The sequence below is a fragment of the Sycon ciliatum genome, chromosome 3 (assembly GCF_964019385.1).
Source record: "Sycon ciliatum chromosome 3, ocSycCili1.1, whole genome shotgun sequence".
Classification (NCBI taxonomy): domain Eukaryota; kingdom Metazoa; phylum Porifera; class Calcarea; order Leucosolenida; family Sycettidae; genus Sycon; species Sycon ciliatum.
This window is the reverse complement of record NC_088645.1, coordinates 18705904-18777992: the sequence shown is the minus strand read 5'-3', so window position 1 is coordinate 18777992 and position 72089 is coordinate 18705904. Positions and strand designations below refer to the sequence as shown.

General features: G+C 47.0%; 1 protein-coding gene across 1 annotated transcript; it reads left to right on the top strand.

The window, feature by feature from the left end:
• The first annotated feature begins 22889 nt into the window (after positions 1–22889).
• Positions 22890–47586, top strand: LOC135812527 (mucin-17-like). The gene is made up of 4 exons (XM_065325859.1): positions 22890–23161; positions 39521–39652; positions 44943–45260; positions 45646–47586. Exons 1-4 carry the CDS (start codon positions 22900–22902, stop codon positions 46419–46421), a joined length of 1488 nt encoding a protein of 495 aa, XP_065181931.1. The 5' UTR covers positions 22890–22899; the 3' UTR covers positions 46422–47586.
• The last annotated feature ends 24503 nt before the right edge of the window (positions 47587–72089 follow it).

The following is a 72089-nucleotide window of genomic DNA, read 5'->3' as shown; positions in this document are numbered from 1 at the left end:
TTGGGTGACACCATGGTTATTTAGGAGATACTTGTATCGATACTCGTATCTTCTAAAATACCATTTTGTCACCTAAACATGTCTTCACAGCCTCCTGCCCACAACATTCACGTCCATACACCTTGCTCATGATACCCTGCCTACACTAGCCATATACATTTACACTGCGCAAATATCACACTGCTAGCTCTACAGCAACCTGCCTACAACGTCCACACACATTGCTCACCACCTCCTGCCCACACCAGCAACACACTTCGCGCTAACACTGCACTGCTAGCCCCCTGCCTTCAACAACCACACACTTTGCACACAGCCCCCAGCCTTAAATATCACCACTAGCCCCCACAGTCTCACACAGCTTTTTATACCACCCTCTCCTGGCATATTTACCAGCATGGTCGGCACCCGATCTTCATGTTGCCTAATGATTGCATGCGCATGAAACTTTAAGTAGCAGCACACAAGCCTTGATTGTCCTTGTTGTTCTGTTGTGAAGTTAAAAGATACAACAAATATTAAAATTTCGCTTGGAAACAACACTTGCTCACATTCAATCACTGTTTTTCGCAAATTCGTTTCAGAAAATATTGCAATTCAAAGTTTCGGTCATAACACAATTATAAGGAATGAAGTGGGTGGTGTATCCGTATATATCCCTAGCCTTATATGTATGCTGCGTTCTCTTGCACTCTTCCCTTTCAACCATTTCACCGTACCGTACGCATGCTAGCTACTTTTATAGTATGCGTATCCATTTTCGTTGCCTGAGTCTTCTCCGCCAGGGGAAACCTGAGTTCATTGATTCTCTTGGACATGGCAGTTTTTATTTTAGTTGAGTTGTGGAATAAAACCCAACATGGCGCAGTGAACCTGCTTCGTTCTTGTCGTTCCAGTTTGATTTGTAGTAGTGCTTGCAACATCCTGTCATGTCGGACATTTCATCCGATAGCCCTGCTCCCGCAGCACAACTGGACGCCAGCCAGCTGCTGACGATAATCCAGGCACAAATTCAAGCATCTGCACAACGTGACGCACAGCTGCAAACATTGTTGCAGACCATGTCGAACAGTCGAACAGCAGCCCCAGCCACTACAAGTACAACCAAACCCGTTTCTGTTGACCGCCCGATCCTATTGGCGTCTGCCACGCTTGCTGATTACGCCTCGTGGTGTGAAGCTTGGTCGGATTATGCCCGATGTCAACTGCTTGCCTCCCAGCCAAGGGAGATCCGTATGGCAGCTTTTCGTCAGGCGCTGGACGAAGATCTCCGAAGATTCGACCGGGAAGGCATCATTCCCATTCCGGATTCCCACGATGTTCTGGATGCAACGGACGAACTGAAAAAGTTCATTCGTAGGCAACGTTATCCGCTGCTGGATCGAATCGATTTTTACCGACGCTCCCAGCAGCCAGGCGAATCGTTTAATGCTTGGTACGCATCTCTGCGTGAACTGTTCCACGCATGTAACTTCTCTGAGTTGTCGATGTGCTCCACCTGCCAAGCTCGAGTGTGCAGTACCTGTAGTAGTGCCATACAATCTCTGTCTGACGACATATTGCGCGACCGCGTTGTCACTGGGAAATTGTCTGACGACGTACGTCACAAACTGTTGGCGGTCAAGGCCCTCACTCTGACCTCCTGTGTCGACCTCTGTCGGTCTGAGGAAGCCGCCAGCCACACCACATCGGGCATCCCTGGACAGGTTCCCCGGGGCAGTGCCGTGAATGCTATGAAATCGTCTTATCAGAAGAAGAAGAAGTCATCCAGCCAGGCTCCCAAGAAGCCCGATGCCGCAGCTAAAGCACCATCCAGCAGCAAGCCTCCTGGACCAGTGAACAAGTGCCACAACTGTGGACGCACTGCCCACACCAAGAGTGAATGCCCTGCTGCCGGACTGAAGTGCAACGGTTGCCAACGCATGGGACATTTCTTGGCAATGTGCCCAGCTGCAAAGAAGACTGTCGGCCAACTGAAACTCCAACGGGCCATATCTTCGCGGGATTCTAGCACGATTGTGGTTGACACCCAGCTTGTGTCAGCATCCGAGCCGACAAGTTTGAGGTGGTTACCTGATACTGGAAGTGATGTAGACGTCATCGGCCTGGCACATTTGTCTACGCTTGGCGAATTTCCCGAGAATCTGCCAGCCGACCGGGATGTTGTCTGTACAGCTAATGGCTCAGCACTCACCAGTCTTGGCAAGTTAAACGCCACCCTCACACTAGGTTCTGCCACTCACTCCACTGTCGTACATGTCTACGATAGCTTGGATGAGGCATTGCTCTCACGAAACAGCCTGTCCGCCCTTAACCTGTTGCCTGCGGCATGGCCCTCGGTTTCGGTGCAGTCCCTCAGCGCAGACACTTGTATGGTTGAACAGCTTCAACAACAACTCCTCGATGAGTTTGCCGACGTGTTTGACAGTTCATGTCTCAACCCTATGGATGGTCTTTCGATGGATATCAAGCTGAAACCTGATGCAGAGCCAAGTTGTGTTCGGAACGCACGATCCATCCATTTTGCCTATCGGGACCAGATTAAGTCTCAGCTGGATGGCATGGTCGATGACAACATCATTGAGCCGGTTACTGAACCATCTGAGTGGTGTCACCCAATTGTTCTCGTGGAGAAGAAGGGCACCACCGAGATGCGTCTCACCGTTGACCTCCGCAAAGTGAATGACCTAGTTTGCAGACCGACTCATACTGCCCGCACACCTCATGACGCTGTCGCCGCCATTGGTCCGGCACGGTACTTCACGAAGCTTGATGCTAGACACGGCTACGGGCAGGTGCCACTGTCTGAGGATGCCCAGCCTCTGACCACATTTATTACGCCGTGGGGACGGTACCGGTTCCTCCGAAACCCCCAAGGTCTTGTCTCTGCTGGGGATGTATTCAATTCCCGTACCGACTCCGCTTTCGACCGGCTCGTCAATTTCTCGAAAGTCGTCAATGATGGCCTGGTGTATGACACAGACCTGACAGCCCATTACACTCACGTCCGGGACGCTCTGCTCCGAGCCCGTCAACATGGCATCGACCTGAGTGTAAAGAAGTTTGTGTTCGGCGCACCGGAGGTTGACTACTGCGGCTACCGTATCAATGCTGACGGTTACACAGTTGACGGTGGCAAGACTGATGCCATCACTGATTTTCCCGTGCTACTGATGTCACTGATGTCACTGACGAGCGCACTGATGTCCGCTCGTTCTTTGGTCTCATCAACCAATGCAGTGATTTCTCGCCCGAGATAGCCAAGCTCAGTGACCCGTTGCGTCCGCTGTTGAAGTCCAGCACCGAGGTTCTCTGGGAGTCAACACATACCGATGCATTCAATGCCGTCAAGTTTGCGTTAGCCTCACCACCAGTGTTGTCATTTTTTCAACCTGGTCGACCTCTCCGCCTGGAGACCGATGCATCCATTAAGAATGGCCTTGGCTATGTTCTGTGGCAGCAACAAGCTGATGCAACGTGGCGCATACTCCAGTGTGGCAGCCGCTTCCTGTCTGATGCAGAATCCAGATATGCTGTTATTGAGTCAGAGTTTTTAGCCGTCACCTGGGCAGTTCGCAAATGCTCATTATATCTCTCTGGCTCAGCGTTTGAAGTCGTAACTGATCACCGTCCGCTCGTTCCAATTCTGAACACCTACTACCTTGATCAGATTGAGAACCCTCGTCTCCAGCGGTTTGTGCTGAAACTTCGGCCCTATCAGTTGCACGCAAGTTGGCGCAAAGGCAGCGATCATGCATTCCCGGATGCTCTGTCTCGCCATCCAGTCCGTGATCCCTGTCCTGAAGACGAGCTTGGTGAAGACTCGTCATCTCAAGGCCCCGCCATCCGTGCTTGTCTACAAGAGGATTCTGGCAAGTTGCGCTTTCATCAGCTCCGTTCTGCCGCGCATGCTGATCCTGACTACCAGCGCCTAGTACAGTACATCATGACCGGCTTCCCTGAGAAGAAGTGCCAAATGCCCGAGTCGCTACAGCCCTACTGGAATGGTCATGAACATTTGTCGATCGATAATGATCTGGTGATGAAAGGCCCTCGCCTTTTGATCCCCACAGCCGTACGTCAGCACGTACTGTCGGATCTACATGCCTCTCATCAAGGTTTGACCCGCACCAAGTCACGTGCACGGCAAACAGTGTTCTGGCCTAGCATATCCTCTGATATTGAGCGTGTCATCCGCAGTTGTGATCAATGTCGCCTCTTTGGAAGACCGGACACCAAGTCTGCCCTTCCAACACAATAGCACTGACCTCTTTGAGTGCGAAGGCTGGCAGTACCTGGTTTATGTTGACCGCCTGACTGGTTGGCCTTGTGTCGCCAAAGTCGGACGCACAGCATCCTCGGCAGACGTCATCCGCTTATTACGTCGCCGGTTTCCAGACATCGGTGTACCAGAAGTGCTGACAAGCGACGGCGGCCCACAGTTTCAATCACACAGATTCGTCAAGTTCTGCGAAACGTAGGGTATTCGGCATGCAACATCCTCTCCCCATTATCCGCAGTCCAACGGCCTAGGAGAGAATGCTGTCAAAGCCATGAAAGGGTTGATGCAGAAGACTACTAGCAATGGCGACCTCGACACCGATTCTTTTCAGCGTGCATTACTTGAATGGAGGAATACCCCCAACGCGACCGGCCGTAGTCCAGCACAGGCATTGTATGGTCGTCCGTTACCCTCCTTTGTATTTGCTCATCATGCCAGCTTTGCCCCTGAGTGGCAGCGTCAAGCTGAAGTGATTGATACCCAGTCCAGCAAGCACGCTACATCTACACAGAAGCGCTACGACCAGTCGGCTCGTCCGCTGTCTCGCCTGGCCATAGGCGTGCCAGTTGATATCCAGCACCCGAGGACCAAACTTTGGTCATCGTATGGAACCATTGTCGGTATTGGCCAGCACCGTGACTACCTGGTTAAAGTGGCCAGTGGTCGCGTCTACTGGCGCATTCGTCGTTTCCTCCGTCCCAGAGTGTTGCCTGCCCCGACATCCGCAGCAGCCTCCACTCCTGACCCTGTTGATTTCGCACCTATCAACATATCGCAACCAGATGCTGTTGTTGCCCAACCTGCGACTGCTCAAGCTCAACGCCGCAGCGGTCGTCCTCGCCAGCAGAATGTTCTGTTCAATATAATCTCAACCAGTGGACAATCGTATGACTAGTTTCTGTATCGGATTCAGTTATCTAGCTTGCACACTTGCGTTATTGTTCTGCTGTGTTTTCTTTCTGTCTTGCGTACTCTGTCTGTTCCGCAAGCTATGAAGCTATGTCTTATTTCGCATTTTTCTTAGATAAAATGTCTTTTATCCCGGACGGGGCGTGGTGTAAGAAAGGTTTGCTCCCCACACCGGAGCTCGCGCTATTCCGCCGACTTTACTTGACACTTGACTGACTCACGACTGCCATCCCGAGCACACGAGAAGTCCATCGAACCTTCGACTCGGCAAACCTGCAAGAAAGCACCACTCCCTGCTCAATACACAGTGTTTCGGGGAATTCACCCCTCATCAGTTGAGCTTGAGTAGGCTGAGGAAGATTGTGCCTGAAGAGCACCACTTATATAGTGTTCTCCAGGCACAAACATCACCAGGGATACAAACTTACAGAGACGCTCTGTTTCCAGCGCGACAAACACCTCGTGAACACCAGATAGCAGCGTGAGTCAGTGTCGCTCCTGGACAGTAAGACAGACGTCGAGGACCCTCGGTCATTCGCAACGCTGTCACCTCCAAACCAACTAGTCGCAAGCCCGCGCTGGGCACAACAGTACGAAGTAGTGGTTGCGACTTCGGCGATGACTTGTAAGAAAGGTTTGCTCCCCACACCGGAGCTCGCGCTATTCCGCCGACTTTACTTGACACAATCTTCCTCAGCCTACTCAAGCTCAACTGATGAGGGGTGAATTCCCCGAAACACTGTGTATTGAGCAGGGAGTGGTGCTTTCTTGCAGGTTTGCCGAGTCGAAGGTTCGATGGACTTCTCGTGTGCTCGGGATGGCAGTCGTTGGTTGGTTGGTTGGTTGGTTTTTATTTCACTTCGCACATTCAAACGGGATGACGACCCAATAAAATGACGGCGAAGGCTTAGCCTGGAAGTGGCTATTTAGCCTAGAAGTGGCTATGGAAGAACATAGTAAAAGCTATGGAAGCACATAGTAAGAGAATAGGATACTAATAACTGCGGGTAAACGGGGGGAGAGAGAGAATACGATGTATCTGTGATACTACGTGCGGGTTACTGAACTGCACGGGGAGGGAGAGCAGAGCAATCAGCAGCAACTCGAACTACTCCCTACAGGCGTATGGTACACATGCATCCTTAAACTCAGGTAGCCGGGTAATTGTGCGGACCTCACCAGGGAGAGCGTTCCACAGCAGAGCACCAGCAACAGAAAATCTCCGCTGACCGCGGCGGCTACGGTTTGCCTGGCTTAGTAGGCCATTTGACTGCTGATGGCGGGTAGGGGTGCCTTGTGCCGGGGTCAGAAGCTGGGCGAGCACAGGGCTGGTGCGGGCGTTGATGCACCGCCAGATGGTGATCAATATTTTCTGCCTGTAGAGCTCGCTGACACGGTACAGGGAGTGAGCAGTGAGCACCGGCTGCATGGCTGTCCGGGGCGGGTTGCCATCGATACAGCGGATGGCTCTGTTTTGCGTGGTTTGCAGTCGTTTCAGTTGACCCTCTCGCATTGCGGCTGAAAAACAGCAGGAGCCATAAAGCAGGTCGGGCATTATGACCGCCTTCACATAACGTTACACCTGACGAGAGCGTCTTGATAGGCTTCGGCGTGCCCGCCACGAGGCCCCAATTTTCTTGGCAACCTTGGTGACCACATAGTTTACATGGGTGTCCCAATCTAGGCGATTGTCAAGGTGAACGCCGAGGTAGCGCGCAGAAGACGCTGAGGGGAGGAGACAGTCGCCGCTTTTGACTGTTACTTCCTGTACATGCTGCTGGGGAGAGATAGTCAGAACCTGGCTCTTGGTTGCGTTCAAGATAAGGCCTCGGGACTTCAGCCAACCGGCCAGAGCAGTTGCCGCTGTGGTGAGGGTTCTGGACGCTTCCGCCGCTGAGGCCTGGGAGTAGTACAGGGCTATGTCGTCTGCAAATTGTACACTTGGCACAGGCGAGGAAACCAAAGGGACTTCGCGTGTGTATATACTGAAGAGGACAGGGCCGAGAACAGAGCCTTGGGGCACTCCGCAGGTGCAAGCCAGAGCAGGGCTGGTTGAAGGCGAGATGAGGATCTGCTGCTTGCGGCCGGACAAGTAGTCGACGAACCAACTAAGGGCTTTTCCAGAAATTCCAACCGCAAGGAGGTCTTGAATTAACTTGTCGTGGTGCACTTTATCAAAAGCCTTCGACATGTCTAATAGGCACAGCCCTGTGGTCTTGCCACTGTCTCTCGCCTTCTGCAGATTATCAGTCAGCACACAGAGGGCGTCTTCCGTGGAACATTTCTTGCGGAAGGCAAATTGTGTTTCGGGTAATGCCTGGGTCAAGTCCAAATGACGAACTAACTGGTGTTGCACTACCCTCTCCAGCAACTTGGACACTATTGGGAGAAGGGATACAGGTCTATAGTTGGTGGGGACTGATGGGTCACCGGCCTTGTACAGTGGCACGACAGACGCCAATTTAAATGCGGATGGAATGGTTACAGTCCTCAGCGAGGTGCAGAACAGCACAGCAAGAGAATATGAAAGCAAGTCAGCACACTGCTGTAGCAGAGAGCCCGGTATGCCGTCACTACCTGTGGCTTTCCGCGCATCCAACTTCTCAAGGAGACGTCGGACGTCAGCAGGAGTCACAGGATCAAGTTCGGTCAAGGAGACGGGTCCAGCGGGACCGTGCGGGGTACAGAGTTGTTCAGGACGGTTGGGATCGGTGACAATGGAGTGGAACGTGTCGGCCACCTCGCTGATGCTACAACTGGGATCTTGGCGGCGACGTGAACGCCCAGTGACTGCATTTAGAATGGCCCAAGACTTCCTAGGGTTGGCCACATTTTCTTCGCACTGACGGGAGAAGTACTCGTTTCGCTTGCGCCGATACGCATTCCGAGCAGTGCTACGTGCTTGTTTAAACTCTGCATACAGTGTGCCGTTTGTCCTATCCTTCCGCCAATGGCTGTGCAGCCGCCGTTTACGCTGTTCGAGCTGGTGCAGCTCTCTGTCAGACCAGGGAGGTATCGCCCTCCGGGAAGGCTTAGAGTTGTGCAGCGGGGCATGCTTGTCCAAAACGTACAGGAACTTAGTGTGCCACTCTTTCCACATGTGATTTACATCATTGTGATCCGAAAAATCATGTAGAGAAGCCTCAAGGATATCTTGCCGAAAAGAGTTAATGTCAACGCCACGTATATTCCTGGTCAGCCGCGACGTCGTGGATGACGCGGGTGGAACGTCAACGGCAAGCTGAATAAAGGCTTCCACAGCGCTGTAGTCACTAATATCAGTGGGCACAACCGTTGCTAGGAACACTAGCGCCGGGTTGGTCAATATGAGATCGATCATCGTGCCTTCAGGGCACTGTGGAGTTTCACGGGTCGGCTGCATGACGATGTTCTGGAGGCCAAACGCAGCACAGAGGTCGGTGAGATGTTTGTGCTGGGGTGCCGGATGGGCTGGGTCCATATTTACATTAAAGTCTCCAACTAGGGTCAAGGAAGAAGACTGCACAGCTGCTCGTACAATATCTGCTTCCAAATCTGCCCAGTAAGACACTGGCTCCCCCGGTGGCCGGTACACGCAACCAACCAGGTGTCGACCTGGTTTTCCGTTTATTTCTACCCAGACTGTTTCTGTAGATTCAGAATGCAGATCTGGGCGGGATCGAACTGGGAGATCTTGACGGTAGTAGAAGCAGACTCCGCCACCCAAGCGTTGAGTGCGGTCTTTTCGAATCAGATTGTACCCGTCAATACTGAGCTCTCCGTCTGTAATCTCGGGATCTAGCCATGTCTCTGATAGACCCAAGATGTCGTACTGACGCGTGCGGATGAGGCTGGCAATCTCTGGCAGTTTGTATCTTAAACTACATGCATTGAGCGTGGCTATTTTGATGCCAGACTGAGTCGGCGTAGATGCATGGGGTATAAAAGGTGGTGCATGAGGATTGACAGGGAGAGTCATAGTAGGGGCTAAAATGTTGATGCAGATAGATACAGACAAATGCGGAATAAGCCAATGAGACAAACAATGCAAGGCGCGCAACCTCTAACAACTTACAAGCTGTCCCTTCGCCTGCTCCCGAGCTTTCGCTGTGGCATACTCATCCGAAGCCTTGTGACGAGTTGACGAATGGCTTTGCTCTCCTCACTCTCAGTCACCTGGACTCCTTGCTTTGTAGCCGGAGTAATAACACGTGCTGGGAACGTGTGTTTCCCACGAGCCAGCTTGAAGCCTTGGTCATCGGGTGATGGGTGACCAGCTTTGCCTCTACTCATCGGGAACGCGGGTGTGGATGAAGATGTGGGGGCAGTCGCCTCGGTTCGAGCACTCGTGCAGGGAGTGTGAACTCCCAACGCATTGGCGTACGTCCAAGGTTGTGGTGCATCAGGGACATGATCCTGTGCCTCCTTGTTCACACTGCCTTCTTGTTGCTGTTTTGCTGGTGTTGGTAGCGCTGCCACTTCTTGGTTTTCCTGCCCCTGCCCAAGTGGTTCTTGGGGTGGTCCAAGCTCGCTTGTTGACGTTGCAGCTCCCGGACTGGGCTTGGTGCCCTGCTGCGAGATCGCCCTGCAATCCCTCGCCACGTGGCCGGGGGTGCTACATTTCCAGCACGTGGGGGTCTGCCCTTTGTGCCAAACTCGCAGTTTGTACCGGCCTACGGTGATGGAGCTGGGGACAGCGATTGTGGGTACCATGGTGTAGTATACGATACCTGTACTGAAGGTGCAGCCCTCAACCGTCTTTTTCTCGTTTTTCGCGGGCCCCAAGAGTGTCCCAAAACGACTCAGTGAAGACGCAATGGCCGACAGCGCCATGTCCTCCGGAACTCCAAACACATGCACCGTTTCAGCAGTGCCATCCCCTGGCAACAATTCCAAGGTCTTTCCTTGTGCCGACAGTCCGCGGGAGAGCAACGTGTCACGGGCAGCTGTCGAGGCAAGAGTTACTTTGCACGTACCTCTCCTGCCCTGAATATCAATAACTCGGATGTCCGTGCTCCGAACCCCTGCTCCGAGAAGCAGCTTGACGAAGAAGGCATGGTCCTCTGACGCAAAATCCTTACTAAGGTTGATGCAGCAACTCCTGGAGGTACTGCTAGACATACTTGGGACATGAGCTAAGAAAACCGCAGAACGAGAAAATCTGCATCCGCACTCAAATTTGTGAGTCAGTCAAGTGTCAAGTAAAGTCGGCGGAATAGCGCGAGCTCCGGTGTGGGGAGCAAACCTTTCTTACAAGTCATCGCCGAAGTCGCAACCACTACTTCGTACTGTTGTGCCCAGCGCGGGCTTGCGACTAGTTGGTTTGGAGGTGACAGCGTTGCGAATGACAGAGGGTCCTCGACGTCTGTCTTACCGTCCAGGAGCGACACTGACTCACGCTGCTATCTGGTGTTCACGAGGTGTTTGTCGCGCTGGAAACAGAGCGTCTCTGTAAGTTTGTATCCCTGGTGATGTTTGTGCCTGGAGAACACTATATAAGTGGTGCTCTTCAGGCACAATCTTCCTCAGCCTACTCAAGCTCAACTGATGAGGGGTGAATTCCCCGAAACACTGTGTATTGAGCAGGGAGTGGTGCTTTCTTGCAGGTTTGCCGAGTCGAAGGTTCGATGGACTTCTCGTGTGCTCGGGATGGCAGTCGTGAGTCAGTCAAGTGTCAAGTAAAGTCGGCGGAATAGCGCGAGCTCCGGTGTGGGGAGCAAACCTTTCTTACAAGTCATCGCCGAAGTCGCAACCACTACTTCGTACTGGGGCGTGGTGTATCCGTATATTTCCCTTGCCTTATATGTATGCTGCGTTCTCTTGCACTCTTCCCTTTCAACCATTTAACCGTACCGTACGCATGCTAGCTACTTTTATAGTATGCGTATCCATTTTCGTTGCCTGAGGGGCCTATTATATGTGCAACTCCAGCCCGGGCTGGAGCGAGCGTGCCAGCCCGCCCAGGGTGTTTACATGTGCACGGCCGGGCTGGTCGCCAGCCCGCAGTGAGTTTATATGCACTGAGCACACGCCAGCCCGTTGTGAGTACATCCGGGCTGGAGCGAGCGGGCCAGCCCGCCAAAGGTGTTTACATGTGCACAGTCGGGCTGGCCGTTAGCCCGGTGGGAGTTTACATGAGTTCAACAGACTAGTTTTCTGCACCAGACGTGCATCCGGGCTGAAGCAATTTTGATAATATTATTGTTGTTGTGGGAAATTTGTTGTGAGAACATTATCGTGAGAAAGGGATAGAAGACGCAACTCAACCCAACGAAACAAAAGTAAAAGAAGGCAGATGAAAACAACTCAATCAATGGGAAACGCGGAAAAGAGCAAAAGAGCCCAAAGAATGGCCAGAGGATGGTCCAGAGCACTAGCAGCTGGGTGTCCTTTGCAACGACAAATATTCGCACAGAACTTCTCTTGCTGTCTGCCCTTCGCCTGTCTCTGCCGAGTAACAGTCAACAGCCTCTTCATCAATATTGCAACAATTGCGGGATTCACAAAAATTATGCAACACAAAACATGAGTAAATCAGATTTGGAGCAAAGTTCATATTCACATTGACCCTCCGTGTGAGTATTTGCCACCGAGCCTTCAGTCTGCCAAAAGCACATTCTACGGGGTTGTGAGCAGCACGAAGCATGGTGTTAAAGAGAACTTTCTCATTGTTCTGGCACGAGGTGTACTCCCTAATGCAATATGGTGTGAGTGGATAGGCTGGATCCCCAATGATGTATGGAGTAACGGTGGGTCGTGTATCTACAATTCTCTTTGCTTGGCCAGGCAGTATGCCGCTTCTTAACTTATGGCCAATGCAGGAGTTGGCGAACACTTTGCTGTCGTGAACAGAACCAGGCCAACGGCAGTCTACATCTATGAAACGCCCTCGGGTATCGCACACAGCTTGGACGTTAAGGGAGAAGAACTGTTTATAACAGAAGTAGTCTTGCGCATTATCTCTGGGTCGTAAAATAGGAATATGAGTGCCGTCGATGCAACCAAACGCTTGTTTCATGCCACTTAAAGCCTCAAACTCTGCAACTTTGCGGTTCATGTCTTCCAGGGATGAGGGAAGTCTGATTAATTTTGGTCCGAGGTGGACAACAATTGCTCTGCAGACGTCGTTAAGCACTACCGAGAGCGTTGGACGAGAAACGCCAAAGGTGTTGGCGCTTTGCTGGAACGACCCCGTATCTGCGAGGTAGTACAGAGTGATGGCAAGCTTGACATCAGCTGACAGCTTTCTATAATTCGGTGATGCAGACAAGGGAGAGATGTAGGGTTCCAGTTCTTGAACCAATTCATTGAATGATTGCTCGTCCATGCGGAAGTTCTTCTTCCATTCACCTGCAGCAAAGAAAACGGAACAGTTCACGATCAACACTGCTGCTGCTGGGTCGGAGTAAAAGAGAATACTAACGATTTATATGCAGGATAATGGTGAGTCAGAATGTGAATCAATTACCACTAAAATCGTTAGTGTTGGACAAAACGGATAACTGGTAAACTTATGGCCCCCTTATTTTTAATTATAATCCTTGACTCTCCGTCCAAATAAATACAACACGTTAGGTTTCTTGGACATTGTGCAATTACCAGACAGCACTCACCTGCAGACAGTTTCCCACTGGATAAATTGTTCCAGAAGTCGTCGGAGCGACCGCCCTCGAACCAGCAACTTCGCTCAGCTCTTCTCTGTCGTCTCTCCACAGTCGTGGACAACTTCAGCATAGCTCTGGATTTTCGCAAGCTTGAGTTGACGGTTGTCATGCTCTCAATTTGGCACAAGTGGATGCGGAAAAGAATGATCATTATTTAGTATTTGAGCCTGGATAGTCTCAAACAGCAATACCATTGTCACCAACTGAAATAAAGCGACCTTCACTGCCGCCACATTCATGATTGAAGACGATTCTACTTTGCAACAGTGACGGAGGAGATACCAAATTTAAGGTTATGTAAAAGCGAACACATGAACAATGTACATGTACATCATGCACTTTAAGATATAAACGTTTCTCGCTGAGCTACTTTGTGGTGAGGCATTCGGCACTGTGGCGTAGAGGATTCAGCGTTTTAGTTCAGAAAATACCTCGGCGCCTTCATCTAGTACTTCCCAAATTTGGACTTTCAATTACGAGTACAGTATGAAGAATATACACCTTAACATTCTACTTCTCGACGGAAATATGAGGGGCAGAGACACTTTGTGATGAGGTTTATGGTGGGCGGAATTCAGTGCCTTCTGTTAACACTTCCCAATTTGGACTTTCATGTTCATGTATGAGGCATATACACTTTTTAAAACATTCTACTTCTCGGCGGAAATATGAGGGGAGAGACACTTTGTGATGAGGTTTTTGGCGGGTAGAATTCAGCGCCTTCTTCTAGCACTTCCCAATTAGAACTATCATGTTCATGTATGAGGCATATACACCTTAACATTTCACTTCTCGATGGAAATATGAGGGGCAGAGATACTTTGTGATGAGGTTTATGGCGGGTAGAATTCAGTGCCTTCTTTAAACACTTCCCAATTAGGACTTTCATGTTCATGTATGATGCATATACACAATAACATTCCACTTCTCGACGGAAATATGAGGGACAGAGACACTTTGTGATGAGGTTTATGGCGGGTAGAATTCAGTGCCTTCTTTTAGCACTTCCCAATTAGGACTTTCATGGTTATATATGATGCATATACACCTTAATATTCCACTTCTCGGCGGAATTAAGAGGGGCCGAGGCACTTTGTGATGAGGTTTATCGCGGGTAGAATTCAGCGCCTTCTTCTAGCACTTCCCAATTTGGACTTTCATCTTCATGTATGAGGCATATACACCTTAACATTCCACTTCTCGACGGAAATACGAGGGGCAGAGACACTTTGTGATGAGGTTTATGGCGGGGAGAATTCAGCGCCTTCTTCTAGCAATTCCCAATTTGGACTTTCATGTTCATGTATGAGACATATACACCTTAACATTCCACTTCTCGACGGAAATACGAGGGGCAGAGACACTTTGTGATGAGGTCCATGGCGGAAAGAATTTAGCGTCTTCTTCCAGTAGTTCCCAATATGGGCTTTCAGAAACATATGTGAGCTGTATATCCCTTTGGGCCTTACCATAATTATGCTTCTCCATATCCCTGGACGGATATGGAGAAAACGAGGTATATAACTGATGTCAATGAGGCAGAAGATTACATTCAACGGCTGTAGGACCACCGCAACGGGTTACGGTTTTCCTTTAAGTGTACTTCTGTAGTCATGGCTGAATACGACGATACCTATGGCGCTACGAAGAGGAAGAGGAAGGTTTTTCGCTGGTCTCCTGACCTTGTCGAAGACCTCATCGGATGGTTGCGTGCATATAAGAGCACCATGGAGTTGAAGCAGCTCGATTTCAACGGCGACAAACCAGTGCAATACGAAACTGTTCGGCAGCACCTTGCCAAAATTCATAAGAGCAATGGAGAGCTGTTCGGTCCGATCTCGTGCGCTACCCTTCCTGATTTGCCCGCAGAGACTAGTGTCATAGCTGAAGCCAAAGCGCAGATAAAGAAGGACACGGACCTCATCAAGAAGGGATACTGTCGTGTCCAAGAGAAGATCAAAGAAATCCGGCAGTCTTTCAGCAACGCCGTTACCAGTGGCAGTCGCAGCGGGAGTGGCAAGATAGTGTTCGAGCATTACGACGTGCTGAAGGAGATATACGCGGGATCTCCGTGCACCGAGCCTCTAGCATCGGGCGTGGATACCGACAGTTTGCTCCCGCCAGATGACAGTTCCGAGGCGCAAGCTGAGACTCATCAAAGTGGTCCACCAGATACCCTAGATGTCGTTGATGGATGCCAGTCAGACAATGAAGTATTAGTTGGCAGCAAGGATCGTTTTAGTCAACTGCCTGCTGACACGCCAAATCAGATACCTCGGCTGGTAGACAACAAGAGAAAACACTTGGAGACGCAGTTGTCAGCATCCAAAAGGGACCAACTTCTGATAGAAGAGGCGAAGGAGGACCGAGAAACAAAGAAGGTTATGGCAGAGGCCATCAAGGAGTCGTCTGCATCCTTTCAAGCTGCCATGACAGGGATGCAGACGACAATGAGTACGCTACCGCAAGGGATGACAAAATCCATGGAGATGCTAGCGCATGCCATGATGCAACAGCAGCCGCAGCCAGCACCCATGCCAACCTATCAGATGTACGGCAATAATGCTCAGTCATATGCATCACCGTCTCAGCCTCCAGCTCCAGGCATGGCCCAGTGGAATCCACCAGGCCTGGATGGCCCAGTGGAATCCACCAGGCCTGGATGGCCCACAACAGTTTCGTAATCTCACGAGTGATTCTAGGCTCCAGTGATTAGTTCACTCCTTATTTACATGGTTGTACCTGTACTTGTTCCTATACAACATTCTGTTTTTAAATGTGTTCACGATTTCCTTTCTGTAGATCATTACAGAAGTTTCCAAATACAGTCAACATCGCTAATAATAGGTCTTATCACTAATAATACCTCTTGCTGCGAATGATCTATTATCGTTCTTTGTTATTATGTTGTTTTTCTTGAGTTTATATTCAGGTTCCTTTGTTTGCCTCGGGGTTTCGTTTAATCGCTATGTCTGTAACATTCAATTTGAGAAATGGCCGGCAAACATCTTCATAACTTCCCATTGTCTTTACGCTATACATGTACATGTATACTTTTTTAGTTTTTCCAACTTGAGCCATTCCCTGAATGATCGTTGATGAGAAAGGAACGAGAACGGTCGAAAACTTTATGACAACTGTCTTTTTTGACTGGATGTGCGTGGTTGTGTGGATACTTGCGAACAATGTACATGTACTTACCTGCGTTTAGAAACTATTATCCGCATCCGACCACTATTAATGGTAAAACTATTTATTTTGTAGTATGAATGCAGTGTCGACACCAATATATTACAACTCCTCTGAAAAGTGGCCCGGGCTAGTCTGTTTATATGTGCTTTTTCTGGCCCGCCTAGCCGGGATCCCGGGTGCCTCGGGGCGGGAACCTGCCTCGCCGGGCCAGCCCGCTTCACATGTAAACGCACAACAGGTTTTGTGTGGATTTGTGTACAAGGCCGAGATCCCGCTTGCAGGCGGGCTGGCCCGCCTGTCGACCAGCCCGGGCTGGAGCTGCACATATAATCACCCCCTGAGTCTCCTCTGCCAGCTACCAGGGGAATCCTGAGTTCAGTGATTCTCACGGACATGGCAGTTTTTATTTTAGTTGAGTTGTGGAATAAAACCCAACAGTGGGTATACTGGTTATGATGGGTTCATAATTAATGAGGAGCTCTGCGAGGAGATACATACCCACAAAGCTAAAGTGCGAATTACAGCAGCTGTAACAGATTGCATGACAGAATGACTTTGATGGTAATGACAGCAGAGGTTCAAGTGACACGCACTGGAGCTGGTTGTCTCCTACTTGATGATGTGAGCATTTTATTATAGCACAGCCTGGAACTTCACTGCCTTTTGAAGTTAAGTTCGTACACGACGCGTCAAACCATACAGCACCATATGCGACCATCACAACCTGGATAGCAGACATCCTTATCCGCTAATATCCTGTACTTCCTTGTAACCCCACCGGCAAGATACAACACTATCAGCTCTGTTGATGGATGACTGGGCGATGTGGCAGCCTTGATGAAGTGGTATAATTATTGTATAGTATGCAAGATAGACCTCCATGGCATCTAAGCGGTTATTTCTGTCTGGTTGGTAGTTGGAATTTTATACATTACCGATGCACTGGAGCGCAGCCAATTAGCTTGCGTTTCAATGCTCTCTCCTCAAAACATCCACGTGTCACGTTCCAACGTCATTCCGCTTATCAATAGTGTTCCACACTCTCCGGGGACAAAAATTAGTACGTGTTCAAACTAGAAAGCCGCCATTTATCACACTTTGCTCATTATCAAGTGCGTAAAGCTGTCCAGATTACTAGGCTGGACATTTTTCAACTGTAACTCTAGTGAAAACACCTCTCCTCCTCCGCGAGCTCTCAGCCAACGCATGCCTACCCTCAGTATCCATTACATACACACAACAATAATTGGAAACAACGAAGAGGTCATGTGAATTTCAAGTATTGATAATCTTCCTTCTGACAGCTGTTTCGCCTACTAAAAGCAGGTCAGGGAAGGTGATACTGAATAGGATACTGTAGTTGTAACCATACTGTATTGAAGTACCCGTTACCCCTTCGATATTTCAAATTATTGGTGTGTGTGTGTATTTGTGTGTGTAATGGGTACTGAGGGTAGCTACACGTATGTGTCGGGTGAGAGCACATGGAGGAGGAAAGGAGGAGAGATGGTTGCATTATTTCGCAGCGGATTGGTACAGTTCATAACAGTACCAGATCAAAGTGTGTACGAGACAAGATTTAAACACAACAGCAGACCATGGCTTTGTCACCACTGGATTGTTGAAAAGATCGGAGTTTCCTAGAGAAAATATCGCACGATCTGCAGTGCATGGTATTGTATTATTAAGGTATTCCCAACAGATCCTATCGTGACCAAAGTGCAGGTTTTTGTTGAGTTCTTGGCGAAATGAATTTGGGACATGGTTGTTGGATGTGGCATTACTTTAGTTTCTGCACGTTGGGCACGTAATACTGAGGATAGCCAAATGTGATTACTCATGCCTTTAATTAAAACAGATTGTACCACATGCAATGACACTGTGCATTCATTGGCGAACATAGACTTTGTGGACAAATTAGGATGTATGGCATGCATCACAACATCGGCTATATGTTCGGAGTTTAGTGTTTCCTTGTTCTGGGCAACCACTAGCATCCTACACATCCAATGCGTTTACTGCAGGCTATTCATTCTAGTTTTCTGTAGCGCATAGCTTATCCCATAGCATCCTCTAAGCAGACTGTGTCATGATGCATGAAATACGCAGGATGATATTTTCCGTGCTTGCTTCAGGATCTCAGATGCGCATCACGATAGAGTGACAGCCTATTCCATGCTATTATCGCTTGCATGTCCTGAAAGGTGGATTGAATTATTTCCCAGTGATCCTGGTGTGTAATGCATTCACACCGTTTTATTCTGCAAGAACCATAATTCTGAAGTCAGACAAAATGTATATCTGAGTTGATAAAGCTCCGTGCTCAGATAGCGTGTGCTTCCTAGATCGCTGCAGGATAGATGAGGTGCCCAGTTATCAGCTAATGTCTCGATTTTTGTTTTAAAATATAGAGGCCTGTGTTGACTGTTTGGTTGGAGCAGCTTCACCTCCACTGGGGATTATCCGATGATCTTGTCCGTTAAGTGTTGAACTTGGCGACGGGGATGATTCGGCCCATGCAAAGAGCACACTGTAAATGGTTCAGCCCAACGAAAATGTGTCAGGTGTATCTAAGCTACAAAGTGTTCATGCCGATGGGTAAGCCTGTGAACGAACTTTCTTTGACTCTGCTATACCCGTTTTTGTACGGTTGTAATACTCAAGTTAGATGACAATGTGTTACAATTATAGGATGAGAACACGCATGACACCCTTCCTCGAACTATTGTGTTTCACAGTTGTATTGCTAAAAATACATCAAGACGATGACGTTTGCGATCATAATTACAGCAGGCCAAACTTCGGGAACGAGGAAGATATGCCGAACGCAGTTGAATGAATTTTTACCCGAGCTTGTGGGTTCTTGTTTCTGCAGGCTATAGAAATGGTATTTTAGAGGCAACCCTAGTTACAAAAAATGTTAGCGTCTTCCGAGAAATTATAGTTAAACACTTAGTAGGAGCGCACAAATCATGTTGTTCGAAAATATTCTCAAACTTTAGTGACAGATTTCAAAGGAGACAAAAGTAGAGCAAGTTGCGTATTAAACACACACACACACACACACAATTCGCTACGATTCAGTACTCTTAAACAGTTTCGTTGTCATCTAATCAGAAGGATTGTCTTGCCAACTACTAGTGATTTAATCTGCTTCTTTTCCATAGTAATTATTTCAAATGGTGAACGGTACTATTCGGCCAATAAAATGTAAAGAACTTTTCCTCTCCTCTCTTCCATGCGCTCTCACAGCCGACTCACTGCTACCCTCGGTAGCCATTACACAAACCGACCAAGGAAGGGTTGCAGGTAGATACTGAAATTCTTCCTGACAGCTGTTTCGCCTTCATAGGGCTCATCATAGAAGGTGATATTGAATAGGATGATATTAGGTGGAGATGGTGAGATTTATACTATAAAACATGGTCGCAAGATTCCGGGCAAAGTGTGAGAATGAAAAGTAACAATTCTCCAACAACACAGTGCCAGGGGTTCTAAGAAAATGGCAGGTTAGAAATCCAATCACAAGCTGCTAACATTAATTTCCTAATGGCTAGGTGATAGTTTTAGAATTTTGGGGAGCAACCAAACAAAGACGAGTGAAATAAAGTAGAGTACTAAACGTGCAGTGCAGCAAAGGTTACAAAGAGTGCACACACGCATGAATGGACTGTAGTTACATGTAGATCTACTTTTCACTTGGGCAGTTCTCAAGCCAGCCGCGCAGGCATGCAGAGCCGCACCACGTCGATTGTCCCCGCAGAGTCCCCCTCCGGCGTTCTCCCGAGCAACAGATCTCCGCTGGCCGTCACACCTTGCTGCGCCCCGTACGTGGCCGGACCGACCGCTAACTCGCGCTGTCCCCATTTGCGCATCCGTTGCTCGCTGCCGTTGAACGTCGAGACAAATCGGCCGAGCGTGGCGAAAGCAGAAATGAGAGTCCTAGGAGGAATTCGCTCGTCTGCCCCCACAGCTGAGTTGTCGACGAAGAGCATGCTTCGACGATAATGACACCGCTCCCTTCCTTCCATTATCGACACACTCACTGAAGTACCGCTCCACTGGCGCACAGTCGTAGGTATTTCAAATGGTCACCGGTACTATTCGGCCAGTAAAATGGAAAGAACTCTTCCTCTCCTCTCCTCCATGCGCTCTCACAGCCGACTCACTGCTACCCTCGGTAGCCGTTACACACACCAACCAAGGAATGGTTGCAGGTAGATACTGAAATTCCTCCTGACAACGGTTTCGCCTTCATAGGGCTCATCAGAGAAGGTGATATTGAATGGGATGATATTAGGTGGAGATGGTCAGATTTATACTACAAAACATGGGCGCAAGATTACGGGCAAAGTGTGAGAATGAGAAGCAAAAATTCTCCAGCAACACAGTGCCAGGGGCTCCAAAAAATGGCAGGTGGGTAATCCAATCACAAGCTGCTAAAGCAGTGTGTCGATAATGGAAGGAAGAGAGCGGTGTCATTATCGTGCAAGCATGTTCTTCGTCGACAACTCAGCTGTGGGGGCAGACGAGCGAATTCCTCCTAGGACTCTCATTTCTGCTTTCGCCACGCTCGGCCGGGTTGTCTCGACGTTCAACGGCAGCGAGCAACGGATGCGCAAATGGGGACGGCGCGAGGTAGCGGTCGGTGCGGCCACGTACGGGGCGCAGCAAGGTGTAACGACCAGCGGAGATCTGTTGCTCGGGAGAACGCCGGAGGGGGACTCTGCGGGGACAGTCGACGTGGTGCGTCTCTGCATGCGTGCGCGGTTGGCAGGAGAACTGCCCAAGTGAAAAGTAGATCTACATGTAACTATGTCACCAACGCATATGGCCGATTGGTTTGCAGGCCTGCCTGCGAATCATGAGGTCCCGAGTTCAAGACCCGCGCTGGTAGCAGGGAGCGTGTAAAAAGACTTTTTACGCGTGTTGAACTGCGCCGACACCCACGGTCAACTGGGTACTCACAGCTCGGAGTGAGAATAACAAGGATGCAGTTTACAGGGTTATGGGCCGTTACACGCCCAATTGGTTGAGAGACTAGCCTCCTCTCCCCTGACTCACTTGTGAGGTCTGCATTCGCCACTAAGGTTAACAGGCATAGTGGTGGCCTACGGATGCGAAGGCTAGTTTGTGTGTTTCTGAACATTCAAGCGATGCCGACGCGGATCCCGCGAATATTATTATTATTATTATTATTACATGTAACTACAGTCCATTCATGCGTGTGTGCACTCTTTGTAACTTTTGGTGCACTGCACGCTTAGTACTCTACTTTCTTTCACTCGTCCTTGTTTGGTGGCTCGCCAAAATTCCTAAACTATCACCTAGCCGTAAGAAAGAAAAAAATTAATGTTAGCAGCTTGTGATTGGATTTCTCATCTGCCATTTTCTTGGAACCCCTGGCACTGTGTTGCTGGAGAATTGTTACTTCTCATTCTCACACTTTGCCCGTAATCTTGCGCCCATGTTTTGTAGTATAAATCTGACCATCTCCACCTATTATCATCCTATTCAATATCACCTTATCTGATGAGCCCTATGAAAGCGAAACAGCTGTCAGCAGGAATTTCAGTATCTACCTGCAACCCTTCCTTGGTTGGTGTGTGTAATGGCTACCGAGGGTAGCAGTGAGTCGGCTGTGAGAGCGCATGGAGGAGAGGACACGAAGAGTTCTTTACATCTTTTGCATAGGTTAGGTTTTTTGGCGTGAATATTTACAGCTTCCAAAACATTCAAAAACTACGTTATGACCTTGGCTGTCCATTGTCGTTGCACTACGCTTCTTTTTTTTCTTCCCACTTCCCCCTTCTTTGTCATTGTTTCTAACGGTATGTCTATGGGCAATACATTTTATCATTCTTGGTCCCTTGTCTTGTTATCACCGGAAAAGAAGGCACAGAAATTACATTGTAAAAGGTTCAGAATATTTTCAAGAACCTGGAGCGTGTGTTCCTGCCAACTAATGTGGAAACAAGCTTCATCGAATTCATTTACCCTTTACCATCCGACCAAAATTCCCCAGCCGTCCCGAATGCAATTATTCTCAACTTATTCTGAGAATATCTTCGGTTCTAATCAACCAATTTTCACAATCTTGGGCATTCTGGAAAGCGCTCCACGAGCTGCGTACATTGAGCTCAAACAGAACACCACCGAGATCACATGTCCAGCGCCAGGGTGCTTTAAATGGACCCCATCGCTGGATATACGAGGAAATTCTCTCCTCGCCAGCCATTTCTCGCTCCTTCATAGTAAACATTCCAAAAATGCATGCCAAAGTTACTCAGCATGTCAGGAGAGGGGAAAATCCCCGCTCTAAGTCAGTCACTCGAAAAGAAAATCGAATTTTGCCGTAGCTGAAATGTCGAGCAAAATATCTTTAGAATGCGACATTGCAGCTCCTCACCAATCAATGCAATTGAAAGGTGGGCTCTTCGGCGTCTTCCTAGATACTTAGTCCTTTGAATTCCGACAAGAATAATTTGAGTTACGAATGTTTTATAATATGCATATCCATCGATCTCTATGGATCGATTCAAGTACGCACGGATGGTAAAGGGTTTTAACTTATTATAATAATAAACTGGTCGAGTGAGGTGCTATAATTCTTTCACTGTGTGCATTGCTCTTGTGTGTCCAGCATTGTTTATGTTCAGCACAGTCATCAGAGTTGCGCACAGTGATGTAGCATGCAGAATGAGAAGCGGGCTAAGTGAAGAACGCGTTGTTTCCGGGAGACCAGGGATTGTGTACTACAGTACCTTACCGAACACCACAGTAGCATGGATTGACGTTTCTACCTTGATCGCACATTTCACGACCTTCAGGGTTTTGGGCAGATGTAATATGAAGATTGCGAACATCAATTTCATGGTTGGACGTGGTAGTCATTGCGACGTGACGTACACTGTCGTTCGTGGAGATTACAGTCCTACTTGGGGTGAAACGGTTACCTGTGGTTCCAGTCCTTGTTGTGTGAGTTACGCATTCCATAACTTTCAAGATGCTCTGAAGCGCCAGTCCTATGGTCCATCATCGGTTACCGTGTTAGTAAAATCATCCTCACACTGCTCAATAAAAGGAAGTCAAGTCGGGGTTGTTAGTACGCCTTTATTCAACCTCTTTATGGAATGTAAGTACAGAATAAAGTACATGAAAATGTACTTTTCAAATAGATTCACGATGCTCCCCTCTCCATGCCCTCACCCACCCCCTTCAATACTTCCCCATCTGACGATGGACTGTTGGCTCGGCTTATTTAGCTGATACAAGATTGATCTTAGTCTCTTATGGGATCGATCACCTTTATAATATGTATAGCTTAACCCTTGGGAGTCAATGGTTCGATTTCGAACCATGGGCATTTTGTATGCATGTGGGCGCAGTCAAACTTTCGGTTCTTGGCCAAATCAAATTCAACAATCGAAGGGTCTGGATGGTAGAGCAAACTCTCCGCTATCGCCTCGAACAGGTCAAAAGTCTCTCCGATGAAGTTTGAGTGAGCGGCGAGCGATCGAACATTTCGATTTTTCGGTCGTGCGTGCAGCGAGCCAGCAGAGCGTGAAAAAAAGGATTTTCCCAGCTTGATGACAGGCAGCACGTGCCAGGACCGGCGCGGCGCGAAGACACGGCAAGGTAAGCTTCTACTGGAAAAAAATTGAACAGTTCCGAGCTAGATCCAGTGAAATGGCTACAGGAGACCGATTTCGTCTCAAATCTGGAGCTGGACTCGTGTTTGGGGCGCGTTGTGGCGGACAATGAATAGTGCTCTTGGCGAGTGTGGACTCATTGTATTTCTCTCATCAAGAGCTTTCCAACGAGCCCAAGATCTTCAAAATCGGTGAGGTGGAACCAAAGTTATGTTGAAAATGGAGTGCGCATTTTCGTGACTGCCACAAATTCTGCGGAAGCAAAAAGGTTACGAACTCCAAAGGGAGAGCATGTCTGAGAAAACCAGAACATATGTGTAAGTCTGTCTCTCAAATTTCGCTCAAATTTTGCAAGTAGGTTTGCTTTGGGGTGTCGATCGACATTCCAAAGCTCGCGCAAAATCTTTTGAAGGGAATCATGAAATTGGCAAACCCCTCAAAATTGACCCAATATTGGCACGATTTATGGGTCTACAAACGAACCACGGCACAGCGTACAAGAACAAGCTACGAACAAAACCACATCAAGCCAACATTACCTCACCTAAGAAGAGTTCTTGGGGCAGCACAACTTAGCAACGCCAGCATCCCAGAAGACGAGGGCAATCATCCCTTGACTACACAAATGATCGTCTTGAAAATAGCCAAATTACAAGCGCTGATAAAACAGCGAGCTACGTCCTCAATTAGAAAACACTATATAGCGGCAGATAGTAGAACACCTCTTCTAGCACAGAGGACATGTCCCCAATCATCCTTTGTGGGTTTTCATGAAACAAACAATTTTGAATTTTTCCACTCGACCATTCTGAAATACTTCCAAACTCATACCTGCGCAGGAAAGCTCGCCCCTCCGCGACGTCTAGTCAGCGATTTCTACACTAACACCACTCCCAACGCTGCAGAACAAAGTGTATTGTTGACTCTAACAAAGAAAGGCAGCGGTGATCACTTGTCACTCCAAACGACAAGCTTCTCCTTGCGCCAGCAACATTTTTCGGTGCAACAGTTGATGCAAAAGTGACTGAATGGACCGTATGCGTGTTAAAACAAAATGGCGTCACGATTTATTGAAAGTGGTATAGTTGGTGGAACGAGTGTTCAAACCCATTTGAACTTCATACTGTTGTTCTTCTTTTTGACATGCTCTCTTTCCATCGTCCTTAGCTTTTGTTTGTTGAGAGCTGTTTTGGCTTTCTCCTATACCTCTGGGGGATGCCAAGTGATGGTTTTGAGAGGCTGGTGATGGCTGTGAGCGAGAGTTTGCCGATCGGCGTCGTCCTCGCTATAGCGATAAAAATACTAGTAACTGCGCACCTGGCAGATATCACAACACGTCGGAGCGTCCAGGAGCAAAGGAATCTTGGGTTTTCACTGGAATCTAGTTCCTCCAGCATCGTGTAGCCCACCGTCGGCGAATGGCGGTCCAGAAAGGTCGAACCTGGTCTTCTGCAGCATCTCGCAGTCCTGCGAGGCACACTGAATACGCCTGTCATGTATTCTACAAATAAAAATCACGAAGTAGTGGACTTTACAGTGATGAGTCTATCCTGTATGCTGCAAAAGACGCAGGAAATGTGACTGGTGTCCGTACACTGGATGCCAATATCATCCCAGTCTTCTCCTGCAGGATCTGTTTGACATTGACATACCGATATGTAGTGGGTCGACATTGGCCTGGTTTTGCAGCTATCTGCCTGGTTGGATGTGGCAGGTTTGCATTGGCGCGTCGTCCAGTCCGACATTTTCTTGTAACTGTGGAGTACCGGCAGGGTTTGAGAGGTTGCTCGAGCTGTGAACACATCTCTACTGCCTGTCTCGTCCTGGAAGTGCCGTCTCGCCGCTTCCTTGCTCTACAGTAACGCCGTTATTTCGCTTTGTTTCGTGGTGCAGCTCAAAACCTGCCCAAACAACTGTGAGCTCGCAACATGGTATGGACAAATTGCACCACTCATGCTGGTTAGCCCTATCCCTCACACAAACAAGTCAACAAAGAGGCATCTTTGGATTGAGGAGTGCTGGTTTCGAAACAACTGGTTTGAAGCTCAAAGTAGAGCTGGTGTTAGCTCAGAGCAGAGCTGGTGTTAGCTCAAAGTAGAGCTGCTGTTAGCTCAAAGTAGAGCTGCGGTTAGCTCAAAGTAGAGCTGCGGTTAGCTCAAAGTAGAGCTGCGGTTAGCTCAAAGTAGAGCTGCTGTTAGCTCAAAGTAGAGCTGCGATTAGCTCAAAGTAGAGCTGCTGTTAGCTCAAAGTAGAGCTGCTGTTAGCTCAAAGTAGAGCTGCTGTTAGCTCAAAGTAGAGCTGCTGTTAGCTCAAAGTAGAGCTGCTGTTAGCTCAAGGTAGAGCTGCTGTTAGCTCAAAGTAGAGCTGCTGTTAGCTCAAAGTAGAGCTGCGGTTAGCTCAAAGTAGAGCTGCTGTTAGCTCAAAGTAGAGCTGCTGTTAGCTCAAAGTAGAGCTGCGGGTAGCTCAAAGTAGAGCTGCTGTTAGCTCAAAGTAGAGCTGCTGTTAGCTCAAAGTAGAGCTGCTGTTAGCTCAACGTAGAGCTGCAATGCTAAATGGATGTAATATAGCGCAAGGCAGAGCCGCAGCAAATAGCTAGATAACACCAGTTGTGAGAGTGGACCCGGTTAGTGGGTACGATAATATTATGATGGTGTGAATAAGTTGGATAGGGAGGGATGGTGGGAAAAGAAACACTGCTGAAGCACGATCCGTTGTCTGGAAGAGCACAACAGGGCAAGCAAGATTTGTTTTTCTTTTCCGCAAAAATGGGCTGGTGCCATTTGTGATTACGCAGCAAAACAAAGCGCATGACGTCAGTCTTGAATGCAGTACAAAGCAATGCAGTGTGTGCGCTAGTTCGGATTGTTGCTAACAAGTACTAGCACAGCTAGTACACCATTAGCCCTATCCCTCACACAAACAAGTCAACAAAGAGGCATCTTTGGATTGAGGAGTGCTGGTTTCGAAACAACTGGTTTGAAGCTCAAAGTAGAGCTGGTGTTAGCTCAGAGCAGAGCTGGTGTTAGCTCAAAGTAGAGCTGCTGTTAGCTCAAAGTAGAGCTGCGGTTAGCTCAAAGTAGAGCTGCGGTTAGCTCAAAGTAGAGCTGCGGTTAGCTCAAAGTAGAGCTGCTGTTAGCTCAAAGTAGAGCTGCGATTAGCTCAAAGTAGAGCTGCTGTTAGCTCAAAGTAGAGCTGCTGTTAGCTCAAAGTAGAGCTGCTGTTAGCTCAAAGTAGAGCTGCTGTTAGCTCAAAGTAGAGCTGCTGTTAGCTCAAGGTAGAGCTGCTGTTAGCTCAAAGTAGAGCTGCTGTTAGCTCAAAGTAGAGCTGCGGTTAGCTCAAAGTAGAGCTGCTGTTAGCTCAAAGTAGAGCTGCTGTTAGCTCAAAGTAGAGCTGCGGTTAGCTCAAAGTAGAGCTGCTGTTAGCTCAAAGTAGAGCTGCTGTTAGCTCAAAGTAGAGCTGCTGTTAGCTCAACGTAGAGCTGCAATGCTAAATGGATGTAATATAGCGCAAGGCAGAGCCGCAGCAAATAGCTAGATAACACCAGTTGTGAGAGTGGACCCATGAAACCAGCACTCCGTTAGCTAAGCACTATTGACGCACCGCAAGGGTCAATTAATGTCAGCACAAGCAAGCATTGCGCAGCTAGAGTTCAGTAGCTCATTACTCACCCGAGTTGGGGATCATGGCATCCATGGCACGGCAGCAAGCCGGGATGATAGCTGGCGGTATGCGCTTGTTGTAGTCTGGATGTAGCGTAGACACGCATCGCTCTTTCCACTGACCTGCCACTCGGAAGAAGGAGTCGGGGGCACTAGCCATAGCAGCAGTGGTGGCTGCACCAATGTGGACCGAATGCCCGGAGTAGTTCGACTGGGATGGTACACCGGCCGCAGAGACAAGAGACCATACTGTTACTGTGAATGACTGCCTGGTCAGCTGCTGTCTGTTCGAGAGTACGAACAAGAGTTGCTCCGGTCCCTCGCGACGAGTGACAGATGGGTAGCTAACAATGGCACGGACCGGGCAGTACGGCGGTACAGACGGGCCAATGTCACTAGTAACGCCTTTACCGAATGGGTCCGTCTTGGATGAAAGCAGGAAGAGTTGCAGGCGTCCGTCACCAGGGGAGCTAGTACAGCCCCGTGTGATGCCATTAGTGAATTCAGCGCACCGAAGAAATCCAAAGAAGCAGCATGACGGCTTGGCAGAGCAGCTTGTCATGGCCATTCAGGATACTACTTTTCCGGCGTGCATCCGTCAGGTGTCGTAGGATTGGCATAGTTATAGGAAGGCGAGGGGTGAGTGCAGCCGTACCATGGCATCGTTGGATGCCCTTCAACACCCTCTTCAGAAGCCACGCATCTACTAAGGGGCCAGCAAACCCATTCTCAAGGTGGGCTTTATGCACCGCACTCGCATACACAGATACAGTTCAGGGCACGCTGATCATAGTTCACGCATGAATGTGTGTCCAGGAACGATGACTCGGGCAGCAAAAGTGAGCTTCCCCAGGAGGGACTCGAGTTGACGCTGGCCGATGCTGCGCTCGCTGATAGTAGCCATGAGTGGCGCACGGATCTCGGACAGCTTGTCCTCTGGTAGCCGAGCTTCGTGGCGCTCGCAGTCTAGGACAATACCAAGGAAGGTCAATGATGGTGATGGCCCTTCGAGCTGGGATGGAGCAAAGAGTGCCGAGATATGTGAACGCCCGGAGGGGGATGGTGACTTGCTGGTTGGCTGCAGCCAAACCAGTGGAGATATCGAGAAAGTCATCGAGGTAGTGAAGCCGGTGATCTATAGCAAACTCGTGCTGCATGATCCAGTTGACTGCTGTGGCTACTAAGTCAAAGACGGCTGGGCTGGAGCGGAGGCCGAAAGGCAGAAAGCGCTCGTAGTAGTAGGAGCCTTCCCAGCGAAGTCCTGACGGCGGACTGGGATCTGCCGAAATGCACTGCGTACATCGAGCTTGGACAACTACACAGGCTGTGGGCATGACATGATGATGTTGATCGCGTTGTCAATGCTCGCGTAGTGCAGAGAGAGCGGCTCGGCAGGAATGCTGTCGTTCGCGCCGGTGCCTTCCGGACTAGACAGATGGTGGATCATTCGCGGCTTGCCGTTCTTTTTGGGGATGGCACCAATACCAGAGCGCATGAACTGAAATGGAGGTGACGGAAATGGGCCTGTGGTCTCGCTGCGGGCGCAGGAAGCAGCTAATTGCTCGGATATAAATGCCGAGTGAGTGAAAGCCAATGGTAGATTATTAGAGAAAACCGAAATGTCGTGTTGGCCGGCAGATCCAAGAGTAAAGCCACGGCGCAGGCCATGGGGAACATACGCAACACATGATTGATCTGAGTGGTTACGTAACAGGCGGGCAAAGTGGTCAGCTAGCAGTGTGGTGTCTGCAGAGTGTATAGGAAAGAAGCTACGTACCGAGTCAAGCGATTCAGTAGCCATTCTGCTAGGAGCGGCGGGGTGGCCAATTGGCTCCGCGCTGCCGCTGGTTGCACATGATGCATGGGTGGTCCTTGCCACACTGGCTGCAGGTATGGGAGAAGCGGCACGGCGACGAAGAACAGCGACCTCCATTGAAGTTGCGGCAGATTTCTTGGCCGTCGCTGGTATGGTTGCGACCACTGGAGGCAAATGCTGCTGGCTTCGGGACGAAAAGGACACAAACCGCCCCTGGATGGACCGTCTTACATTGAGCGCATTTTGGGTGTGCATGGCCTGTGACAGCTATCTGCCATAGGTTCACGTCGATGGTGTCCAACCTCTTCGTGCCTGGTTACTGGGCCACGAGCATCCGCAGCTGGCGGTCGTACTCTAGCCACGCGCTTGGGAGGAACTGGCAGTTAGCAGTCAGGATCAACTGCTGGTACGCAATCAGTTCAGCAGTGCGGTGTAGGGCAGCAGCCGTGATAACAGACATGTATGTGGTCCACGCCTCGAGCCGGGTAGCTACATGTGTAATTATCATGAACCTTGCGACGCACCTGCTTCGCGTCATCCGACTCAACGATATTTAGCTGGCTATCGTTATTCGGGCTGTGCACCAGCCGGAATGTTGGGCCGGAAGTGTGCAAGAATTTCAGGCAACAAACTTGAAAAATCTACGAACTCCCCTCGCAAGATACGTTCTTGCACAGCCTTGGGCACAGCTGGCTGATCGGGTGGGTTACAGGAGCTTGGCCTGGCGTAGTGGCGGCAGCTGCCGCATTGCCTTGGCCTTGGGTGAGGAGCGGCGCCGAGAGTGAATGCTCTCCGATAATAATAAAATGGCGGCCGACAAAGCCGACTACACCTCGTCCCCGTACGGGAGCGCAGAGATCCGTTGAGCCCGCGTCACCTGAGCTGGCGGAGGAGGCATTGGTGCACGTCGGGCTTCTGGGCTCGCGAGCCGTGTCCGCACTGTCATGTTGCTGGTTCTCCTGGCCGGAGCAGACCTCACTACCAAGGGCTAGTTGTGCCAGCAAACGGTCCTGTCAAATACTTTTACTAAGTTTCCTTTCGGATTCAAGCCGCGCTGAGAAGGCTCGCCGCGGAGGGCTTGGCAAGGCATTGCCTTGACAGTGTCGACAGTAAGGTCAGACATACTGAAGAAATACAGTGTCGAGGTGACACTCGGGCTGGCAGCAAAGCTACGAAAGGAAAAGAAACACTGCTGAAGCACGATCCGTTGTCTGGAAGAGCACAACAGGGCAAGCAAGATTTGTTTTTCTTTTCCGCAAAAATGGGCTGGTGCCATTTGTGATTACGCAGCAAAACAAAGCGCATGACGTCAGTCTTGAATGCAGTACAAAGCAATGCAGTGTGTGCGCTAGTTCGGATTGTTGCTAACAAGTACTAGCACAGCTAGTACACCATTAACTAAAACCGGGATAGTCGAGTAAGCGAGTTCACTCCCTGGGCCATGGCAAGATCTGTTCAGCGCGGGCTATTCCAACCTCCAAGTGCATAGTCACCGATCGATCTATGCGATGGTGGTTGACCTACAAAGAGCCAAGGTCTACGAGTACTACTATTTGATGCTGTCTACATGCAGTCAACAAAATCAAAGTACCTCAGTATGCCCCAGAATAGGGCAGGGGGTTCTGGCGGCACCTATCAAACAAGCAGTAGGGACTAGTGCCAGCTACCTATTGGAGGCTAGCTGCTACAGTCTGTCACTGGAGATAATTATTATGTTCACTGTTTAGACTGAGCACAATCAATGATGCCCAATCAATCTGCCCAATGTGTGTTCTGTTCCACCTAATTATAACGTCCCATCGCATCAACCCTACTACACGCACATGTCGTCACTCTAGCACGACTTGTGTTATTATTGTTTATTTTGATTCGCACGATAAATAGAGCACAATAAACGTTAACTTGACCGAAGGTTAAAGGTGACTGCAGATAGAGGAACACATCGAGGTACAGGTACCGGCATCAATACAGTATCAGAGAGAAACAAACAAAAATGAGAGGTACGCAGAAAAAACTCTCGTAAGCCCAATGGGAAGTGGTTGATGAGGGATGAATGCACTCTCCACGCTCATCTACACTGTTCGTGGAAATGCACACATACATACAATAATATACAACATGCAATAGCATGCACAGAACCGAACAATTTCATGTTCACACATGCAAGCACAGACCTGAAAATTAGTACCAAAAGCCGATACACAGAATATCCCCATACACACAGACGCACACACACACACACACAATGTCCCACATATGCGCCCGTGGCAAGAAAAGCACGCAAATCGACAAATGCACTGGATGTGAACCCATAGATTTTCTCTTATAGCAACGATAGCGGATCTGATTCTGAATGAAACACACACAATACAATCATTGAATGCCCATCCGCAGATGATGGTAGGTCCTGAAAGAACAGGCAGTGTTCCAGTGATGGGGAACAGAACTTCGAGTGGCGAGTGAGGTATACACACACACACACGTGCGTGCGCGGGCACACACTAAAGTATTCAGAAATAGAATCGACATCGTAGTATTCATTGGTTGGGGAATGGAAAGGAAAATAAAACATTGCTGTAGGTTATTGTTGTAAAGACACTGGGAGCACAACAGAAAGGTTAGCAACTTGCTTTGAAGCAAACAAAGTTATTATTCCACGGATCTCAGAAGGAAGGAACGTTCCAGAATGCTGCACTGGCAACAGGCGGCCTGCATGTGCGCGGCCCCTGCAGTCGGTGCAGCTGCCGGCCTTGCAGTGCTGAAAGAATGTGCAGTACAGCATGTCACATAGTATCGCAGCCTGGACAAATAGGCGCTGGGAAGTCCTAGTTATGTGCTCACCTACACCACGGTGCACCAATCTTCTGAGCTACTTTGGCAACAACTTTGTCCACTTGAGACTCCCATGGGCTGAGCCAGTTATAGAGGGCTGCACCAAGGTGGACGGCAATGACCGCTGATGGCAAGGCAATCCATGACACACAGTCACTAGGGCATCGTCAACATGGCGCTGAGGCTGGATCGATAACATCAACCTTTAGGCTGCCGCGGGGTTGACAACGAGGCCGCTGTCTCGAAGCTAGTCAGTCAGCCTGGTCACCGCCATTGACGAACCAGTCGCCACCGCCAGCAGTGGCGGTAGGTTGTGACAAGTGTGGTGCAATATTGTCAGCAAATTCAGTACTCAGGATAAGATGAGTGACAAAGGGAACGTTGTGTTTGATAATATTGAAGTGAACAGGGATGATCACAAACCCTGCGCGTACTCCACCGTGAGTTACAAGAAAATTCCGGACTGGACGACGAACAAACACCAACCTGCTACATCCAACCAGGCAGATACTATTACGATAGCTGCCAAACCAGGTCAATGCCGACCTACTGCATAATGTCAATGTCAAACAGATCCTGCAGGAGAAGACTGGGGTGTTGGCGTCCAGTCACTGAGTGTACAGACACCAGTCACATTTCCTGCGTCTTTTGCAGCATACAGGATAGACTCATCACTGTAAAGTCCACTACTTCGTGATTTTTATTTGTAGAATACATGACAGGCGTATTCAGTGTGCCTCGCAGGACTGCGAGATGCTGCAGAAGACCAGGTTCGACCTTTCTGGACCGCCATTCACCGACGGTGGGCTACACGATGCTGGAGGAACTAGATTCCAGTGAAAACCCAAGATTCCTTTGCTCCTGGACGCTCCGACGTGTTGTGATATCTGCCAGGTGCGCAGTAACTAGTATTTTCATCGCTATAGCGAGGACGACGCCGATCGGCAAACTCTCGCTCACAGCCATCACCAGCCTCTCAAAACCATCACTTGGCATCCCCCAGAGGTATAGGAGAAAGCCAAAACAGCTCTCAACAAACAAAAGCTAAGGACGATGGAAAGAGAGCATGTGAAAAAGAAGACGAAGAGTATGAAGTTCAAATGGGTTTGAACACTCGTACCACCAACTATACCACTTTCAATAAATCGTGACGCCATTTTGTTTTAACATGAGTATCGCGGATTTTTGGTTGTAGTTATTGGATTTTACTGCAAGAGGAATGATGAAATCACGTGCCTCGCGACACAAGAATGCCAGCTCTCGTAGATCACGGTTCAGCAGTAACTGTTGTTCTGAGTCACCTTGATCAAGCGCACCTGCACTTACATGGATCACCCGTTGATCTAGATCGGATCAAGTGCATCTTGATGTCCAGCTCAAGAGCACGCATGTCGTGTTGTCGGCCTTCCAGCCGGGACTTTCCGTCAAAATGCAGCACAGAGCCTAGGGCGAGTAGGATCACTTTGTTCATGACGTAAGAAATCTGCCATGTAGGCGCGCCACATACCCCCGGCCAACCAGTGTAGGCCGCGCGGCGCGCGCTGGTCAGCTTTGATGGCATGGACGACGGTTATTCGTTGTTGTTGCAGATCTACGTGGATCATCAGCATGTAAACAGTTACTAGCGGTAGTTCCTGTTGAACCATGTTCGGGATGAGCGAGGTTAGTGTGAAAAATGCATTCCTGTTCATACTGCAAGAGGTAGGTCTTAACAGATTATGCTAGCATAATTGTTCTCATAATTCCTACCAAAATCGAATAATCGCATAATTCGATGCAAATTGCATACGAATCGCATCAAATTGGAATAATCTGCCTGTTCGCATCAAATTTCATACAGTTGTACATGTTCTACAAGTACAAGTACAAGTAGATGGACCAGGAAGTCGTAGGTTTACCACTCCCTTGAGAACATGTCCAGTCCACTACAATCACTGACGGTCGTAGCTAGGTCGGACGGTGCGTTGACACCGTTGAACGTTTGCTACTACAGTACAACGCCCTCTACAAAAAAATCCCCTGTTATTTTACACAGAATCATGACACATTAGCAGCATATGTGAGCTTAATGTCCCCATGCCAGATTGTATTTTGGCTATCACTCTGTATCTTATATTGGAGCTGACCGATGGAACGCCCTCCCTGCCGCGATTCGCACCATATCCCTACCTGCTGCATTTCGCTCCGCTATCTTCACGTGGCTAGGGCACCCTGTAAGAAGACCATAGGTCTGTGGGGACTGCCCCAGTAAAATATGAATAAATAATAATAATAATAATGTGGCATAATAAGATAACTTTTAGCATAAAAATAGCATAAATCTGCAATTTTTTCAGCAATGCGAAAAGCATATTTTCACGAAACTATTAGCTTAACCTGTCCAGGCCTAGCAAGAGGAAATATCTCAAAGATTTCTTCCCAATGCAATACTGCTAGCGCTATAACGATAGTTTATGCATGTTCGGAGCAGAGCATGCAAGAAATATAATGTATCTTACCTCCTCCCTTATGGTCCGTTTCGAATAGCGCCTCAGGAACGATCGTGATCGTGTGCATTGTGTCGTGCACCAGAAAGCATTATTCTACGTCACGATGCACGTGATTTCTTCATTCCTCTTGCAGTTAAATCCAATAACTACAACCAAAAATTCAGTCACTTTTGCATCAACTGTTGCACCGAAAAATGTTGGTGGCGCAAGGAGAAGCTTGTCGTTTGGAGTGACAAGTGATCACCGCTGCCGTTCTTTGTCAGAGTCAACAATACACTTTGCTCTGCAGCGTTGGAAGTGGTGTTGAAGTGGAAATTGCTGACTAGACGTCGCGGAGGGGCGAGCTTTCCTGCGCAGGTATGAGTTTGGAAGTATTTCAGAATGGTCGAGTGGTAAAATTATAAATTGTTTATTTCAAGAAAACCCGAAAAGGATGGGGGACATGTACTCAGTGCTAGAAGAGGTGTTCTACTATCTGCCGGTTTATAGTGTTTGCTAATTGAGGACGTAGCTCGCTGGTTCATCAGCGCTTGTAATTTGGCTATTTTCAAGAGGATCATTTGTGGCGTCTCGGAATAATTGCCCTAGTCTTCTGGGATGCTGGCGTGGCTAAGTGGTGCTGCTTAAGAGAGCATGTCTGAGAAAACCAGAACATATGTGCAAGTCGATCTCTCAGATTTCGCTTCAATTTTGCAGGTAGGTTTGCTTTGGGGTGTAGATCGACATTCCAAAGCCCGCACAAAATCTTTTGAAGGGAACCATGAAATTGGCATACCCCTCAATATTGGCCCAATATTGGCACGATTTATGGGTCTACAAACGAGCCACGGCACAGCGTACAAGAACAAGCTACGAACAAAACTCCATCAAGCCAACATTACCTTACCTAAGGAGAGTTCTTGGGGCAGCACCACTTAGCCACGCCAGCATCCCAGAAGACGAGGGCAATCATCCCTTGACGCCACAAATGATCGTCTTGAAATTAGCCAAATTACAAGCGCTGATAAAACAGCGAGCTACGTCCTCAATTAGCAAACACTATACACCGGCAGATAGTAGAACACCTCTTCTAGCACTGGGGACATGTCCCCCATCATCCTTTTTGGGTTTTCTTGAAATAAACAATTTTGAATATTTCCACTCGACCATTCTGAAATACGTCCAAACTCATACCTGCGCAGGAAAGCTCACCCCTCCGCGACGTCTAGTCAGCAATTTCTACTCCAACACCACTCCAAACGCTGCAGAACAAAGTGTATTGTTGACTCTGACAAGGAAAAGCAGCGGTGATCACTTGTCACTCCAAACGACAAGCTTCTCCTTGCGCCACCAACATTTTTCAGTGCAACAGTTGATGCAAAAGTGACTGAATTTTTGCGTGTAGTTTTTGGATTTTACTGCAAGAGGAATGAAGAAATCACGTGGATCGTGACGTAGAATAATGCTTTCTGGTGCACGAAACAATGCACACGATCACGATCGTTCCTGAGGCGCTATTCGAAACGGACCATGAGGGAGGAGGTAAGATGCATTATATGTCTTGCATGCTCTGCTCAGAACATGCAGAAACTATCGTTATAGCGCTAGCATTATTGCATTGGCAAGAATTCTTTGAGATATTTCCTCTTGCAGTACGAACAGGGATGCATTTTTTCACACTAACCTCGCTCATCCCGAACATGGTTCAACAGGAACTACGGCTAGTTTACATGCTGATGATCCACGTAGATCTGCAACAGCATGGAATGAGCCGTTGTCCATGCCATCAAGGTCGCTTGGAGTTAACCAGCGCGCGGCGCAGCCTACACTGGTTACTAGTACATGGGGTATGTGGCGCGCCCACATGGCAGATTTCTTACGTCATGAACAACGTGATTTGACACTATTCGCCCTAGTCTCTGTGCTGCATGGGGAGGGAAAGTCCCGGCTGGAAGGCCTACAACACGACATGCGTGCTCTTGAGCTGGACATCAAGATGCACTTGATCCGATCCAGATCAACGGATGATCCATGTAAGTGCAGGTGCGCTTGATCAAGGTGACTCGGAACAACTGCTGAACCGTGATCTACGAGAGCTGGCATTCTTGTGTCGCGAGGCACGTGATTTCATCATTCCTCTTGCAGTAAAATCCAAAAACTACACGCAAAAATTCAGTCACTTTTGCATCAACTGTTGCACCGAATTATGTTGGTGGCGCAAGGAGAAGCTTGTCGTTTGGAATGACAAGTGATCACCGCTGCTTTTCCTTGTCAGAGTCAACAATACACTTTGTTCTGCAGCGTTGGGAGTGGTGTTGGAGTAGAATTTGCTGACTAGACGTCGCGGAGGGGTGAGCTTTCCTGCGCAGGTATGAGTTTGGACGTATTTCAGAATGGTCGAGTGGAAATATTCAAAATTGTTTATTTCAAGAAAACCCAAAAAGGATGATGGGGGACATGTCCTCAGTGCTAGAAGAGGTGTTCTACTATCTGCCGGTGTATAGTGTTTGCTAATTGAGGACGTAGCTCGCTGTTTTATCAGCGCTTGTAATTTGGCTAATTTCAAGACGATCATTTGTGGCGTCAAGGGATGATTGCCCTCGTCTACTGGGATGCTGGCATGGCTAAGTGGTGCTGCCCCAAGAACTCTTCTAAGGTGAGGTAATGTTGGCATGATGGAGGTTTGTTCGTAGCTTTTTCTTGTACGCTGTGCCGTGGCTCGTTTGTAGACCCATAAATCGTGCCAATATTGGGCCAATATTGAGGGGTATGCCAATTTCATGGTTCCCTTCAAAAGATTTTGTGCGGGCTTTGGAATGTCGATCTACACCCCAAAGCAAACCTACCTGCAAAATTTGAGCGAAATCTGAGAGACCGACTTGCACATATGTTCTGGTTTTCTCAGACATGCTCCCTTAAGAATTATTCTAAGGTGAGGTAAGGTTGGCTCGATGGAGTTTTGTTCGTAGCTTGTTCTTGTACGCTGTGCCGTGGCTCGTTTGTAGATCCATATATCGTGCCAATATTGGGCCAATATTGAGGGGTATGCCAATTTCATGGTTCCCTTCAAAAGATTTTGCGTGGGCTTTGGAATGTCGATGTACACTCCAAAGCAACCCTACCTGAAAATTTTGAGCGAAATCTGAGAGATCGACTTGAACATAAGTTATGGTTTTCTCAGACTTGCTCTCTTTAAAACATTTATACCTTGCTGTAGAAAGTAATCTGTTTCCGCCATGGAGGCCTCATCAGGGCAGCTACGAACTTTAAGTAGGGAGAACTCACATACATAGTGCCAAGGATACACCACATACATTAAAATAGGTCGTCGCCCTAGCGCCAGAGGGCTTTAACGACGAACAGGAGTAGGCAATGCGGAATGCCGCAACACTAGAGCAGCCTCCCTAGATTGCTCAACAAGACAAATGTCGAGAACCGTAATACCCACACTAAACGTTCAATCACATTTTTTTGCCTCTGGTTGTACGTTCTCGAAACTAACCGTGGTTGGTCTTATGGGGAAGGGGAACGACCATCAGTATGTGGGGACTGTGTTGTGAGCTAACCTGTTAGCGCCTTGTACATGTGTATTCAGCCTGGTCTCACAGGCCATATGGTTTTGTCATTGCTCGTGACAAGCAATGTCCCGGGTTCGAGTCCTGGTGCGTCTTGCATTCTATTCTCTTTTCAGGCCGGTCTGGTCCCTGACTAACCCATGAATGTTTGAAGTTCAGCTATAATTTAGACGTTCTTGTCTATTCTGGAACAAGAGAAGTTCCCATGCATCCACGCGATTAACGCGTCCAGCCCAGAAGTCACTTCACATCAGATATGAAACCTTTTCGTTCCTTTCTCTTCAGGATTATACAGGGAATGGCTGAAATAAAATTAAAAATGACTAAAACTTACAGGGCAAAATATGTACTGGGATACAGCAATCTGCACAAGGTAGAAATTTATCGAGTCAGTACCGTTGGACCTTGTCGTGCACTGTTATCGTGTGAGCTGATTGTAAAGTTGCGGTTGGTGGATAATAATTATAGTGTAACTTGGAGCACTTTGGTCCTTTTTTCGTCTTATAAATATATCCTCGAATTCGAGCCTAATTTAGAGAAAGGAAGGAAACATAATGTTTACGAGTTCACAGTAACTGTCCAACGCTGTAACTGTATGATACAAGTTAGTATAATTTTAGTCAGAAAGTGCAACAAATGGGAACACAACTGACAGAATACTGAGACATTCGACGAACTTACACCTTTTTTTCTTTTCTTTTTTTCCCAAAACAACAAATAACTCCAAAGCACGAAAAATGGCCAAAAACTCAACCAAGAACATTTGCAATAACATGTTGTTTAGAAAGACAGGGCAAGTGAATAATTAGTTGGTCCATTGTTCTTGATGGTTTCCGACGGTTACGTCGGAAGCGAGCCTCCGCCGCTGCCAAAGCAGTGTGCGCTCCGCAGTAGGGTGCAAATTTCAAACTAAAATGTATACGCTTACAACCGCGAATGCACATGATACATGATTTCAGAAGGCCGAAGGAAATCCTGCATCTAACAAATGCCATAACATGAGAGTAGTGCTCTAGTAACTTTACCTTTTAGCTTCGGAGATTTAATCTCCGAAGCGCTACCTAACAGCCGTCCAACTTGGAAGGTTCTAGAATCTCTCTGCACTTTGTCAGTTATGTGCCCAGTTGTTGCCCTTTCTGGCTTTATATAATAATTATGGTATTCAGCGGTGGACAGTTACTGTTAAATCATGTTACTTCCCTTTCTCTGAATAGTATTATTGGCTTAAAATCCGAGTTTAATATAACATTATACAATATTTTTTAAAGATGGGATGCCTCGAGTGGGATGCCTCGAGTGGGGTATTTGAGTGAGAATTTATTTTTAAATATCAGGTCAAAATAAGGCCAAGTTTTGTTGTAAATCAAGTATGTTTTGAGGGTGCTAGATAAGTTGTACAAAAACTATGAAATTTGTTTACACTTGTGTCTACCTTTGCAGACCCCCTTTCAAGTTGAACCGTACTTGTAATGTTATTGTGTTCCTGTGCTAGATTCAAACGGAGCAATAATCACGGCGGCGACAAAACCCTCGCCAGTTCCGATTGAAACCCAAGCTGCTGTTTCGCCAACGACTGCACGACTGCTATCAGCGACAAGCAGCATGAAGAACACAGCTCCAAACGGTATCTGTACTAATATTCTAAATGTTTTTTTTAATAAAAATAAAATTAAGTAAAACTATCGTGTCAGTTCCCGAAGGGAACTCTCGACCACCGCCAACACCCAGTTAACCCAAACCCTGTCAATGTTGGGATCGCTGTTGGTGTTAGTTGTCTGCTTTTGACGTCGAACGTATTTTTGTCACAGTAAATTTTTATTATGATGAAGAAAGGAAAAGGACAAAATGTTACGAGTTATGACAAACTGTCCACCAACGTAACCAGATCTTATACAGTCAACGAGTGCGAAAAATGGCACAAAACTGACAAGGAACACTGAAACATTCGGCGACCTGACACCTAGCTCCAACACTTCTCCAAGGCGCAAACCAACAACCTTCCAACTAACGTTCGACACTCTTTGTTGCCGTGGCGCGTAGCTCGTGCTCTTCTTCGTTGCGCTTTCCTTCCCCTCTTTGACCTTTCCGAGCCGGTGCCTTCCAAGTTGGGAGGTTGATCGTTAGCGCCTTGGAGAAGTGTTGGAGCTAGGTGTCAGGTCGCCGAATGTCTCAGTACTCCTTGTCAATTTTGTGCCATTTTGTCGCACTCGCTGACTGTATAAGATAAGATCTTTTTACGTTGGTGGACAGTTTGTCATAACTCGTAACATTTTGTCCTTTTCCTTTCTTCATCATAATAACCTTAATCAGGCCAATATTCCCAAAAGGGAACATATCTTTCCGCATGCGATTTGGTCAAGGGAAATTCATTTTTCTTCCGCATTTTCGGTTTATATACATATCTAGAAGGCTGATGATCATGAATCTTGGAATATTTGTCAGGCTTTTGAAATTTTCGAGTATCGGGATATAATGCGAAATGTCGTGAATTTACGGTATTCGGCCGTACTTCAGAAATTGAGAATTCTGGTGTGAAAAACAGTCTTTATCAGACTAATCCACAAGTAAGAAGTGCACTCTGCTACTATGGCCACCCAACTGGCCTGAAGATTCACCGAAAATTTGGTCATAGCACATAGAAACCCGCCGTCTTTCTTCGATGTTCCCAAAAGGGAACATTGGCCTGATCCGAGACTCAGATATACCTGATTTTCACCAGATTTCAGGAACCAGCATATCTAGCGCATAGGACTTGTTTGTTATATCCGTAAACGTGAATATATAACTGATGGAGCGTTTTTGATGTTTTGATGGTGATTGGACCGTCTCCATGGTAACCAAATGTGGTCATATATTTGTGATTCACTAGCATGCGGAATACATCAATGCGTTGCGAGCCTTTAATTTGCCAAAGTAAAGATTGCTTAACAGTCTCCAAAGGGATATACTTCTGAAGTAGGTTTTCTTTTGTGTAACAAGATTCACTTGAACAATATTCAGCAAAGTATGGATGCTTTATGCCGTTCTCCTGGACTTTCGAAGATTTTTTCCTCAGCGCGGTTGCATTTTTGTCAGAAAATATCGCTTTAGCTGTAATGTGGTACGGCAGAGGGAAAGGTTTACAGTAGCAGAGTCCTTTCGGGAAAGGGACTCAAAAGTGATTTCAATGGAAGCTAACGACTTTGTTGAGAACTCCAACACACTTCAGGACCTAGTTATAGCGCCACCGATTACTGGCAATCTGACCGTAAGCGCTATAGGGGTAAGGCATCCTGCAGCAAAAAGAAGTGGTGAGCACACTTGCTCCTTCCCTGAGCACTGCACATTCACAACTCAGTTCACTACATGGGGCTTATGATTCAGTGATTCTGATGCAGTGAATTTCCTGTGCCCAGGGAAAGAGCATGTGTGCTCACCATTCTCGTTGATATGAACATGGACGATGAACTAGAGTAGTAATCAGATGATTCAACGGATGATAAGAGTTTCATCGAACTTGCAAGATATATGGACCTAGGCAACTACCAGGTGACGAATGGAGAGGATGATGATTTTGGTGCCTGTCCTGTTGATAGTGAGTACGACGGCAAAAAAAAACGCAAACCCACTGGAGCAACGCGTTGGGTGAAATAGACTGGTGTTTACAATAGGCGTCCTGAAATTGAACTGGACAAATCCCTTCACGATCACCACGAGATCACTACAGCATCACCCACTTGCCAATCGCGAGATATACACACCCTGTACATCTCTAAACACTATTTGACGAGTAAGTACCGCTCGATACCCGCGATACGGACAAGGCCCACATTAGCTCGGAGACCGACAATCTTGAGAGATTCAGTGTAATTCTTTATGTCTGGCTCCACAGTCTTACAACTGATCTGAGAGTGCCAATTTTTCAAGCAGCGACGAGCCCCAAGCCGACGTCCTACATCCAGTTTCATCCCGAGATCGCCGTCCTATTTTATTATAGCCGACCCCGCCCAGAAGCACCAGTGTCTTGCTGTTGATGTGCAATATAAGGGCGTTTGACAACACAGAATGTGAACAACACAATGTCGTTGTAAATGGTGCAGACAAACCACGATATGTTACTGTTCTAAGTGTGGAGTTCGACTGCATTTCGATCGTTGATCGAATACCACGGTGTATACGAGACGCGAACGGTAGCAGCCGAAAACACTAAGAAACATTGCTGGACACTCCTTGACGACTATTACATATGTTTTCTTCTCCATTACTGCTTGTTCATGTTTGCATTGCTCCACAAACACTTAGGCAACACAAGGCAACATAATCCATTTTATCATATTGCATCTTCCCTTCATAAAAACCAGGGTCTTTTTGGTACGCGATCCGGCCAACGTTCCCTTTTGGGAACATATAAATATTTCCATAACGCATGGACATATTCAGTTCAAACTTATAAACATGCTTAATTGGTCCAATACAAGCCGAAACAAAAGAAAAAAAACTGCAAGAATACGCTGAATTCTTGTGACGGCCAAATTAAGGTAATATTGGCTCACCGTCCGAGTTAAAGTTTGATTGTTTTGGATTCGCCGAACAAAACCGACCAACTGTAAATCAAACAAAACAGGAACCCCTTCGACAGGCGAAAAGCCTTTGGGGAATCCTTCAATAAATAAATAAATAAATATTCGAACTTAGAAAGTTGCGACTTCGGCGGTAATAGTCATGAAGTTGGTTGCTTCAACTAGGAACACACGCTTCTTGCCAAACTTGACACTTGACTGACTCACGACTGCCGTCCGGGGAACATGAAGAGAACGTCGCACCTTCTCTCGGCAAACCTGCGAGAAAACACCACTCCCTGCTCCATACACAGTGTTTCGGAAAACTAACCCCTCATCAGGTGAGCTTGAGTAGTCTGAGGAAGACGGTGCCTGAAAAGCACAACTTATATCCTGCTCTCCATGCCAAACCATCCCCATGGGTACAGACTTACAGGGACACTTCGTATCCAAAACACTTCGTGAAGCTCCTGGTAGCAGCTTGAGTCAGAGTCTCTCTTGGAGTTGTGCTCAACATACGTTGAGAGCCAGTAGCTAGTCACAACGCTGTCACCTCCAACAACTAGTCACACGCCCGCGTGCGGGAGAACAATACGAACTTAGAAGTTGCTTCTTCCGCGGTAATAGTCATGAAGTTGGTTGTTCCAACTAGGAACATACGCTTCTTGCCGAACTTGACACTTAACTGACTCACGACTGCCCTCTGGAGCACACGAGGAGAACGTCGCACCTCCCACTTGGCAAACCTGCAAGAGAGCACCACTCCCTGATCAATACACAGCGTTTAGGGGAATTCACCCCTCATGAGTTCAGCTTGAGTAGGCCGAGGAAGGGTGGGCCTGAAAAGTACCGCTTATATACTGCTATCCAGGGCAAAAACATCACCAGGGATACAAACTCACAGAGACGATTTGTTTCCAGCACGACAAACACTTCGTGAAGCCCCAGGTAGAGGCGTGAGTCAGAGTCCTTCATGGAGTCGTGACATTTAGAGCCAGTAGCTATTCACAACGCCGTCACCTCCAACAACTAGTCAATGTTCGCCCGAGGAACATCAATACGAACTTAGAAGGCACTACGCTTAATTCATTGTACAGATACATATGCGGACGCCCTTTTGCAACTCTAGTAATAAATAACGCACAATATCTGACATTATATCCCACTGTGTAGGCGACGATTCCCTTGCCGCGATGTTCTTATCTACCTGCTCTTTGCCTGTACATCATCTGAGGAGAAGTTTAAGTACCTGACGTGTGTTCTCATTCGTATTGGTCTACCATTTTTGTCTTGGAGGAGGCTTTCCACAATACTCACGTTCTCTTTTCCCTACCAGTAGTTGTAATGTATAGTTTTGTGTTATAAATTGCAATGTATTGTATTGTATACTGTAAAGCCGGAAAGTTTAACGACGAAAATGTTTAACGTTTTTGTGATTTAGGCATGATAAAGTTCAGAAAGTTTAGCGATTGCTACCAGGCCACCCAACTGTATGCGCATCTTTACACAAACATCTCAAGATAACGTTTCATCAAAATAATAACGAAAAAGAATTGGTTGTTAAAACGTTACACTTTGTGACTTCTTAGACTTTCCGGTCTTACAGTAAGTTAACTCGTATTTTATTTTAACTGGTTTGAGGGAAAGAGGAAAACGGGAAAAGTCTGAAGAAAAAACCACTGTCACCACCAGCATTTGTATTGTATTTTACAGAAGAACCTTGACTACCGGTCACAGTGCTCGATACACAGCGTGCAGAGCCTAGTACACACGAAAATCCGGTGGGACAAAAAAGTGATTAATTGTCTCTACTCACGAGTTTCATCGGCTGAAAAGCAATCATCAGGAGACTGGGGCTATAGTCGGGGTTGTGTGGTCTTATTCACTATAGGTGTCGTCCCATATACATGTATTGTTATTTAATATCTTGTATATTTACTTGGGCATTCCCAACAGACCCTAAGGTCTTCTTACAGGGTGCCCAAACTTAAATTGGGCATACCTGACACGCCCTGAGGTTGCAGTACACTGACGTATGCTACAATAAATAAAATGGAAAAACATTTTGTCTCTCCTGCCTAGTACTGTAAGAACGAGGCGCTCCCTGTCTGCACTCAATAATATTTTTCTTGACTTTCGGGACTCTACAGACTGGGTCTTTCGCGGTAATATATTCTACCTCCCTAGCTTGATGTTGGTGAAATATTTGGTTTATGGGTATGCAGTTATCCAGACACCAGGCGATATTGTATTCACTTTACACTTTCGGCTACATTGTATATTCAAAAAATGCCGGGCTGAATGCATATGTACGTGACTATGAAATGATCTGGTGCCAGCTTGCCACTTTGTTTCTTATCTTGATTTGACATGCAGTGGTGTCTTCTTCTCACATTGCTTCAGCCACCATATCGCCGTCTCAAAGCGTCCATGCATCGACAGTGACCCCGCTTTCATCCGTGGCTTCCACATCCTTTGCGTCAACCAAAACGTCACCATCCGAAGGAATTACGACAGATGAAGGCCCTTTATTGACCTCTGTCTCACTAGTTACCTCTTCATCAACACCTTCAGCCACAATATTGACATCGGAACTGGTCCAAGTGGTTGATTCTGGAATGTCGAATACGCCTTCACTCCCATCAAGCCAAGACACTACTATTCTAATCGACACAGAAGTGACCACTTCTAGGGGTAAGAGAGTATAATGATCATGTCGTCATTGACTCCTTACAAAGGCACCGAAATTGGACCTGTACAATTACAGATCTAGCAGGTGAAATGTGTCCCATATTTCACATTTGACGCCCTCGATTTGCAAGGCCATATACAATTGTAGGCTCTGGAAGTGGCACGAATGCTGCCCGACGTTAATAGAGTGGTGTGATTGGAATTTGTTCTGGGTACAGGTTTTGTACAATAGTTTTGCTCATTCAACAAAATAAACAAAGCCTGTTTCACATAGCTGCATCTGCGCCTGGATCTTTGAAGGGTGGCGACGTTCCTACAGATGCGGAAATCTCTGCCTTTAACCGAGTCTCACGCGACTTGTGATTTTCTTAATCTCTCTGTTTTCCAGATCCACCTCCAGCCTCATCCAGTCACGCACAAAGGCCACAAACCACTGATGTGAATGACGCAGTAGCTGTGGAGTCACCAGCACGCAGTACTCCAACACAGTCGAGAATCACAGTCGGGGCTGCAACTACCCACCGTTTCAGGCCCACGGCACAGAGCTATACTTGGATGATTGGATCGGGTGTAGGAGCTTTACTATTGCTCGGGATCATATTGTCAGTGCTGTTATATTGTAAGGTAAAGCACACTTCATCAGCACTCCGTGTTCCCAGCGACTCGTCCGGTGGCGAGCCTGGCCCCATTGAAGCACGTACCCTAGCGTGCGAAAACCCACAGTATGGTGTGGCAGAGGATATACCAGTAAGGTTTAACGTGAGCAGCAGCCAAAGCGGGTACTCAGATGTAGATGTGCAGTATGTGGATGGGAATCAGGTCTTATCGGAAGACACTACCTATGACACAATGATAAAGAGCTACACGCTACATGGTGGGAAGAGCGATGCGAAGGCGAAGCCCTCTACTCAACTTGCGCCAGGAGGTGAACAACAACAGCTGGAGAATGGTGTTGGCGAACAACCGCAGTATGATCGACTGGACATTACCCTTCGCAGAGACAGTTATGCGGAGGTTGTGCCACGGAATTTGCGCACACCGTCTACAAACATAACTGCCACAGCAGAAAAAGCGGAATCGGACAAAGAGCCTGTAAGGAGCCCACCGAAGCTTGGTGATGAACCGTACTATGCAAGAGGAGAATATGAGACCCCCAATTTGTGATGGATCATAGCAAAATCAGAAAGAATGACAGACCCACCTGACGAGATAATTTTTACTTGAGTATAACAATTGCAATTCACATGTCCCAACTATCAATCTAATGCTCATTTTCTCTAGCTCTGTATTGAATACAGCACTTCTTTTAAGCTACCAGTTCCCTCGAAGCAAACAGGAAATGTTATCCAATGTTATGCAGATCACAGCATCAGGTTGAGTCAGCCGCAAAGGGGATGTGATATAAACCTCCTTTTCTTATCAGGAACGTCACGTCCCCCAACCATTCTCCCACGCAAAGTGTAGAGCATAGCTGGGTGGTTAGCATTTCGCAGTAAGTTCGTTCAATCAACTGTATACCGGTAAATATTACACCTGTTGTGTATGGTAACATATTGCCCCACGTTGTAACCACCAGCCTATGTATTTCCAGCATTCAATGATTATTGAGGATAGCACTCCATTATACTTTGAAGTATTACATTGTGTTGTTCATCAGTCTGGCTAATGCAGTACATTGATATTAATTTTGTTTTCCCTACTCGAGTCCTTTGCTAGGGGGAGTGCAACGAACCCCATCAGATAACGTCATGCACCACCTTTACATCTACTACAACCTTTTGTAATATTCTCGTTTTTTCTCTATTTTTGTCTGATCCTCACTTTGCTAAACATACAAAACCAGTATAAAAAATCGGTATGCACGTCTGTACGTTTTCTGATTGTATTTGGTACCAGATTTCGCAACATATCTTTCCCACATCATCTCTTGTTTTTCATCATGAAAGACATTCTTTTGCATAGAGAAGATGTGGATTACGGTTTCACCCTATCAACGAAACCAGCGTCAGGGTTGCATGGACTCCGGCCTGGGTTTAGAATAGGATCTGCTTCGCATTTCTTCACTGTTCCTTTGCTTTTCAACCATATTCACATTATCATTATAATAATAAACATGATCACATATCACGTTTGCAGTATGAACGTGATAGTCTTGTGGGATGTCACAAACCTAATATGACCCGCTCTATGCGGAGGCTCCCATGTAATCCTGTCTCAATCTCCTTCTTCACCACCACCTTATACTTAAATCGTCATACATATCTCTCCATACGTTTGCCCTTCAATCTCTTCAAGAAGTACGCTTCTTTTAAAGTTATACTCCCTGATGAAGCCCCAAGGTATTTGGGGAGATATTAGCGACGATTGCAGTGTAAGACTGTGGTGATGAAGAATGAGAATGAGACATATGTATAAGACGAGCACATTTAATTGAATGGTCCACACATTTTGTGAATTCATAAGACGTGGCCCCGTGATTCCCCTTGGCTGGGCATATCACTTGCTGTGGTTACTTACAGCTCCGGTACTCACAGCATCAAATTCGCATGAAAACTAACAATAATTATTAAAATGCATTCGAACACCTTATTTTCAAGGCCAGCTTGAAATCTACGCAGGGTTCAAATGACGAATTAATAACAGTAACCTGGCCGGCCTAGTACTGTAGTAGACCTGACACAGCAACAACGTTGTTTTATTGAAGGCGTCACATTGTTGTTATGAATGCAGGAGAGCATAGGAATCAAAAACTGAACAGCAAAATTTATTGCTTAGTCAATTTACTATTCAATCTTTGAAAATATAGTATAATCGCGCGATTAGTGTCCCTGGAGCTCTGTCTCTTCAGGGTCCATCACAGATGGGCCACTGATAAACTATTCAACTGAGGAAACTATTCAACAGAGGGCTACATTTTTTCAAATGCATGTAAATTTACGTCATCCAGCATAAAAAACAAAGAAGGAAAAGAAAAACAGAGCCTAAAGTGTACAGTAAACTACCACGACTCGACAGAACGAGCAATAACCTGCCAACAAGAGGTGCCATTTTTGATCCTGAAACCACCAGTGGGATGACATGGACAAAAAAATTACCAAAAGACTAGCAAACTAACTGTTACTTGCACGTGCGCTTGGTTATGAGCGGGGGGGGGGGGGGAAAGAGGCATTATTCAAGAGAGGGATTTATTGTTTCAATGGCCCTCAGACACTGGGGTACTGCTCTATTCGAGATAGGGTAGACCTAGCTACTGTTCAAGTGAGGGCTCTAATCGCGCAAGTACGGTAACTGCTTCAGCACTACCGTAAAGTTCAAACATGTAGATCTACATGATTGTATTTCATTGCGACTACGTTGGACTAAAAGCCTACAACAGTAAAACTAAAAGCCACGCGCCTCATTGGTGGAACTCAAGGCACGATGGTGATCAAGTGAAAATTTTCGCGGAGTCGCGCGATAATAGTGCTACAGTCCATTCATTGGAAACTGGCACCCTAACTTTTTGGTGTCTCTCTCACATAGCTGTAGATATCGTGAAAACAACAGTACATCCTGCATTGTGTTACCCATGCAATTACTCCTTGCCACATTTGAGGCCAGGAAAGTCCAAGAACAGGGAAATAGAAATTCAGCCAGGTTTTTCAAAATGAGGACTGGTATGCCATGGCAAATGTATGGAGAAGCAGATCCAAAACCCAGATTTTTGAGATTTATAGTGGGTTTTTGATACTCAATTCGGCCCAAATCCGTTTTTCAAAAACTAATGGGCCAGTTTCCGATGAATGGACTGTAGCTAGCTCTCAGGACAGTATCATTTTCAACTCAAGAGACCTGATTCGTCGCAGTAGTTAGTGATCATTCTCATTTTTGTTCAGAAGCCCTTTGGCGGAGTTTCAGACCTTGAGCTTCGTTCACCACCTCAGTTTGCTCTCTCGGTGGTTCACTTGATAACACTCGTAATGGCATGCTTTCAGCCTGTCAGACCTAGTTATTCCTCAAGCAGAAATAAACATGCAGACCTATTTTCGGTAGTATTGGACTTTAGTCGGAAAACTGTGGACACTAAGCGCTAGGCCTGGTCGGATAATACTAGCACTATAAGTAGCAGTATAGTGTTCGATTTGCAACGAGCATTATGCTAGCATTATTACACTACATATCCGCAAAAGTGGCATTTATATACTCAAAAAAGGCTTAGGGCGAAAATAATTTTTTTGGAGAAAAAATGATGTTTTGTAAAAAGGTTGTGTCCCGTGGATCGTGGACGCTCGAGTGCAGTGAAGTGGAACCAAACCAAAGAATATCTCGCTTGTTAGAAGAAATAGGAGTCATGGCAGGAAGGGTTTCAGCAGTCAGGGAAGTCAAAGGGCTTCCGGCAGAATATTCCCTGCTACTCCCGGCTCTATTCACAACGAAGAGTTTTTGAGCTGATCGAACGGATTCCATCTCCTACACTCAGGGATGGCGAAAATTCTTCGCTAGCTGCTGCTTGCGGAAAATGGTGAAGAAATCGTCTCCAGTTAGAGTCGTGATGGCGATAGCGAGAAGAACCTGGAAGACATCGACCCAGCCAATCGAAGTACGGAAAAACTAGCTGTTTCTGGGCCTCACAGAAAGGGAACACACGCAGCAGAGCTCATCCGTTTGCAGCAAGGTCACGAGGAAAAGGTCTTGAAGCGCAGTGTGAAAACTGTTTTGAATTGAAGTCCTTGGCGATGAAGTGCTACTGAATGCCAGGTGAATGAGCGAGCAGATCGAGAGGTCTCCTCACTGGACAGCTAGCTGCAAGGGATTGTATGGAGCAATAGCAGCATAAAATTAGCATTATTATCATGAGTTTCCAGCATTTTCCATGCCGTCTACGTAGAACCACGAAACGTACACAATACTGCCCAAACCAAGCCATCTTTCCCTTCTTACTACTGGTGAATTGTTGGCATTACAGAGGAACAGCAGAATTATAAGTAGCATTATGATACAGTTTTCCTGGCATTGCCATTAGTATTATCCCGCAAAATAACTAGCATTATCCACCCAGGCCTACTAGGCGCTCTGTGCGTTAGCCAGTTAATGCTGGACACGGCGACAATGTCCCCTCGGTGGTCACAATTCCAGCGTTGAACAGAGCTGGCGCCATTCTGAGCGGTAAGCGGAAGAGATGTTTTCCTTATTTTTTTAATATTTCCTTCCTTATTTTGAGGACATTAGTTTTGATAAAATTCTTCTGAGAACCTAGTCTTAGAGTTCAAGTGTCTTCAAAGTAAACTCCTATGCGATGGTATTGACTTATCTTGGAGAAAACTCCGAAACCTACACTAGAACTGCATAGTTTTTCGGGCGTTGGGTCGTTGACTTACTGCGTAGCGTCTGGGTATAAATAGCCGATGTGTCCAAATGCTCCAAAAATTGTTCAGCGAAAATATTTTTTTTACATTTCACGTTTGAAGCGAGGAGAAGATATGTCATTGTCCCAGAAAGTATCCAGATATTCATTTTCTTTCCATACACACGTTTGACAAATTCACCACTCTAGTACATGGTAGTGCAGTGTCTTGTAGCAAACTGCAATTACAAATCATCCTGCGCGTCATGCATGCTCTATGCACGTTTTTATCGAGTAAGAAAGTCGAATCAGACACACTGGTATTTTTTTGTTTCCAATAATTATTACCGTTGGATTTCGTTTCCCGTTTCATCTTTTCTCTAGATTTTGAAACTTTGAATTGTCTCTCCTTGTGAAATGGCAAGATGCCGAGGCAAGTGAAAATTCATGGTTGATGAAAGGTATACATGTAACATATAGTTGTTATGTTGCACCTTCAAGAAAAACTATGGAGGCCAAACATGGCTACATCACCTACCATGCATACTTGTCTCCGAGGCCGCCGATCGTGAGGATCGCCGAACAATTGGTTCGATGAGCTATCCAGGCAAGTATCTGAGCTGAAGGAGGAGGTACATTTACATGTAGCTTCTCTCAAAGAATCCGCCATTGCCGCGGCGAAAGCTCTTCAGCCATTCCAAGCTCACGGTGGAAAACATGTCACAAGCCGAGACTGCCATCCCTGGCTATGGCCCTCCAATGCGGTTGGAAAACACGGCTCAAGGACGTGGTGTTGCTGTCTTGGTGCGCAACGACCTAGTTGCTTTTGAGCTTCACATGGTTCCCTGTGACACCCAGGAGATCATATGGTTCACGTCTGCGATGTGGCCGAACAGCTGTTATTGCTGCCCTGTACAGCCCTGGTAGTGCTTCGGAGGATAACACTAGCCTCATGGAGTACCTTGATCGCACTCTGGATTCTTCCCGATGTCATGGTACCGAGTTGATCCTTGCTGGAGACTTCAAAGTTCACAACACCGACTGGCTTCATATTACAAAGTAAACACCTGCTGGCGAAGCAATGGAGGAGCTCACTGCTGCTCCTCACCTCACCCAACACGTGCTGGGGCGAACCAGGGGTAATAACACCCTGGACTTGGTCCTTTCCGACTTTGACACCCAGGTCGTGTCAACTCTGCACCGACCTCTCGGCCGATCTGACCATGCCAGTGTGATTGCCGACTTCCTGCGTGCCCCACCGCACCGGGAACCTCCAAACTCGAGGTCCGTGTGGCGCTATAATTTGGCTGACTGGCCATGCTTGAAGCACTTCTTCCGGCAAACAGACTGGTCCTCTATCATCACTGACGATATTGAACTGTCATGCGAGCGGCTGCGTGACTGGCAAGATCTCTGAGGGCATGGCAACGTTCATCCCGTCCAAGAGCCTCAAATTGCACAGAACCGACCAGAGTGCACCGAAGCCACCAACAGGAAACGAAATGAATGGAAGCGACTCCGTCTGCATCCAGCAGATGCACAACTCCAACTGGCTTATACCCAAGCACAGTCACTCCCTCAGCATGCCTTAAGAAAGCTGAGGATACCTATGCAGCAGCCATACTTCGAAAGCTCGCAGCAGGTGGTTTATCCAGTCGTGAATGGTGTTCCACTGTCAAGCGTGCCCGTGGGTTTGGGCGTAGCCATGACATTCCTACCCTCGAGGAGGAAAACGGCGCGGAGCTTACCACCAGTAAGGACAAAGCTTTGCCCGCTATTTCTCAGCGAAATGCAGCCTTGGTGATGACCTTGATGCCAGCGACCTCCCGTATGTCCGCCCGCGATCTGATGCTTGTCTGAGTGCCACCCACTTTAGGCCACGAACGGTATGCCATGAACTGAGGAAGATTGTCTCGTCCAGACCCACTGACTCGGACGAGTGTTGAAGCAGTGCTGTGAGGAACGGTGCTGGCCTGTGGCCCAGCCTTTCAGCAAAGCATTCCGCCAAGTCCGGCAACCGTCACTGTGGAAGCTTGCCTCAGTAGTACCTGTTCACAAGAAGGGTTCGAAGTCCGCAACAATGAACTACCGGCCCATAAACCTGCTCCCAATACTGTCAAATGTCATGGAAGCTATCATCAATCGTAGCCTTTTGGGATTCCTAGAGCGCCAGCACATCCTCACCGCTAACCAGTACGGCTTCCGGTCCGGCCTGGGAACGCAGGACCTCCTTACCCTACTACACCATCGTTGGAGTACCGTGGCTGCAAGGGGCGGAGCTGTGCGGGTTGTTGCTGGGGATATCGAGTCTCCCACCCAGGTGTCATCCCCAAAGCGCAGCAATACGGTGTATCCGGCATGCTCCTTGCATGGTTAAGGGACTACCTGCTGGACAGGCGCCTGAGTGTCGTTGTTGGTGGGCAGTCGTCCAGCCCACACCGCATCACAGCCGGAGTTCCGAAAGGTAGCTTGTTGGGACCGACACTGTTCCTGCTCTACACGAACGATGCCGATGACCACCTTCTACCAGGTGAAGATCTGGCCGCTTACGCCGACGACACAACGCTTTTTCAGTGCCTGTCCACCATGAAAACCATTGACCACAGCTCGACAGTCCTGCAAAATGCCCTAGATGCCCTTGTAAATTGGGGCATCAGCTTGAGAATTGCGTTCGAGCCAGCCAAGTCCCAGGCCATGACTATTGACCATCACCGCCCCCCCCCCCCCCGCCTCGGACCTCCCAGCAGTACAGTTTGCGGGTTTCCCCTGAAGAGAGTTAACTCAAGCTTCTAGGGGTGACCTTGGAAAGCCAACTTTCCCACCGCAGCCACCTCTTTACCGTCGCCATCAGAGCACGCCAGGGTATCGGGCTACTGCGGAAGGCCTCGCCGCTCCTGGATTCTCGCAGCCGAGCTACAGTGTACCTTGGGTTTGTACGCCCAGTAATGGAGGACTGCCCATTGGTATGGATGGGCGCAGCAGATTGTCACTTGCAGCGACTTATCCAGACGCAGCGCTCAGCCCTCCACTTGATTGGCCCCAGCACAATGCTGCGAAGCCTGTCTGTCCGGCACATGGTAGCTTCTTGCACCTACATTTACAAGCTACTGTGCTCCAATCCTACCAGTCTACTTCGTCAGCTCTTGCCTCCCTCTCAACCCCCCCCCCCTCCGACCAGTCCATGTTCGACCTACTCGTTTCCCTCTCGTCCGTCTCGACATGCATAGCTACCAGCTTGAGACAGGACTACCTGTCAACAGGCGGGAAAGTTGCCATAGAGCTTTCCCTGCCTGCGCTACCCCTGCCACCCGCCGTCCTCAACCAGCCACCTGACAGGAAACGGCTGCAAAGTTTAAAAGGTCTGTCTTCTGGCACCTCCTTGCTCAACAGTGGCACTGGGCCACTGACACTCTGTAATATGTTAGCACATCTGCCTACGCACTGCTGCATATTGCCAAACGCCTTGTGCCCTAGCTGCTTATCCTTTTCTCTGGATCTGAATGTGCACCCCTCACGCATTAAGAGAGCATGTCTGAGAATACCAAAGTGTGTGTGCAAGTGGATCTCTCCGATTTCGCTCAAAATTTGCAGATAGGTTTCTTTTGGGGTGTGGATCGATTGTGCAAAGCCCTTCAAAAAGTTTCTAAAAGGTACCTTGAAATTTGCATACCCCTCAAAAGCGGCCGAAACATCACATTATTTATGGGTCTAGAAACGAGTCACGTCACAGCGTATCCGAACAAGCTATGAACAAAACTCCATCAAGCCAACATTGCCTCACCTTAGAAAGGTTCCTCGAGCAGTACCGCTTAGCCACGCCAGGATCCCAGAAGACGAGGTCCATCACCCCCTGACGCCACAATTGATCGTCTTGAAAATAGCCAATTTACAAGCGCTGGCAAAACAGCCAGCTACGTCCTCAATTGGCCAGAACTATACACCAGCAGATAGTAGAACACCTCTTCTAGCGCTGAGGACATGTCCCCCATCTTCCTTTTGGGGTTTTCATGAAATAAACTTTTTTGAATTCTTCCACTCGACCATCCTGAAATACGGCCAAAGTCATACCTGCGCAGGAAAGTTTGCCCCTGCGCGACGTCTCCTCAGCAATTTCTACTCCAACACTACTCCCAAGGCCGCAGAATTAAGTGTATTGTTGACTCTGACAAGGAAAAGCAGCGGTGATCACTTGTCACTCCAAAAGACAAGCTTCTCCTTGCGCCACCAATGATATTTTTCTGCGACTGTTGATGCAAAAGTGACTGAGATCCTTAACGCAGTTTTTGAATTTTATTGCAAGATGCACGGTGAGATCGCGTGCTCTGTGAAGTAGGATGACGCTACCTGGATCACGACACGCGCCCATCGATCGCGAACGTGTCTGGAACGCTACTCGGAACAGACCATGATGGCAGAGGTAAGATGAGCTGCATTTCCTGCTTGATCTGTTGAGTGTTGCAATGGCAGCAAGCCGTTAAAATATGCCCCTCGTACAGCATGGAGAGTTATTTATCTTTCACACTTACCTCATGCAACCCCGAAAATAGTCCAACAGTAAAAGTCCATTGTTTTCATGTCGATGCTCGACGAAAGCTGCTAGTGCGGTCGCTTTGTGTTGAACGACACGTGAGCAGCACTGGCTGCACGCACTTGTCGCGTGAACTGCATGAGAGATTTCTTACGTCATAAAGAATGTTATTTCATCATCATTTTAGTGGTCTTCGACCTACATGGTCAGGGAAAGGCCCGGTTCGTCGGCCTACAACACGGTCAGCGTGTTCTTGAGCGCAGTAACAGCACAAGTACAAAAAAAGTGAGATCACTTCCAGACCAACGGGCGTTAACGGCGAGTAACAAGCGCACTTTACGAAGGTGACTCTGAAATCTCGCTAGCCGTGATCCACGCGACTTGGCATTATTGCGTCACAAGGCACGTGATTTCACCGCGCCTCTTGTAGTAAAATTCAAGAATTGCGCTCACGCCTTCAGTCACTTTTACATCAACAGTAGCACAAAAAATGATTGGTAGCGCAAGGAGAAGCTTGTCGTTTTGATTGACAAATGATCACCGCTGCTCTTCCACTTGTACACGTACTTTGGTATTCTCAGACATGCTCTCTTAATAACAATTATACAATATTTAGTCCTCACCCCCTCTCTTGCTCCCCAACCCTCCCCGCTCTCTCTCTCTTGCTCTCTCTCTCTCTCTTTCTTTCTTTCTTTCTTTCTCTCTCCCTCACCCTCTCGCTCTCCCTATCTCTTTCTCGCTCTCTCTGCTATTGGCGCGCCTGGTTGTCATGAAGCCGAGACGCAAGGTTGGCAGAGCATCCCAGACCATGCAGCCGCTCCCCTTATTCATGGCTCACACATGACGGGTTTACGTAGCTCTAGAAAAAAATACTTCCGTGTATCATGAAGAGACACTGAGATCAGCTGTTTCTTCAAACAAACCACTAATTCCATCCCAGAAAAACGCAAGATCACTTCAAGACCGGTGCTACGCAAAGTGATGTTTCAGGTTTGCTTGTACCCAGAATTCACTTTGGTATGTGTGTTCAGGATTGTGTGAAGCACCACTCCTGAGTCCTATACAAATGGCAAAGATGAGGCCAATGGTGGACACAAATTTTCGGGCCATTATATTTCGGACTCCCAGGGCTAAAACACATTTCGGCTGAAACAAATTTTCGGCCTGTACTGCTGCTGCCTGTATAATTATACTGTCACACTGAACCTTGTAAAAAAATTCCAGCTGCAGCAAATTTTCGCCCAAATGTGATCAGGCCGTAAATAGCTGAAAATATAATATGCGCCGAATACTTGCTGGCTTACAGTATCTGGCGAACACGTCTCATACTGGATCTAAATGTCTACATGTACCTGTTCATCGGGGGCACTTGAAATTTTAGAAAATGAATGTGTTCTTTGGAGCAATTCTCGTGAACCGATTGAAATCTATTTTGACTTGCCATGGTCATGCGGATTTCCATATTTCGGCAATCCACTGCAGGGGGCCCACCAAACCTTTTTCAGGAAAGCGCATTGCCAATATGCAATGAACTCAAGGAATTCGAATAGACTGAGCCACTACATATACATCTCCATTCTCGTCTCCATTCTTGTGCAATCATGCATATGTAGGTTTATTCTCTTCATGTGACCCATTTCATAGTATGTTGGTTGACTTGTTGCTTTCTCTCCCCTCTCCTCTCACCCAAACCACTCTGCATAAGCGAAGCTGTGGACGCAGCATACTGCTGCTACACTTCAACGCCGGAATGCGTATAATAATAATAATAATAATAATAATATTGACTGATTTGAGGGAAAGAGACAAACGGGAAAAGTCTGAAGAAAAAATTGACTGTCACCGCCAGGACTCGAACCAGGGACCCTCGCTTGTAGCCAGCGATGCTCTAACCACTGAGCTATGGTGTAGTCGTCATCCCAGCAGAGGCCGTTCAACATTTTCTTCAGACTTCGTAACTCACACTTCCTGTGAATCCACACAGGCGGGTGGGACGCAGCCCTCACTGTAACCCACACACTTCACGTACAAACTAGCACGCGGGGAGCCCCAAGTCATAAAATATTGACTGATTTGAGGGAAAGAGACAAACGGGAAAAGTCTGAAGACAAAATTGACTGTCACCACCAGGACTCGAACCAGGGACCCTCGCTTGTAGCCAGCGATGCTCTAACCACTGAGCTATGGTGTAGTCGTCATCCCAGCAGAGGCCGTTCAACATTTTCTTCAGACTTCGTAACTCACACTTCCTGTGAATCCACACAGGCGGGTGGGACGCAGCCCTCACTGTAACCCACACACTTCACGTACAAACTAGCACGCGGGGAGCCCCAAGTCATAAAATATTGACTGATTTGAGGGAAAGAGACAAACGGGAAAAGTCTGAAGAAAAAATTGACTGTCACCACCAGGACTCGAACCAGGGACCCTCGCTTGTAGCCAGCGATGCTCTAACCACTGAGCTATGGTGTAGTCGTCATCCCAGCAGAGGCCGTTCAACATTTTCTTCAGACTTCGTAACTCACACTTCCTGTGAATCCACACAGGCGGGTGGGACGCAGCCCTCACTGTAACCCACACACTTCACGTACAAACTAGCACGCGGGGAGCCCCAAGTCATAAAATATTGACTGATTTGAGGGAAAGAGACAAACGGGAAAAGTCTGAAGACAAAATTGACTGTCACCACCAGGACTCGAACCAGGGACCCTCGCTTGTAGCCAGCGATGCTCTAACCACTGAGCTATGGTGTAGTCGTCATCCCAGCAGAGGCCGTTCAACATTTTCTTCAGACTTCGTAACTCACACTTCCTGTGAATCCACACAGGCGGGTGGGACGCAGCCCTCACTGTAACCCACACACTTCACGTACAAACTAGCACGCGGGGAGCCCCAAGTCATAAAATATTGACTGATTTGAGGGAAAGAGACAAACGGGAAAAGTCTGAAGAAAAAATTGACTGTCACCACCAGGACATATAATAATAATAATATCCTGGTGGTGACAGTCATTGGATTACTCACCTGCCATTTTCTTGGAACCCCTGGCACTGTGTTGCTGGAGAATGGTAACTTCTCATTCTCACACTTTGCCAGTAATCTTGCGCCCATGTTTTGTAGTATAAATCTGACCATCTCCACCTGATATCATCCTACTCAATATCACCTTCTCTGATGAGCCTTATGAAGGCGAAACAGCTGTCAGGAGGAATTTCACTATCTACCTGCAACCCTTCCTTGGTGTGTGTGTGTGTAATGGCTACCGAGGGTAGCAGTGAGTCGGCTGTGAGAGCGCATTGAGGAGAGGAGAGGAAGAGTTGTGTACATTTTATTGGCCGAATAGTACCGTTCACCATTTGAAATAATTACTACTGTACGCCAGTGGAGCGGTACTTTAGTGAGTTTGTCGATAATGGAAGGAAGAGAGCCGTGTCATTATCGTGGAAGCATGGTCGTCGTCGACAACTCAGCTGTCGGGTAGACGAGCGAATTCCTCGTAGGACTCTCATTTCTGCTTTCCCCACGCTCGGCTGGGTTGTCTCGACGTTCAATGGCAGCGAGCAACGGAGGCGCAAATGGGGACAGCGCGAGGTAGCGGTCGGTCCGGCCACGTACGGTGCGCAGCAAGGTTTGACGGCCAGTGGAGATCTGTTGCTCGGGAGAACGCCGGGGACTCTGCGGGGACAGTCGACGTTGTGCGGCTCTGCATGCCTGCGCGGTTGGCTGGAGAACTGCCCAAGTTAGAAGTAGATCTACATGTAACTACAGTCCATTCATGCGTGTGTGCACTCTTTGTAATTCTTGCTGCACTGCACGCTTAGTACTCTACTCTACTTTCTTTCACTTTGTTTGGTGGCTCGCCAAAATTCTTAAACTATCACCTAGCCGTTAGAAAATTTATGTTAGCAGCTTGTGATTGGATTTCTCACCTGCCATTTTCTTGGAACCTCTGGCACTGTGTTGCTGGAGAATTGTAACTTCTCATTCTCACACTTTTCCCGTAATCTTGCGCCCATGTTTTGTAGTATAAATCTGACCATCTCCACCTGATATTATCCTGTGGGTGCGTGTGTGGGTGTATGGATGTGGACATTAAGGCACAACTAGTTGTATTATCGCATTGTTTAAACTGTTGTCTCCTTGCCGCCTTTGTATATAGCAACAATGTAAAGTGTCACAATCTTGCATATTATAATGACATTTGCACCTACCCTACCACCATTTTAGCTGCTCACCTTTGTGATGTATCAAGCAATTGCACCCCATTAGTTTTGAATCATGCATTGATAATGTTCTAAATTGTCAATCTTATCGCTTACTTCGCCGGTGGCATTCCCCATGTATGGATGAGAGGTTTCACGCAATAGTCGTCTTACAGCCGTCACAGAGCACCCCGCATCACTCGTTGTAACATAATATAGTTCGATGCCCATAGGCAATCATCAGGCAACTATTCGAGCATTCTACCGAGCCGGAGTACACATTTTCCATTGTCCTCTTACAATACTTAGATAGTCAGAGCCCACATGCCACGTAATGCTCTTTTCTCTCCGAAACTCACCACGTGCAAGCCAGATATTTGAAATTTCAATTTCCATTTGCTCTTACAATACGATCATAAAATTGAGAACTTGTGTGCTTGGTCTACATCTGCCTCTCCTTATTGGATGCGCTCCGTTCATTGTTATACTTATGTGTCCACTGTTCGTGTACATTGTTCATCATGGCGTTATAAGGGTATGTTCTATGGAGATGTCCCACAACACTTCTAGAATGGTCTCACGAGTGTTCACTAGTTCGTGTCTCAGGACAAACTACAAACTTATACTAGAGTGGACACGTATGATCTGCGATCTGCATGATGCGTATAGTTTTCGATGGCATATGGACAGAGCCATGAATAAAATTCTCGCTGCTAATCAGTACTGGTTCAAAGAAATAATTATCAATATCACACAGACATCTAGCGATAACGTATTTTTCAAATAACGAAAAAGAGTTGGTCGTTAAAACGGTAGACTTAGTTGCTCGCTGGACTTTCCGGTTTTACAATAGCTACGGGAATAAAGACTATTATTTGTCAACGCATTTGCAATGAATCGACTCTGCACAGCTACATAGCACCATGCCCAAGACCACAATATGGCCCGGGGGTTGCAATCAAAATTCAGGTAGGAGCACATTGATCAGTTGATGTCCGGTATTGGCGCTCTCAGGACGCAGGGCGTACACGTACTCTGTATTGCACGGTGTCCTGTCGTTCATGCAGCTGGTGACAATTGACACATTCATTGTACTGTTTATTCACGCATGGTTAGCTGCACACTCTGCACACATCCCGTTTAGTCACAATTAGTCAAAAGATGCATCTTGGTTGACCTACCAGGCTCAACAGCTTGTACCCAATGAATGACTGTAAGGCCATACAGTCACCCCAAACCATACTCCATGATCAACAAATCCATAATATCATTATATCGATATTACCATGTGGTCAAGGGGACAGAATTATCCAGGAACGGCAAATCGGTCCTTGTGTACAACACGATTGCCAAAATTATTTAGGTACGTTATACGTTTCCTTGTTCGACCAGACCGTAAACATGAGGGGCAATTAAACGATCAAGCGTTGTATACCAAAGAGACCAGGTACATGTATACCCAACAGGATACAAAACGCAATGAGGCTGCGTTTACACGGGGAAGAAATGAAACGAAACGAAACGAAACGGAACGAAAAAGGGGCTCGCCTCGAATCGTTTTCAAACCGTTTACACGAGAACGGCAAATCGTTTTGAACCGTTTACACGGAAACGGAAAACGGGCAATCAGGCATGAGTTAGCACGTGCTGGCTTGGCGCAAGGGCGGGAAGTCACACGTTAGTTGGAGTTGGTACGTCACAGTGCTGGTGGTCGCAAGGATTGGGTATTTCCCGCAAAATATACTCCAACACGGAATGGTTTCCATGACCGCGCTCCGTTTTCAATCGTTTTCACCATTTACACGAGACCGAAAAAGTTTTGAAAATATTTTGAAAACGTTTCAAAACACTTTGAAGTGCGTTTCCATTTCGTTCCGTTTAGGTATTGTTTTCAGGCGTTGTCGTGTAAACAATAGTAGTAAACGCAACGATTTCGTTCCGTTTAGGTCGTATTTCGTTGTCGTGTAAACGAAAATCGTTTTCAATTGTTGTCGTGGAAACGCAGTCTGAGTATTAAACCTTTTTTGACTACCCCCAATTTTCTAAAATTTATACAATTGGCCATAAGCCTGACCACATACTGTATTATTCTTTCGCCCTGTTTGCAAATGATTTTAGTGCTATGCACTGTAAGGATAGTTTCTGCCCTGGTCATAATACACCGCACGTAAACCAGCCGCGTCGTTGACCACACTTACAACTGGCTGATGGCTCCTGCACGCAGAATTGTTAATTATACGCGACAAGCCTACTTTCGTGTCAGATCTTCTACTATACAAAGTGCTCGCGATAAGATAAGATGACTACAGGACTTGCAATGCACAAGCAAGTCCACAAAAATCGGTTTAGAGAGATCTTCATCATTTCCAGTGATACTTTGTTCGTCCAGATCACAACACCTATCATGGTCGACTTTGGAGGCAATTAATGACCCTGTGACAGGAGCCGGTATTGACCATGCAGATTCTAATGGCTCTATTCCTATCTGGTAAGACGGGTATACTGTTCTATCTAGGGATTAGTCATCTGAATCGCGATCGAGGAAGTTAGCACTAACCTATGGTTAGTCTACATCTTTGGCAGCATTTTGAGTGATCCCGAGGGCCTTCATTATGTATTTCTTAGCGATGCCTTAACTGCTACTGTTCAATCTCCGCAATTTCCTGGAACCCTGTGCACAGCGTTCAGCGTCGGAAATTTCTTCCAAAGTGCCCAGTTTCAAACCATTCTAGATTCTTGGGCCAACTTTATACCGTAGATATATTATTGTTCGTGTCCATTGGATTATCCAATTCAATATCAACTAGACTGATGAATTTCTGGTGAGTTGAAAATCAGTCAGAGGGAATATGAGTGACAAGAGCAAGTAGCGTTGTTGGGACTGCACGGTGTGGACATGTACTGGCTACTGTGAGTAGCGACTTGCCGACTGAGAGCTGATGAAACAGAAGAATGTGTTGCAGTATCCAAAAATCTGTTTGACTTAAATTGCATGTAGAGACTTTAAAGTCATATTGCCGCAAATTGTGTGCCGTGACGAACATCATGCTAACATTAACACACCTGCGGCTGAGTGGTGTTGATCTTACCACGCAACTGTGTCCATGTCTTGGAAGTCCATGGTCGTTATATCCAGTTTCAGATGAACGGAACCCATGTGATGAATTACCCGGCAACACAGCATTCTATGTGAATTACCTTTGAAACAAATAAACGCCCACTGGTGCAATGATTGCCTCGCGGCATGACACACGGCGTCATAACCAACCTGAACTCCCCGTGTGAACCGCCTGCATTTAGGTTTTGTGTCCACATGTCTTCTCTTGGGCAAACGTTTAGAAAATGTTTATTCAAATCGATAAGTAATAGCTCTAAGAGACTCTTGGTTTAATTTATGTAGGGATATGTGTAATCGCTTCCCATGGGCAACAGTGTTACACAAGGCGATGTCCAATGAGAGGCTACTACCAGGAGCAGATTAACTTTACCAGCGCTGGTGGAGTCTTGTACTACCGTGGGTCAACCAAACATTACTCGAAGTGGCGGGAAGTGACCAGTGGCCAGAGAGTCTCTGCTACGTTTACGTCTTCTTCATCATGCAACATGGCAGTACGGTATGTCAACTTCTACATTAAAGATGGATCAGCCTGTCAAATAGATATTCAAATTATCCGCGGACCCAATATGGAAACGTGGCGCCGCGTCTCTTATTGTCGCACCAAGAAGAATTCATGTCTTCGATGGCATTATCTGGATACACTGTCATCTGATCTAAGAGAACAGTGTCCAACGCTATCTCAAGTGAAAGTCTTCATCAAACCATTGCTGACGAGAGGTACAGTTCGTCACTGCCATATCAGTGCAAACAGATACAATCTCCCTACCGTTCGTGTCTTCATGGAATGTAAGTGAACATTGGTAACATTGTAACTCATTTGAGAAAGTAGACAATTTCGCAAGGATGACAACAGACCCACGCGGTTTTCAAGTACTTTGGGTTTGTGCCAATTGCAATATTCGGCCAGGTGAATATATGATTACTCTCCCTAGGTGTAGCACATCCACAGTGGGGGTGTACGGGGTTGAGCATTTATGATTTGCCATAAACAACTTAGTTACTCCATCCAGGGATGTTGCAAGCTTCAGTCATGAGGGTAGATACCAAAACAACTAAGCTGAAAGTGTGAAAAATGGGAATATAATTTTTATGAATAAGTCACTGCTCGACAATGGAGCTTTAGATGGCTAAATTTGTGCTCCCAGAATACTACATTATGTAGTGCTCTCCAAGGCAAAACATCACTGGAGAGGCCAAGTTGTAGTGACACTCCATTTTCAGCGCGCCCAACGCATCGCGAACACCAGACAGTTGAGCAGCATGAGTCAATGTCGCTCATAGCGGTGCTGAACAAACGCTCAGGACGGTTGCCTGTTCACAGCCTTGTTGCATTTAAAACATCTAATTTGCAATACACGCTGGTCATAACTAGATTAGAACGTTGTTTGGACTTCGGCAATACTTGGGGATTTGTGTTTTGCTCCCAGCATGGGAGCTCGCGCTTTACCTGCCGACATGCTAACTCGATTGTAAACGAAGTGTCACTTTAATTTGGTATCCCCAGTCATGTTAAGGCTGCGAGAGTGCTACATACATTTTCCCATAGCCTTGCGATTTGGTTAATTTGGAGACAACAACTTTGTGAATGGCCAACGGTCCTCATCCTTTCTTCAGCACCTCTATCAGCGACACTGAGTCACGTTGTTGGAGGTCCCGAGATGTTGGTCGCGATGGAAATGAAGTGTCACTGTAATTAATAGTAATGTTTTCTGGCTGGATGAGTACTGAATGCAGTCAGTGCAGTGGTCTCGTAGCACAGATTTCATTAGCCTACTCAAGTGAAACTGATCCAGGGGAAACTGTGTATTGTTCAGGGTGTGGTGATTTCTTCGAGGTTTGGGAGTGGAATATTCGATGGATTTTTCGTCTGCTCAGGAGGGGGAATTCCCCGATGCACTGTGGATCGAGCAGGGAGTGGTAATTTCTTGCAGGTTTGCGGAGTGAAACGTTTGATTGACTTCTCGTATGCTCTAGATGGCAGTCGTGAGTCAGTCAGTGAGATTTAAAGTCGGCAGGAAAAGCGCGAGCTCCCACGTAGGAAGTGACATATACTTCTCCCAGTTTCGCCGAAGTCGAATCAGCCTTCTCTTTACCTTGTTGAGCTAGACGCTCAAGAAGAAAAAGCCGACTAGATCACTTGGATGTTAGGTTCAACGGAAGTTGGGTTTCTGGAAGCAATTATGCCGCTTCATTAAAATATTTAATTTCCTTCGACGTGTTAACAATATTTGAATGTATCAAGATAAGGCAAATATATACGAAACACGATTTGTGCTAAATCATTCACAATGCTCTCCTTCTCATTGTGAATGATTTAGCACTTGTGATAGTTGTGTCTGGTAGGGTTCAGAACACCTCCATTCTGCACTATTCCTTTTGTGTTGATATGTCACATATGTGAGTTAGTTGAGTGTTTACACCTCAGTGCGCCAATATCTTTTTCTATAAATTAGCATTATTCAGCTAAACCCCTTCATTCAACAACTGCTTCTCCTCTGATGAGTTCCCCGTTATTATCTCTATGGAACGAAACAAGACTTGTCAGGAGTACTACAACTTGCTTTCGTGGAGCGTGGCTGGTGAACTGTTCGTGCTGTGATCTACAAGCGTCGTATGGTCTCGTCGGGTCAAAATGAAAAACCTACTACTACTGTATTTAACGGACCTATTGAAGATGGCACAAAGAATTATTACTTCTCCTGGACCAGGAAATCTGCCATTGACCAGAGGATTTGATCTGCTGCTCGGATTTTAGCGTTAGACGCCAACCTTGCAGTCAAGGTCAGGATGGATACGTCGCCTCAGCAGCCCACAGTTCGATGTCACACCCAGCAGCCTTCCTTTCATTATACCGCTGGCTGAATTTCAATTATCGAGGTTTGTGAAGTATTTGTCTTGTGCCGCTAGCAATCTTCAGCTGTGACGTTAGACGTTCGTGATGATTTGTTGGCTTTCACTTGGCGTCTACTTCTCACCTATCTTTGTCACTACCTCAGTACCATTTGTGACGTGTAAACTAGCGCAACCTATTCCTGTGGACCTCTCCTTCTCATTGTGAATGATTTAGCACTTGTGATAGTTGTGTCTGGTAGGGTTCAGAACACCTCCATTCTGCACTATTCCTTTTGTGTTGATATGTCACATATGTGAGTTAGTTGAGTGTTTACACCTCAGTGCGCCAATATCTTTTCTATAAAATAGCATTATTCAGCTAAACCCCTTCATTCAACAACTGCTTATCCTCTGATGAGTTCCCCGTTATTATCTCTATGGAACGAAACAAGACTTGTCAGGAGTACTACAACATGCTTTCGTGGAGTGTGGCTGGTGAACTGTTCGTGCTGTGATCTACAAGCGTCGTATGGTCTCGTCGGGTCAAAATGAAAAACCTATTACTACTGTATTTGACGGACCTATTGAAGATGGCACAAAGAATTATGACTTCTCCTGGACCAGGAAATCTGCCATTGACCAGAGGAAGGATTTGATCTGCTGCTCGGATTTTAGCATTAGACGCCAACCTTGCAGTCAAGATCAGGATGGATACGTCGCCTCAGCAGCCCACAGTTCTATGTCACACCCAGCAGCCTTCCTTTCATTATACCGCTGGCTGAATTTCAATTATCGAGGTTTGTGAAGTATTTGTCTTGTGCCGCTAGCAATCTTCAGATGTGACCTTAGACGTTCGTGATGATTTGTTGGCTTTCACTTGGCGTCTACTTCTCACCTATCTTTGTCACTACCTCAGTACCATTTGTGACGTGTAAACTAGCGCAACCTATTCCTCTGGTCCTCTCCTTCTCATTGTGAATGATTTAGCACTTGTGATAGTTGTGTCTGGTAGGGTTCAGAACACCTCCATTCTGCACTATTCTTTTTGTGTTGATATGTCACATATGTGAGTTAGTTGAGTGTTTACACCTCAGTGCGCCAATATCTTTTCTATAAAATAGCATTATTCAGCTAAACCCCTTCATTCAACAACTGCTTCTCCTCTGATGAGTTCCCCGTTATGATCTCTATGGAACGAAACAAGACTTGTCAGGAGTACTACAACTTGCTTTCGTGGAGTGTGGCTGGTGAACTGTTCGTGCTGTGATCTTCAAGCGTCGTATGGTCTCGTTGGGTCAAAATGAAAAACCTACTACTACTTATTGTCTCTGTCCAAAGCCAAAAACTTTCTTCCGGTTTATTTTCCACTCATATTTTTGGGAATGCAAGTTGGAGTTTTGGAGATGTTGGAAAAGATCAAATATTATTGTTATCAACAATTACAAACTTGACTGCAAACGAACAGAAAAAAAGCATGCCTATTGCAATAATGTCTTCATTCGCGCCAAATACAGAACACGACATTATGAATTCCCCACCTTAGACAAATCTATTCAACTAGGTACTGCTTCTTCGTCTTTGATGCAAAATAAGCAGCATCTGGTTGGTATACAAAATCCACGTGGAGATAAAAGTTTAATAATGGCTATGGAAAGTATGAATGCTGCAGATATCATCACGCAACATGACAATTTGTTCGAAGATTGAAATGTTGTGCTTCCAGAATCGATTTTCCAGGTACGATCATCCGTGAAGATACGGAATTAATGTGATCAAGTGAAAAATCAAGGTTAAAAATCCAAGAAAATGTGACAAATGTTGCATAAGTATTACAGTCAGACATCGCTTGTACGGTCCAAATCCCTCACCAACCGGAAGAAAATCGTTGGTTACCTATTTACAGCATATGCCATGCATACATACGGATACTGATGTGTTAGAATATCAGGTCCCCCGCATCTCCGGATATTTTTGTGGTAATGGATGTGTGCGGTTAAACGATCTCTCATTTTATAACAGGTGAAGACTAAGATAAAGATAGAATGTCAGTGTGACGAATAGACGTGAAAAGCAGAAACAACTCGTGAACGAGGTGTGTAGACTCACGAAAGTAACCTACGTGCTACAACATGTTTTTAACCTACAAAGATCAGGCTTATGCGTACGAGAACAAAAAGCTTCAAGGAACTTCACCTGCTGGACATAACGGGCACGACACAGGACAGATAAGTGGGAATCGTCATACACGCTCAAACAATCGGGAAGAGATAGCAAATACAAATATACAGCGGACTTATTACGGACTTCACCCTCATCAGTTCCATCATCTTCCCTGGCACCTGACTCGTCATTAGGCTTTCCCCAAATCGGCCAGTTTTTTCGCGTATCCGGCTTTTGCTTAGCTCAGAAATACATCAGATTCGGCTGCAGAATGAGCTGACTGTTCGAAAATCGGCAGCAAAAATAACAGGGTTATATTGGAAAATCGGCTAAAACCGTGTTGACATATTGGTCTCAAAATTCTTGAGATTTTGAAAATGCAGCTCTGCTAGATGGAACTGGCCACAGCTGTACGTTAAAGGGTAGCATTGTACCAATAACGATTTTCCTAATTGGTAATGTTTGTTTGAGAAGAGGCCAAAGGAGAGGAGTCACAGGGGCTAAACGCACTAGTACTACACGTACTTGAGTAAAGAGCTCGAGCTGTCATGCTTGCAGCTACATCATTCGTTCGTAAACGCACTTTACAATAACATTTGCTAGATTCTCGGCAATTCTCAAAGGAACCCTCCATAATCGGCGAATTACTTAGCGATTTTTTTATTTTTTGTCGTGTTCGGCGTAATTTTCATCTGGCCGACTTGGGGAAAGCCTACTCCTCATCTTGCGTTTCATCGTTTTCACCAGAAGCTGTTTTATCGTCATCCGCTGCATCGTCATCATCTGCCTCGTCGTCATCCGCCTCTTCGTGGTCCGCCGCATCGCCATTCAACTCATCTTCACCACCAGTCAGTCTCATACCATCTGTGTCCTCCTTGCTACGTCTTTCCCGTGCCTCTATCTGTAGCTTATCAACGTCTCCAAATTGTGTTTCATTTTTTCTTGCTTCTATTTTCCTTTGCTCCTCCGCGTAGGCCTTGGCCATTTCTTGAACATATTTCCGTTGTGTAACTCGCAATCGATCTGCGCGGTACGTGGACCAATGGCTGAAGCACTACAGTGTGCTGCAGCACCCGAACAACCGGATACTTTGTAAAAAAAGTGGGTTCAAGTTCTGTGATTGACGGTACTGTAGTTGTTGCCGACTCCACCCAGCGACCAAGCGACCAACGGCACTGGTAGTGGTGCCCATGGCGGAAAGAGCAACGGCTGGAAAGGCACATTCATTTGGCTTAGCGATCCACACCTCTTCTTCCTCGCTGTGTTTTCAACTTACTCCGGCTCTGTCAGCGGTAGAAACGAAACACAAATTGGAGACGCTGATGAGCTACGTACAGATGCACAGGAAGGATGTGGCAAGGATAAAACGAATGGTACAAGATGTACAATTGGTGAAGATTAGTTGGATGATGATGCGGTAGATTACGAAAAGGCGGACGAGGACCAGGCGAATGACGATGAAACGGACTTGGAGGAGTCAGGTGACGAGGAAGGTGATGGAGCTGATGAAGGTGAAATTCTTAAGAAGTCAGCTATGTAATTGCGTCTTTATCTCTTCCCGATTGTTTGAGCGTGTATGACGATTCCCACTTCCCTGTACTGTGTCGTCGCCCGTTATGTCCAACAGTTAAAGGTCCTTGAAACTGTTCGTATTCGTACGCATAAGCCTGATCTTTGTAAGCAAAAACAGCGTGTTGTTGCAATTGGGTTATTTTGGTGAGTCTACATGAGTTGTTTCTGCACTTTTCATGTCCATTTGCCACACTTGCATTGTATCTTTAACTTATATCTCACCTTTCCTAATACTTACGCGTCAGTTGTTACTCTGACTTGGGTTTTTACCCTTTGTTTGCCGCTTTAGTTCCGTATTTCCACGCATGATCAGAGCTTGACAATCGATTCTGGAAACACAAAATTTCAAACCTTGAACACATGTCATGTTGCATAGTGATTTTTGCGTCATTCATTCTTTTCAAAGCTACGTGTATTATCAAACTCGGTGATAGAATTATATCTGCAAGTACACAAGAGAGAGTTTGGAAGCTTTGTTACAACTCTGAGTTTCACGTATTACTACGATCATCAGGCATACTCGGCAAATAGACAGTCAAGTGACAAAATTACCCCACTAATGGGCCAACCTTTCTTAATATATCTTCTCAGCTTCTCAGACTTATCGTTTAGTAGACATGTCGACTATATTTGTAGCAAAGACAGTAAAGCTGTTGGCTACCTCGTGTCTCACTGCTCCCACCTACGGCTTGAATGCATTCGCCTTTTTATCATTGCTATATTCTCCCCATTTTTCTCTATTGCTCCACTGCCTGGTCATCCCTACTAAGTAAATCGTAAATGAGTACCCTGGAAGTCCACAATAAGAGAAGATTCAAAGTCCTTTTCCGCAAACCATCATACTTTCCTTCTGCCGAGCTGTGTGATATGTTTAAGAGAGCATGTCTGAGAAAACCAGAACATATGTGCAAGTCGATCTCTCAGATTTCGCTCAAATTTTGCAGGTAGGTTTGCTTTGGGGTGTAGATCGACATTCCAAAGCCCGCACAAAATCTTTTGAAGGGAACCATGAAATTGGTATACCCCTCAATATTGGCCCAATATTGGCACGATTTATGGGTCAACAAACGAGCCACGGCACAGCGTGCAAGAACAAGCTACGAACAAAACTCCATCAAACCATCATTACCTCACCTTAGAAGAGTTCTTGGGGCAGCACTACTTAGCCACGACAGCATCCCAGAAGACGAGGGAAATCATCCCTTGACGCCACAAATGATCGTCTTGAAAATAGCCAAATGACAAGCGCTGATAAAACAGCGAGCTACGTCCTCAATTAGCAAACACTATACACCGGCAGATAGTAGAACACCTCTTCTAGCACTGAGTACATGTCCCCCATCATCCTTTTGGGGTTTTCTTGAAATAAACAATTTTGAATTTTTCCACTCGACCATTCTGAAAAACGTCCAAACCCATACCTGCGCAGGAAAGCTCGCCCCTCCGCGACGTCTAGTCAGCAATTTCTACTCCAACACCACTCCCAACGCTGCAGAACAAAGGGTATTGTTGACTCTGACAAGGAAAAGCAGCGGTGATCACTTGTCACTCCAAACGACAAGCTTCTCCTTGCGCCACCAACATTTTTCGTTGCAACAGTTGATGCAAAAGTGACTCAATTTTTGCGTGTAGTTTTTGGATTTTACCGCAGGTAACTCGTACAGCTCTACGGAACAACAGGAACAATCTCTCCCTGGACTGTGCTGATAGGTGAGATGCGTAAACAGGGAAACAATAATCAAAGTCGGGCTGAATCACACTAACCAGGTAATGGCGACGGGCAAATGCTGCCATTTGGCGGAAGGTGCGTCGCAACGCGCCTATCCTGCGTGACACCTTGCTGGTGAGGTGATCTACGTGTGGAACAAATGAGAGCTTGTTAGCGATAAGGATACCAAGGCCGCGAATTACACTCACTTCCCTTAAGGTAGTGCCGCACAGCTCAACAAGAACGGGTCTTTTTACGTCAGGAGCATTCTTCGGCAAGATCCTCATGACCCCGGGTTTGTCAACATTAACGCTCATGCCCAGTGATCTTAGTTCATTGTGTAGCTAAGCGAGAGCCGAGGACACGACATCGGCGCATAATATTGGATCTCGCGAGGAAGCGTACAAAGTCTTGTCATCGGCAAACACGAGGAGCTTTGCACCGCTCCCTGCAGCCAGGTCAGGTAAGAGTCGCACATATAGGTTAAAAAGGGTGGGACCCAAGATTGTTCCCTGCGGAACACCTCGGGTTACGGGGAGAAGAGATGATGTTCCTGAGGCTATACATACACGCTGGTACCGGCCGTTCAGGTAGGAAGCGAACTATTTCAGGGCAGAACTATGAATGCCTAAGCTGTGCAAAGTAAAGATAAGTTCCTGGTGCATATTTCGATCAAAGGCCTTGCGTAAGTCAATAAATGCTACAACGGTTGTATGACCCACATCTCTAGCCAACGTCCAGTCATTTACAGCCAAGGTCATGTCCTGCACTGTTGATCACTGGGGCCGGAAACCAAATTGATGATCGTGTAGACAAATATACAGGTCGAAGTCCCGCAGCAGTTGGTCAAGGGCAAGACGTTCGAGCATTTTGCTGAGAATACTCGTAAGTGACACTGGGCGATAGTTGGACGGAGAGGTGTGATCACCCTGCCGGGATTTAAGAATGGGGATGATATATGCGATTTTAAAAAGATGAGGGAAAGTCGAAGATTGAAGAGAAGTATTGAAGATGGCTGATATAGAAGGTGCAATAACATTGGATGTGGCCTTCGGGATACTGGGAAGCGGACAATCGGGTCCTGGTGCTTTGCTGCAAGTCTTGCCCTGACGTCTGTTACAGTGACTTGCTTAAACATACCAAATGCAGATTGAGGCGGGGTCCTCACTATCTTATGGAAGAATGTGTTCAACTCGTCAGCTGCAACCGCAGGAGGGATGTGGGAACGACATCGATTAGTTATGTGGTTGATAGTGGACCACAACAGCTTTGGGCTCTGTTTATATTTTAGATACACGTTCTGGAAATGGAAATTTCTAAGTCAACGGTAGAGATTGTTGCACCGAGTTCTCAGAGAGGTAAAACATCGCTGTAATGTAGTGTCAATGC

What these genes read in the sequence shown, in the direction of transcription:
- LOC135812527 (XM_065325859.1), top strand. Translation starts at nt 22,900, where the DNA reads ATGGTTGGACGTGGTAGTCATTGCGACGTGACGTACACTGTCGTTCGT. An exon ending in GAAGAACACAGCTCCAAACG is followed by an intron (nt 39,653 to 44,942) that starts GTATCTGTACTA and finishes TTTGACATGCAG; the next exon opens with TGGTGTCTTCTTCTCACATT. An exon ending in AGAAGTGACCACTTCTAGGG is followed by an intron (nt 45,261 to 45,645) that starts GTAAGAGAGTAT and finishes TCTGTTTTCCAG; the next exon opens with ATCCACCTCCAGCCTCATCC.